Here is a 61,419-nt window from a genome sequence, read left to right as displayed (position 1 = left end):
GAGGAGAGAGAGAGAGAGAGAGAGAGAGAGAGAGAGAGAGAGAGAGAGAGAGAGAGAGAGAGAGAGAGAGAGGAGAGAGAGAGAGAGAGAGAGAGAGAGAGAGAGAGAGGAGAGAGAGAGAGAGAGAGAGAGAGAGAGAGAGAGAGAGAGAGAGGAGAGAGAGAGAGAGAGAGAGAGAGGAGAGAGAGAGAGGAGAGAGAGAGAGAGAGAGAGAGAGAGAGAGAGAGAGAGAGAGAGGAACTTACATGGAGAAGATGGTGCGGCAGCGGGCTCGACAGAGGAAGAAGAAGAACCTCACCTGAACCCTAATTTTCTGAAGGATTGGGGTTAAATTTTGGGAAAATGAGTGAAACAAGGGACGCGGGAGTGATGTTCTTTTGGATAAAAATCGACGGCTATTTCGTCGACTTTTGTTAAAATAAAAATCAACACTTTAGCTGTCTATTTTATATAATAAATCTACATCGTCCATTTAATCTACAGAAGAAATCTCTATCGTTTAAATTTATCAACGATAAAAGCCGTCAATATTTTAATTATTAAAATCGACAACCAGTCTGTCGATTTTAAAAGAAAAAAATTTCAACTACTATTTCGTCGGTAATGTGACGATAGTAGTAAGGGGTTAGAAGATTGCCAAAATAATAGACGACATCGTCATCGATTTTAATATTTTATTTCAAATCATCTCTTTTCTATTTTATTGATGGCAAGCCGTAAAAAAATATCGATAAAAAACTTGACTGTCGATTTTTGGCGTTGATAATCACACTATTTCTTGTAGTGAATGTTTCAGGGTTAAGGTACTTAAATGGCTTTAAAGAATCGAAAAGAACGAAGCGAATTCGGAATGAGATTCGGAGTGGAGTTTGCTGGAGTCTCGCATAAGCGTACATTTCTCGCGAAGGCGAATTCCTTGTGTGGGCGAGCTTCCTTCGCGTGTGCGAAGTTTCGGGCGACATTCTCTCACGTGCGCGAGAATTATCCGCGTTAGCAAACAATCTCTACGTGCATAGTTTAACGAAACACGTGCATCTTCGTTTTGGGCTTCCAAAAGACCCCCAATTATTATATTCAGATGTATTTGAATGCTAAGAAAATGGGGTAGAAAGACACACACTCATAGACTACCATTTTTTACATTTTTCTTAAATTTGAGTGGGATTCTAGAGAGAAGCTCAAACTTCTCTCTAAAATTCCTAGAGTTTTACTTACTTTTCTTGTTAGTTTTAGATTTTAGTTTAGTTTAATTGTAGTTTTGATACTTGTTTTCTTATTCTTGCATTATAAGTCCCTTAGAATTTGGTGTTAGTTTGCTTTCTTCCATTTTGTTATTTGATGAACTTGTGAATTTTTTATTTTCATTAATAAAATTGATGTTTTAAGTTTTATATATGCTTGTTTAACTTATTATTAATTTTTTGTATTGGTTAGCTATAGTTTTTATTAATTCTTGCAATTTATTATATTTTACTTTCATGCACACCAAGTGTTTGATAAAATATTTAGACTAGTTACAGAGTAAATTTTCATTCTTGGCTTGGGATTGAGAACTTAGATGACCTTGAGTCATTGATGTCCAATATTGATTGATGATTTATGGTTGTTAATTAATCTTTTTTTATTGACGCTAATCTTTTACTAATTCAATTAGTAAGTTAGTTAGGACTTATGGATTAGGATAAATTTTACCTACTTGACTTTCTTTAATGTGTAGAGATTGATGAAGTGGGATTAACTCTTCATAATTGTCATGTTTGTGGTCAGTGACAAAGATAGTGATCATTGACTCTCAATTCTTGCCAAGATCTTTTCAATATTTGAACTTACTTTCTTTTATTAGTTAATTACTTTATAGCTTTTAGTCTAATTTCTGTTGCCAATTAGTTGCTTTGCTATTTAATTTTTTGTTATTTTAATTATTGTTAATTGCGAACAAACTCTCGATTTTTCCATAGCTAATGATGTGCACTCGATTGAAATTCCTAGGAAGAACGGTCTAAGATTAAACCCCTAGTATTTGATTTGAATTTGTGACATTTTTAACTAAATTTTGAAGAGCGTTGAATTCTAGTTTAGAACTACAACGAAATTGAGATTTTAAATTTATAAAATTCTAAATCGGTATTCAGCCCTCATCAATGGTCTTAAGCAGGCTTTTTGACAGTGGTATTTGAAGTTTGACAATATGATTTTTTTTATTTGGGTTCATTGAATATTTCTGATCAATATACACCAAAAATTTAATGGGAGTAAGATCATATTTCTCATTTTAGATGTGGATGACATTTTGCTTGCAACAAATGACTTGAAGTTATTACATGAGATAAAACAATTTCTCTCTAAACATTTTGATATGAAAGATATAGGTGACGTATTTTATGTTATTGGCATAAAGGTTCATAGAGATAAAGATAAAAAATTTTAGATTTATTTCAGGAGACTTATATTAATAAAGTTCTTGAAAAATTTAAAATACAAAATCATTCACCAAGTGTTGCACCTATTGTGAAAGGCGACAAGTTTTGCTTAGATCAATGTCCGAAAAATGAACTTGAAAATGAACAGATGCAAAATATTTCTTATGCTTCAACTGTTGAAAGCTTAATGTATGCTTAAGTCTGTCCAAGATTTGACATTATTTTTGTTGTTGGCATGTTAGGAAGATATCAAAGTAAAATAAATATTATAGACTTCAAGGGACCAAAGACTTCATACTTACATATAGACAAACTGCACTTTAAAAATTGTTGGATACTCAAATTTAAATTTGGCGGGATGTGTTGATTTTACGTAGTTAACATCAGGATACATTTTTATGCATGTTGATGGAGTAGTATCTTAGAAGAGTGCAAAATAATCACTTGTAGCCACTTCTACTATGGAAGCTGGGTTTATTACTTGTTTTGAGGTTACATCACATGGTGTTTGGTTGAAGAATTTTATTTCTAGACATAAGATTATGGATTATATCTCTATGCCATTGAGAATATATTGTGACAATTTAGATGCTATATTTATGACTAAAAATAATAGAAGTAATAGTCGAAGTAAGCATATCGACATTAAGTACTTAGTCATTAAAGATCGAGTTAGGTCTAAGGTGCAAATAGAGCATATTAGTACTAAACAGATGATAGTTGATTCTGTAACAAAAAGTATGACACCAGAAATTGTTTAAGGATCATGTTACTAGTATGAATTTATGTTCTGTAACATCGCTTATATGATTTATATTGTATTATATGACATATTTCAATATGAAATTTTTATTATTGTTTGTTTTTCATTTGATTAGTATTTATGCGCATACGAAAATGATAAATAAAAGTTAGTGCACTACAAAAAAAGGGGGTTAAAACGGCGGTTATTTTGGGGAATTACGGCGGTTAGAACCGCCATTATTACCGAAAATGGCGCCCCCAAGAAACGTCGTTATTCTGGGCGCCATTCTGGTTATTACGGCGGTTTTCAGAAAACCGCCACAATTACCTTAGGATAATACGGCGGTTCTCTGAGGGTTAAAATGGCGGTTTGTAACCGCCATTATTTCCGCTGAATTGTTTAAAATGGCGGCTATAACCGCCGTTTTTCCCAGGATGTCGTGGCATCACTTGTGTTTAAAATGGCGGTTTTTAACCGCCGTTTTTACTATTATAACCGCCGTTTTTACCAGATTATAATGGCATCTTATGTGTTTAAAATGGCAGTTTCTAGCCGCCGTTTTTACCAGGTTATAATGGCATCTTTTGTGTTTAAAATGGCAGTTTTTAACTGCCGTTTCTACCAGCGTATAATGGCATCGTTTTCATTTAAAATGGGGGTTTCTAATCGCCATTTGTACCTAATTATGATGACAATTTTATGCTTTTTAAAATAAGATTGAAACTACCAATTTAAAGTGATATTTTCGAAACTCACTTAAAAATCTCGTAATAACCAAAAGGCATAATCATAAATCAAACATCATTAGATGATTTTTAATTCATACATGATCCAAAATTCATAATCCAAGTCATAATTGAAATGTCATAATCCAAAAACAAAGTATCAAAGTAACATTTTTCAATAATAGGCCTTAACATATAATTCTTAATATACGTCTTAACATATCAAGTAAGGTCATGCTTCCTTATTGCTTGCTCCAGAAGACCTACTTCCTAACTCTTTTGGTGATGGAATCTCACTCTCCTGATCCAATCCCTACAACAAAAATATAACTATTATGAGCACAAGAAATGCAAGGAAATGGCATATATTGATATACATTTATCATGTCTAATTACATAGCATTGATACAATAATGAAACCAATTTAAAATTATAGAGCCAACTAACCACTTGAATTATGTTATGTTTTCTTAACATGAAATAACCCAAAGGGAATTATTCTAATAACTTGTAGAATGAAAACCCAATAGACAATTCAGAAGGTCATCAATGGCAAGGGCATATATATCTTTTCTCAGAATCTCACAAAACATGTGACCGGGGCACGCAGTAAATTTGAAGGCATGATTGAAAAAATCAATGAGCAAGTGAGACAAGAGAAATATAGTACCAATAATTGTGTATAATTGTATATAACAAATAAAGGAGATATTCTTGTATGTTATTTAAGTATTCTAACAATAAAAAAGTAGATGCATGGAAATTGCCTTAATTTTATTCTAACAATAATGTATACTCAATTATTCATGAATCTCAGACTCTATCTTTTCTTTTTGGAGTATGCTAACAATAGTCATTCATGGTGGTTTACTTAACATTAATAAAATAAAATCTGTGTGCCCAAAATTGGAAGAAGGGTGGCACATTCTCCAAGTGGTACACTATTAACCATTGTCAAAATTCACCAACCTGAGTGCTCAATCCTGATCCTTCCTAGGCCAAGTTGTTATCTTGTACCATAAATTACATTTCAGCATAAGCTATATGCCTTTTGTTAAACTTGTGTTAATTATTACTATCACTCTAGCATAAGCTAGCACTACTACTAATTATATTAATAATAGGAATCATAGGCAGAATATGAATGTACCTGTGAAACTTGTTGAGTAGGGAACATTCCAGCCAATTGTATTGGAAGTTTACCTCCTTCCTTAGAAGCAATATAGGATACTAGCGCTTGCAATTGCGCTTTAACAGTATCCAACTCCTCTTGCACATTTGGACAAGTAGATGATGTGCCAACATGATTTGAAGAACCTAAATTCATTTGACTAATCCTTGTGGTGTTGTTCTTGAAAGCAATTGTTGGAACAGCTCCCATACCTAAACTTCGAACACGGCCAGGGTGCTCTCTCCCAAAAACTACTCCAAGAGCATCAAGAGGAGAATTAACAGTTAATTCCATCGGTTGTTGGCTGCTATGTGCTTCAATCTTCTCCTACATATATAAAAAGAAAGAGAAAGAATAAAAAATAGTATTATCTTATAAAAAAGAAAGAAAAAGAAATACAAACAAGTTACTTATTGGACTTTAGTCTTACCGCTATTTCTTTAGCCTTTTCATTAACATAACTTCCATCTATTTTCTTGTGAGTGATGTCCCACATTTGAACCCTATTAACTTCTTTTCCTGTCTCTTCCGTCTAAAATTTAAGAAAAGTAGAAAGACTTGATAAACAAATAGCAGCCTAATAACTTAGATTAGATATGCAGAAAATTAAGAGATGATGCATGCATTATATTTGAGATAGATTAGATATGCATGCATTAATTGATTACCAATTCAGCCCTTCTTCTTGCAATTGATTTAGCACTTGAAGTATGAGGAATTATTTGTTTTTGCCGAATTTCTTGATTCCTCTTACAAAGTTTCTGCAAGTTGAATTTGGACACACATAAGAATAGGGTAAAAATGTGCACTAACCACAGCAATATTCCTCTTACTAAATTCTGTAAATTTATAGCAATATTCACTTCTGCATGTTAACCGCAAGAACCATCATCTTTCAAAACTGACTTAAATAGGGTAAAAATGTGCACTAACCACAGCAATTTAGGACTAAAATAAACAGAGAATGTACCACTATTTAAGACTGTCCCGCAGCCAGAAATCAACATCACTCTTCAACAACATTGACTACTTCATATTCAATTATATAGATTCAACAACATTAACTAGGAGAGTAAGTACTTACCTGAGTTTCAGGCTTCAAACGATATTCTACGAATAAAGCCCATTGATCAGGAGCAATATCTTCTGGTGCATTATTTATGATCTCGGTTTTACTCAACCTCGGATCATAAAAATCATTCCAAAGCTTTATCCTATGTTCCCTCCATTTTTTGCCAAGCGATTGGAGCAAAAATCGTTTGGCCAAGTTATCACTCACTTTGAAGCAAAATCGAGCCTTCAATATTATAACAAAGAATATATATTATAACCGGCAAATATAACTAAATAATGGCAAAGAAATAAGTTTTAGAGTTTGAGTAATCTTCTTACTAGGAAAAAAATATTCCATTGATTTTCAAAAAAGCTTGTTGGAATGTCTGACCACTTGTCAAAACTAATTGGAAATGCAACACAATCAGTGGCCAATTGCCCACAAACTCCTGCAAGGAGTCCAGCTGCTTCTCCTATTGCTGCATAATCTTTATCAAAATTGACAACTATGCGCAAACCTTCTGGCAAATTATGCACATCCTTCACTAATAAATGAAGACGTGTACTATCTCCGTATTCATCTAAAATAGACAAACGAGTATAAATAAATGAGTATCAGACCAGACCAGAAAAGCTATAACAGTGAACTGTATCAATCACTTAAATTATTATTTTCTTGTCAATTACTCATATATACTTTATGAACATTATTGTCACAATGTATAGTAGTGCTATAAAATGATAAATAAATAAGAAAATGGAAGAGGTAGTTCTTTTGGGATTCTAGACCAGCATATGAGGTAGTAATAGAACGAACAGAATCACAACTAAACATATATATGCAGTCTTCCTGTCACAAGATACACGGTTATGTACACTCTATGTATTCAAATTTTCTTCTTTAAATATTCTATGTGAAGTTTTCAAACATAGGTGCTTAACAAAGAAAACATATACAGGAGAAGGATTATGGGAAACAAAAAGAATAGATTCATGAAGAAACAAAATAAAAAAATAAAATACATTATAAAAATAAAGGAAAACTTCATGAAGAAACTTAAGTAACCATGAATAAAATCCAACTCCTATGGCATAGCCATACAGCACAATATCAATGAAAATGTAATTTAATTTATAGTTAATAAAACATCTATACATACCTATGGCATCAACAGTCCAATAATGTTTAGATTCACGTCCACGTTTACGTTTAGGTTCGGATGGATGCTCAGATATAGTTGCAGCAACTGATGATGGCTCAGAAGAATTTGAAGCTGCCGACTTGTCCCGGGAGGAACTTGCAGCTACTGCCGACTTGTCTTTAGAGGAACTTGAAGCTGCCGACTTGTCCCGAAAGGAACTTGCAACTGCTGCCGACTTGTCTTTAGAGGAACTTGAAGCTGCCGACTTGTCCTGAAAGGAACTTGCAGCTGCTGCCGACTTGTCCCGAGAGAAACTTGCAGCTGCTGACTTATCCCGGGAGGAATTTGAAGCTGCCGACTTGTCCCGAGAGGAATTTGCAGCTGCTGCAGACTTGACTTGTGATGTATTTGCAGCTGCTGTGGACTTGTCTTGTGAAGAATTTGCAGCTGCGGCTGCTGCTTTAAGTAGATTCTTGTACCTCTTTTGCTTTGGCATTCTTGTCAAGAATTCCTGTTCTAAACACACCAAATTAAAATTTGGTTTAGTTACAACCAGCTAATAATTAATTATTTAATTATTATGGGACATATATACCTTCCCCAATTAGTGGATAATTATCAAAGACCGTACGGATTGACTTTATCAATTTCTACACATACAGAGATATGATCAGCGCCCAAATAATCGATTCATATATCAATTTTTAATCATTAATCAGTTAAAAAATTTAAATCAATATATAAATAATATATTTAATATATTTAAATAAACAATAATTAATTTAACCACTAATTTTAATATACACCAAGCATTTCTGTACATGCATACCAGTACTAGGTCCCCAGGTTTTAAATCAATATAAAATTATTTTATATTAACCGTACATCAAAATTAAATTCTAAAACAAATAGTTTGTTAAAATTTTATACAAAATTACTAAAAAATCTAACTTTAATGGAGAAATAGTACTACCTAATAAACAATCTTCCTTCAACTTCTTCAAACGTAAAGATTCTGAATCCACTTGTGAAGGGTATCTTCTTCCCTTGCCACTCTGCACAGAAATGCATGGGGGAAATATTCTTTAACCACATATGACTTTTGTTTTTCTCAAATATTATTTTATCGAGTTTTATACTCTATTCCTATGACAAATTAATGGATAGTGGACCATCTTAATATAGCAGGAGAAAATAACACTAAGAGTCCCTATACATAAATATTCTTTTTTAGATAAATAATAGTTGGAAATAAAATAATTAATAAATATAGATAAAATGTGAATTCTAACTAAATGAAAACTTAAATATAAATTTCATACCATAAATTAATTTAACCTACTAACTATTCCGACATGTGTTCGTCTTCTCCAATGTCATCATCTAGTAGTTCATCATCTACCTCATCTCTTAACAATGATAGATTATCACCATTTTCAAATAAAGAATCCAAGTTTTGCTCTAACCATGGCTCATTCTCGCATGCTTCATCATCTTCATTTCCCCCATATCATATGAGTCTCTTGGCTTCAAATGCACGACAACACTCCAATCTTTATTCACTTCATCATTGACAAAATACACCATTCGAGCTTGTGAGGCTTCAATATATGGATCATCCTCCTCTCGGTCACCACTATGTATTACTCGTGAAAAATTAATAGAAGTAAAACCCCAACTATCCTTTCTACAGCCCCATTCTCTAGTGGTGTCAGCCCATTTACATTTGAATAAAGTAACCTGAAATCGGCCATTGTAGTTTAGTTCTATAATATCTTCTAATTTGCCATAATATGACAAATCAGCATTCCTAACATTAGCATCACTAGCGCTAGCAACACAAGGAGTTGAAGACATTAAGAAAACTCCACTATTCTGGGTCTTTAACCCATTGTCTCGATTGGTAGTTCGAAAGGAGAACCCATTGATACTAAATGTAGAAAACCTCTTGGCATATCGTGATGGACCCCTTGCTAAGTATCTCAAATCCTCATGCACAGTATTCATAACGTCTGGGTTCATAAGCTATTATGATAGAACAACATATTAGTTATTATATCCACAAATACTGCTCAATATTAGCAAAAAATGATCACTTTTCTATTTACCTGCGTAGGAAACCAAGTAACAAAATCTTTATTGACTCTTTTTTCTATCTCTACATTTGATGGCCTTCTACCCTTAGATCTTCTTCGTATAAAATCTTTGAAGTCACTGTCAGATATGAAAGTTTAACTCTAACTAAACAACTATTTTCAAGTAAATAAAAAACATGTACGCAAATCCTTAAGTACTTACTCAATGAACGGTTTGACATATGGACAATTTAGAACCACATAGCGATGTGCTTGTTTTTTTTCCATAGGTGACAACTCAAATACTGTGAAAGCTCCCTTAGAGTTACCCATTTGTGGAAAAAGCGAATCAACATGTTTATTGTAATTACCATCCGGACGGTCATCAACACGTGGTGGCCTATTAAATCTTGTCTCAATCCCTTCTAAGTATCGAGAGCAAAATGTAAGAGCTTCTTCAGCCACATATCCTTCAGCTATAGAACCTTCTGATTTAGCTTTGTTTCGTACATAGGACTTCAAATGTCCTAAATACCTAGTTTGTATAATTGGCTTTAGTAAGCAAGATATATCTAAGTGACAGGTTAAATGAACAATGATTGAAAAGAGATATTTACCTCTCAATAGGATACATCCACCTATAGTGTACTGGTCCTCCAAGTTTTGCTTCATCAACTAGATGACAGGTTAAATGAACCATGATTGTAAAGAAAGAAGGAGGGAACAACATTTCTAAATGACAAAGGGTAAGGATTATTCGAGGTTGGAGCTTCTCAAGTTCTGTAAAACTTAAGCTTTTAGAGCACAACTGTTGAAAGAATGAAGACAACTCTATTAGAACTGCAGTAACTTTATCTGGTAGCACATTACGTATGGCAATGGGTAATAGTTGCTGCATAAGGACGTGGCAATCATGGCTCTTCAATCCAGAAAGCTTTCTTTGCTTCAGGTCAACACACCGTGAAATATTACTCGAGAGACCATCTGGTACTCTAATATTCTTTATAGTACGCAAGAATACATCTTTCATGGAATTTGACATTGTGAACAAAGATGGATGATATCTCCCATTTTCATCTGGCCATAAATCTTTCCTTATACCCATTTCTTTGAGATCCTTACGAGCTTTGAGATTATCCTTTGACCTTCCAGTCTCATTGAGCAAAGTGTATAACACATTGTTGCAAACATTCTTTTCAATGTGCATGACATCTAGATTGTGGCGCAATAAGTTAGACTTCCAATAAGGAAGATCAAAAAATATGCTTTTCTTCCTCCATATCCCCGATTCATCATCTTCTTCAACAACTTTTCGTCGAGTCCTCTTACCTTTACTTGCATGTAGTTCCTTCCCAAATGAAACATTGATGCCTTCAAGTTGTTCCAATATTTCTGACCCTGTTAGTATTGCTGGGGGATCCCTCAACTCGATATTTCCATTAAATTTTGCACGACTTAGCCTAAACTTTTTAAGCAGTATTACCTTAATTGGTGATATGTCATAAAAGAAGAACACTCCAGGGACTGCACCTTGCTCTGAACTCTTGAAATGCTCAGTCACAGAATACTGTGCAATAACATTTATTATGCAACTTAGGCATTATCCAAGGAACAATGCAAATGATGGTAAGTTTCTCATATTTGACAATACCTGATTTGAATAGGTAACATGGCCTCTAATGTCTTTGTATATTGTAGGGACCACCTGCAGTATGCACACATCAATTATCAAACAAGCATCAAGTGCGTCAACAGTTTATTTGGTTTGATCATGTCCCAAGAAGACTAGCGAATGTTCCACTAAGAAAAGTAGATTAAATGGAACATAATACAATAATTTAGAGGTAAACGGAGACAAAGAGATGAAATCGATAAGAAACAAAAAGGACTTAAAAGATGAATTCATTCAAGGCAGGATGCAAGCAAGCACAGAAGTTATGTTTGTGAAAATAAAATAAAACAGAATAAGAAATAATCTTAGAATAATATCATACCAGGTTTATACTCAAAATAGAATAAGCAAAGTTTGGAAGCTAGTTGCAAGTTTCATTACTAGACTCATATCAGAGCCCAATTTCTTAAATTTCCACCATCACCAACACCAGCAAGTAAAACACATCACAAAAAGAAAAGATATTTGATTACCCTTTAAGGTCAAGAGTCAAGACAGAGAGGCATACTCAAAATAATTCAGCAGAGAAAAAAGAAAGTTACCTAATAATGAAGAATATATGAACCTTGAGTGCAGAATTCTACAAAATTGAGTTAAATATAGTTGGATAACACAAACTGTAACATACTACACAAACTGCAACATAATCACTCATATTTCAATAACTCATGACAAAATTGAGTAGCAAAACATATCAACTTCAGAAGAAAAAACACACACAATTTGAATAACACCTTTACACTACTTGAGTTGCTTCCTTTTGCTTGAGAAATAAAGAGAACTAAATAGAAGTAAGCAAAACAAAGCAAACATAGTTCAGTTATTGCCTCATAAACTAGTTCCCAAACTGCAAAACAAAATGGTTCCAAGTGCCTAAGAAGCAAGTCCAAACTCAAAGAAACAGCTCAACCAGTGTCCAATATACACATCAAAATAACAAAAAAGTGGTGAATTTTTTCTCAAAGAAAAAATCTTCTTTTACATATAAACCACGACCATCCATAATCAATTTTATTCTAACTAATCTAATTTTACATGAAAACCGATGAAAAGTATAACATTATCATCACCATCGTCCAAATCGAACCCATTGTTTTTCTTTTTCTTCTAAGTAACTCTCACTTCTTCTATTATTATTATTATTTTTATTTTTTCTAAAAAATGTTCTCCAAAATTACATATTATCTTTCTTTCTTTCTTTTTTTGGTGGTGAAAGGATGAAACTAAAATATTGTACTGTTGAGAAGAATGATAAAAACGGAAAGTAATAAGCGAGGGAAGAAAATGAAGAAATAAACTGTTATTTGGAAATTAAAGGATGAAAAAGAAGGAAAGAGAGAAGATTAAAAAGAATGAGTAATGATTAACGATCACAAATCTTTTGCAGAGAGTGGTGAAGGTGGCTAAATAGTGAAAAGAGCGCTTTCCCTCTTTTTTGCTTTCAAAACTCAACCAGCAACTATTACAAATATTTAAAAAAAATTAACTAGAGTAATAACAAGAGTCAACAGCCATTCCAATAACAAGACTCAACAGCCATTCCACTAAAATTATTCAAAAATAAATATAAACAAAAGAAAGCCCAAGACAGCCAGCCTAAAAGAAGCAGAAGGAATAAAATGAAACAAGGACTACAATATGTTAATCAAATCTAGGTGCAAGGACATGTTAATCAAATAATGAGCTACACTACATGTTTGATGTTGATGACCTGAGACTGAAATGAAACAAGGACTACAGCATACACTAATGTGTCTAAGTGCTTCTTTTCACTGTTATTTTAGGGCTTTAATTAAATATTGAACAGAGCTAATGTAAAAACATTGAACAGAGAAATGGCAACAGAGCTAAACAACTACAGAGATTACTCATTTATAGCTTTGCTTAAAAGAACCAAAAAAGAACCAAAGAGGCAAATAGAGAAATTGAGATTGGAGCAATTTTTTCTGAGATCTGAGATCTGAGATCGGAGATCAAAGAAACTCCTTAATAGAAGTAAGCAATAGAAGATCTGAGTTCAGAGAGAGAGAGGGAGAGAGAGAGAGAGAGAGAAACACCTTAATAGAAGTAAACGAAAGAAGACCTGAGATCGTCGTCAATCACCCCCGCACCAACGTCAATCCAATGCTTCAACGGAAGACCCAAAAATCTCTAACAGAGCTGCAGAGAAACAAAAACCCCAAAAATCAGCATCAAAAGCAATTTTGAAATCCTAACCCAAACAAAAACAAAGAAATCGGTGCCTTCTGAAATCGAAATGCTGAGGTCACCAGAGCCTTGCCTCTCGCCGGAATCTTCGTCTCCACAGTACAAAAGAAAAAACAAAATAAAACAGCATCAGTTTCGATTTCGGCTTCTCTATGTACGAAAACAGCATTTCGGTTTCGGTTTCAGTTTAACTTGAGAGGGAGAGGTACCTGAAGAGATCGTAACCGGTGGAGAGAGGAGAAGCCCTAGAAGGAAGAAGGCGTTGTCGGAGAGCTTCTTTACACTGAGGAAATGAGAGTGTTGTATGTTCAGAGAGGATAGAAGCCCTAGCTAGAAGGAAGAACGGCGTTGAATGAGCTAGGGATTGCAACTTTTTTCTTTTTATATGCGTGTGAAAACGGCGGTTCAAAACCGCCATAATCACCAGAACCGCCAAAATATATAAAGCCAATTACGGCAGCAGAAAAAATTGCCATAATGACTCGATAATATGGCGGTTCTTTAAAACCGCCCTAATCTCCATGCCATTTTAACCCTTTTTTTTGTAGTGGTGAAAGACCTAGAATAAGCATTGGGCTTATTCATACAGAAATATCATATAAAGAGTTTATTCAATTAGGATATATTACATTGTAATATATAGAAGGTAATACTCGATTAATGAAGACCTACCACTATAATTCATGTAATTTGTCTTAATTGACTGAGTATAGTATGTAGTTACAAACTAGAAGTAATAAATGTTGGACCAAGTGAAAGAATGCTAGAATTTTATTCTTATTGTGGTTCAGTTTGTTAATTTAAAAATTAGTTTAAATGCTATTGTAATTATTAAAAATTTATTAATTATCTATATTGGCAGTTGGTTAATTCTTTAATGTCTGATGGAAAAAACATAATAGTTCACAAGTAGTATAATTTGGATCTTCAATTTTAATTATCATAACAAATACTCTAATTCTATTCCAATCAGTGGTTTAAAAATTAAAAATTCTAAATTTGAATTAAAAATTATTGGCAATGGTTAAATTATTAATTTCATAAAATTAAATAACTAACATAAACTACAATTGATCAAATTCAAAGAAAGCACAAGCGAAGTAATCAAATCATACTCCTTTAAATTAGTATAGGTTATCATTCCATTGAATTTGAATATCAAATTTTTGTTGTTATTTTGAAAATGAGAATGTATGGTGTTGAACTTTGGGACGATGGATTCATTCTTCTCGCAGTTTATGAGATACTATTTTTTTATTTTTTTATTTTGTTAAATTACTTCAAAAGCATATCTCTCAAAGTGAAAAGATTTTTTTTAAATGTTTAAAATATTATCTTGCTAATAGCGAGAAGGGAGCTTTCAATTTTTTTTTTTAATTTTAAGAAATTATCTCATCTTAGTTGAAAAGAATTTTTTTTTTTTTTCTTAATCGCATTATTTCTGTTAATTCATAAGTCTCTTATACTTTTATATTTCTTAATTGTTTATACTTTATAGATATTCTCTTGTGATTCAGCACATAATACTAGAAATTCGTAATTATTTTATTAAAGTTCTTACAAAGATCAACTCTCGTAATATTCGACTATAACTTGCAATCATTTTATTCTTAACCTCTAACCAATTATGATGTACATAATATTATAAATATTTCTCTAAAAAAGTTTTGTAATGTGGGTTTCAGTTAGATGCAAATCAAAATTAAAGGACTTATAATTAGTAGTCGACTCACTCAAAAGTATGCTCCATTTAATTAACGAGTCAGTTTTTTTTTTTCCTTTTCAAAAGTTTTCCTTTTAAAAAATGAAGTTTTGGTCTTTGTGTAAGCATGCAGACAAATAATAAGATAACTTGAAATATGTTTACATTGTTCTATCTCAGCATCTCGTAGAGTGTAGCAGCATCAGAAAGCACTGGTGTTTAACCACTGACGCATGGCGGTTCAAGAGTATCTTACAATGGGTAAGATTGTAGTATCAATTTTGCGTTAACGATGAGAAGTACATCTCATCATATACATGTTTATCTCATTAGTTACTGATCCAGAAATGATATTATGAGAGGACTAATAATACATATAATATTAAAAATTATGTAAAAAAATTATATAATATAAGATGTATTACAAAAATATACCAATAAAGAATATAATTTAAAGTAAAAAAAATATGTATATTTTTTATTAACAAAGTGGTCGATTCTTCGTATCATAAAATTTATTGATAATAGAATTTGTGTCAAATTTTTCAGTAATTTTCTTTTCAATATAATTAAAAGACAATTAGTAAGAAATTCATCTTTTATTTTGTTTCTAAGTTATTTTTCACAATATTCATAGTTGAAAAAGGTCTCTTAATTGTAGTAGTTGAGACAGAGAAAATTAATACTAAATGAATAAAAAAAGACGGCCACAAAAAAAAATTCACTTGATGAGATTTGAAAAATTTTATTTAATTAAAAAATATTAGTAATAATATTTTTTTAAAATTTTTTAATATTGTTACTTTTTAGATATTAAAAATCATTAATATTTAAATTAGACTGGACATTTATTTATACTAGACTAAATACTAAATATTTTTTAAAAAAATTAAATTATACATAATAACTTATTACTATTAAAAAAAGTTGGGGGACCGAAGCCGCCACTCGCCCCTCTTGTGTCCCTCCCTGTGTACAACACCAATAATAAACAAATATAATAAATAATTTCTGGGATTAATCAGCTAAGTTTTTTTTTAAAAAATAAATGAATTAATCTAGAGCTGTCAATAGCTCAGTTTCATAGTTCCATGAGACTTAAACTCTAATTCTCCAAATTAGGATTAAAAAATTAAAAAAGTCACATCTTTTTTAAAATAAAGGGACAAATAAATTTTTGAAGATTTATATACTTTGTACATATTAATTTTTGAAAAAAAAATCAATAAAATTCTCAATAATAATATATATGAATAAGTTAGTTTAAATTAAGACTTTTTATTCTAATTATAAGAGTTAATTTGAAAATATATCTACATTTTCTATTTCAGAAAACTTTATTAACATTTTTTTTAGAGATTAGTTTATCTAAAGTATAAATTTTCAAAAAATTTGTTTATCATTTTATTTTATTTTTTAAGTCCAATTGAATCGAGATACTGTAGGACAAACTCTAGAGCTATTTTTCATTTTTTTTTCAACTTTGGCATCTTAATTTTTGTCTTATCAAATAAATTATTTAAAATTATCTTATTTCTTATTTCTTTCTTTCTTTCCATCATCATTCAAGATCGACTAGAGGTCGACTGGGGTAGTAAATCGCAACCAATCAATCAGCATGTTAAGGTCCACAGGTTGTTTGTAATCGGTTAGGCATCGTTTGTTTATAAGCACAAAATACTAAGATAAAAATACAAAGATACAAAATTATGTTTGATAAATGAGACATGGATATAGAAATTATGTTTAGAGATATTGAATTATGATGTAGTAGAAAAGACACAAAGACACAATTTATTTTTTTTTATTTTTTTTATTTTTATTTTTATTAATTTTTTATAATTATATATTTTATCATGATATTTTTTTTTTAAATTTTTGTATGTAAAAATAATAGTAAATTGAATTTTTATAATTTGTTCTTTTTTATATTTAGTTTATCGCTAAACAAAATATAAAAATATTAATTTTTATATCTTGTTCTTAATGTCATGTCTTATCCTCTCCTTATAATCAAACACAGTCTTAGTAATTGTCTAAAAGCGATCGATCTCATCCAATAAGTAGTTTAGATTTTTAAATAATTTGAAAGTACTTCATAAATTATCGAATCAACTCTCCAATTTAAGGATTATTGTGGTTTAAGGCCAATTGAAATCTTTTTAAAAGATGAATTTAATAAAGAATTAAGATTTTAGAATACAAATTTAGAATTAATCCTAAAACCAAATTGACACTTTTATTATACCAAGCAACTTATTAAGACCAAGAAGATATGCTTTCAAGTTCAAAAAATATTTATAAAAGTATTTTTTCTACTAAAATTAAAAAATTTCTTGAATAATACATGCTAATGATATTTATTTGTCTCATTACATTATTAAATTTGACCTCATTATATTAAATTGTTACAAAAATTATTTTTCTATCATATTATATATAATTTGTCTTTACAATCGAAATTCTTTAGATCTGTCATTATATACAAAATATAAAAATACATAAAATGTAACTCACTCTAAAACATGATTAAATATATTGTGAAGTGATGCATTTTCATATGCTTAGTGTGACGCTATTTTTAGAGTTGAACACATCCAAAGTCGCTAACCACACCATACCAATTACCATTGCATCAACCATTAAACACCTAGCTACCAAGCTATTTATTTTAGAAAAAACTAAGCCATCACATTTGAAGTTAACTCTCAAATATTGAAAGTATGTTATCAACTTTGAACACAAAAAGAATCATGTAAAAATATTAAAATAGTTCAACAATTTTAGTGCATGCAACTAATCTGGAGAACTGTTTTAAGGTTTAACTCGTATCTAAAGAAGTTTGCACAAAAATTTTTCCATTAAAGATTCCAACCTCTGGACACAAAATCCTACTTACAGGTGTAAGTGACAATTTTTTAGAGCTATTTTATTATAATGCACATGCAAGTGGACAATTCAAAGAATATTAAAGGTATTATTATGTATGTATAAAGAGATTTTTGCTGTCAAAAGAGACATTAAGAAATTCAATTTTCATCTCAACCCTTATCATTTTCATTATTAAAATAAATAATACTTCTTTTCCATTTATGCTTGATGCCACAAAGAAGATCTACTAGATGCATATCTCATGCTATAAAAAGATTGGTTCTCTCGTTATAAATATACCATAAAATATATCAAAAGGAATTAGAAACATTTTAGCTGATTTTTTCTCCAAATCAACTAAAGATTTCTCAAAAAAATTATTTTACATTCTCATTATGAGTTTCTCTTTCACTTACTAAGTTCTTTTTCTAGACTACGAACAAATAAACGAAATATACAGAAGTTAATAGTAAGGTTTATCTATCCTAAAACCGCACTAGAAATCTTTGTTCTTGCAAGAGAACATGCTTATTCTACTAGCTCCATAAATTACTTCTTATCACCAAACCGAAAACAATTTTGCATGAATACTGTTTATTGTACTATTTTTGTCATTCGAGGACCAATTACTGGAGAAATAATGCGCTACATTTTGATGCTCTCAATCGAGTTTACCTATGTCATTGTCCTAACTATTTATCTAATCTACAGGCTATTGTGTGATAAAGCCCAAGAAAACTCCTATCTAATCCAAATGCACACAATGTTTGCACTCCTTGCTGAGTAAGGTGAAAATTTACGATATGATTAATCGCCAAAAGATTTGAAATATCCAGAAATAGACAAAAAATTTTCTTTTCTTTTGCGTTAAAGCGGCAATTTCGTTATAAACCACAAGACCTTTGTACAAAAAGTAACGTCAATATTGTAGGCTATTTCATATGTGATCTACTGATGAAAAGACTGCTATGAATGACCTTGTCAAATATCTAATGCATCAAAATCAACCCAGTGTTTACTTTGAATTTGATGTTATTGAAGGACTGTCAATCTCTTCGCAAACATTGTCTTTTTCCTCATCGACTCCACCAATGACATTGCATCAATTTCAAAGTAATTTATGACATCTAGAATCACTAATAAATTTGATGATTTTTTTTTTGCATATCCCAAGATTCAGATCCTTGAGAAGGACCATTGGCACCAAATTCATATGAAATCCAAGATGAAGACTCTAGATGACTTTATGTTGTTCCTTTAAGTCCTACTCACGTTGATGCTTATGTTGATGCAGGCATCAACGATGATAAAGAAGGATTAGAACAACTAGATAGGTTAAAACATTTTTTTTCTGTGGATGATCTTGATTCTTGAGTATTATGATACTTCTTTCTATCAGGAACATGAATCCATCTATGGGCGGTAAAAGAAATTTATCGCTTCTACTGACAGTACTGTATAATAAAATATTCAAATGTGTTGTGAAAAGATGAATGTATGTGACATTTGTTCTCATCTACCTTTAATAAAGTTAAACAAGACCTATTCTTATCTGTTATGTATCTAGGTTCTAAGGTTGATCAAATACATGTCTTTTGTTATTTGTATTATAGATTTTGGTTGATTTTTTTTTATCTCTAAACTCCTCTATAAAAAGAAAATCTCTTATAATGCTTGAGGCAACTTAACCTGAGATAATATACATTGCGAAATATTTTGCCATGACTATGTTCTAAATTTCTCTCTATGCTCTTAGCTTGCTTTTTTTATAGGATCATGCTAATTAGAACATGAAACAAACTAAATCTATGAAAATTTCTCAAGTAGAAAAAAAGAGATGACTATAAAATATTAAATAACACATAGTTTAAACTTTTTTAACAGTATTTTTTTCGACCTGTTACTCAGTGTTTTATGAAATAGACTCCTGTGTTATTTCAATCTTTTGAAGTATTAGAGATCTACTCCCGTAGTATCAGAGCTTATAGTGTTTTTTTACCACTTTTAATATAACAAATTTTTAATTTTAAATACTCTATATAATAGTTTAATTTTAATATACTGACAATATAAAATATTTTATATAATTGTTTAATTGTATTTTTTTTTGAATGATCATTTACATAAATAATATAACAGATAATTATTTTTATTAATATGATATTACGTAATTAAATATATTTGCATAAACGTTTTTTTGCGCATTAAAATTAAATTTTTATTAATTAATTTGAGTTGGTGAGGTGAGCAATTCACTCCTTTATTTAAATAAGTATACACACAATCACAAACCCTCCAATAGGACTTAGATATGTGAAGAGTTAGTCATTAGTTTGCCGGTAGACAACAATAAAAAGGTTAAGTTTTTACTTTTAGTAGTAAACTATTTTTTCCCTCCTTTACGAACTTATTATCCTGCGGTAGTTTCCCGAAGTGTGGTGTTCTTGCTGATTGTTTTCACTTTTCCCTTTGCCTTCCGTAGGAAATAAAGAACCAAACAAATAAAGCAGCACACTTGAGCCAACAGAACATGGCAACGCAAATGGCGGCAGCAGCAGTAGTTTCATCTTCTATTGTCTCCACAACCCCCAAAATCACAGCATCAACATACACCTCTCTCCTCCTTTCCAAAGCCCATCACCATTGCCGCCTCGCGTTCAATCCAATCTTAAAACCCTCCCCACTCCGCCTCACGTTCCTCCCCAATAAACCCAGATCCACCCTCCCCCTCCGCCGCACCAATGCCACCGCACCTCAAACTCGATGCCTCTTCACCGGCATCGTTGAAGAATTGGGAACCGTCAAGCAACTCGGTAAGGCCCCACACGGTGGCTTCGACATGGTAATTGCGGCCAAGACCGTTCTTGAGGGCGTTAACTTCGGCGACAGCATCGCTGTTAACGGAACCTGCCTCACCGTAACGGAGTTCGACGCCAACACGTTCACCGTTGGCTTGTCACCAGAGACTCTGAGGAAGACCTCGCTGGAGGAGCTGCAAAGCGGGTCGCTGGTCAACCTGGAGCGGGCGTTGACCCCTACGAGCCGCATGGGCGGACACTTCGTCCAAGGTCACGTGGATGGCACGGGTATCATACTCTCGAAGGTTTCTGAAGGTGATTCGCTTTGGATCAAGGTAAAAAGTTAGTTAGGCAGTTATGTCACCGTGGATACACAATCAAATACTATATTGAAAGGATGTAATCATAATTATTCACTTCAATTTATAGTGTTGAAATATTCTATAAAAATAAAGAACCTGTGATTGTGATCTAGTATAGTTAAATGTACTCAAGGGGCATGAATCTACCGTTTATATGGCTTGACTTTCTGTTGGCAAGAATTCTGTCTCATACTCCAAATATTGAAATATTGAAGATGCATTCTGTTCTGTCTGTATATTTTTTACGAGAAGTGTTTTGTGACACAAAGAAACCTTACTCGAATAGTTAGGAATGCATTATTAACCATAGAGCTCATCATCATGTGTAGAAGGAAAAATGACAATTATCAGTGTTTAAAATTTTCATGTGTTATATTAACGAATTATTGAGCAGTTTTGCTTCTTCGTTGTGTTGGTAATGGTTTGCAGTTTTATCCAATTTCACATATATAAACATGGTAGCGAGAGTGATGGGATGATTTTAAAATATATATACTGGTACTGATAGTAGGTAAAGGCTGAGAAGGAGTTGCTGAAGTATGTGGTGCCAAAGGGATTTATTGCAGTGGATGGGACGAGTTTGACGGTGGTGGATGTGAATGATGGAGAAGGATGGTTCAATTTCATGCTTGTGGCATACACGCAGCAGAAGGTGGTTATTCCATTGAAGGAAGTTGGCCAGAAAGTGAACCTGGAGGCTGACATTCTTGGGAAGCAAGTGGAGAGGCTACTTAGTGGATACATTAGCATTAGGAGCTCTTGATGCAACTCCCGAAAAGGTAACAATGCTAATGCCACTCTGCTTTGTGCTAAGAGTGTCTTGTTTTTCTATAATGAATAGCTAAGAAATTTGGATACATTGGTGGAAAAAACGTTAGACCCTCAAAGAGTATGCTTGGAAAATTTTTTTCCCCTTTTTATAATACTCTATAGGCAAAAGGAGTATTTTTGCACTACCAATTCAGTTTTGTAAGTCATTCGTATTACTTTCTATTTCCTAATTGCTATTGATGTTGGTACACTTGTAATGCTAAAGAGCAAGGGAGGGCATCTAAATTTCTTTTAGTGAAACGATGTTTTCTTTAGTTCTTAGTGTGATTGTTTGCGCTATTGTGCTGGAAGGAAATGAAATTATCTTGTTTGTTGTTGAATGCTGAATATTTTCATTCGGTTGTTTTGGCAAAGTCAGGGATGCATCGATGCATAAATAAGTATCAAACTGGAAATAATGTTGTATGCTATTTCTGTTATTTTTTGTAGAGTCCGTGTGCAATGCTAGACATGAATGATCTGAGCTTATGACATATTTCTATAGACTATAGTCTATGGTCTTCTCTCTGTACCCTGATAAATTTGTTGACTTAAATTTCAGTTTAGAATAAGCAAATTATTTGTACAAGCTTCAGTTGCAAAGTTTTTTTGTAGTTAAGCTTAAAAAAATGAACTTATGCTTGGACTATTAATATATAAAGGCAGTAAAAGATCTCGCAGCTGAACTGAATTGATACACGATTATGATATATGATTATTGATTTTCATCTTTGTGACTAATTTCTAAAATTTGAGCAGCACTACTGCGCTACATAATTGCCTTGCCAGTCATGCACAAAACAATGTGGATGGCACATGCGACCATCAAGTTTGTATATCCTACTGATTCTGCTGAGGATAATAGTAATTTGTGGCCGGTCAGATTACCGAGCCATGGTACACACTTGCGGTCAAGTTTACTGTTGTCTCTGCTCATAGTATCATTGGGTTCTTGGTTGATTATTCATGATTAAACTTCAATTTTAAGAGTTATGACTTATGACGACGGTCTTGTATGATTTTCTGGTTTTCATGGCTTGGGTGTTGTACAACTTTTGTAGTTATTGTGGGATTAGGATACGGGCTTACGGCAGTACAGAAATAATTGGGTCTCATGAGTTATTGAGTTTTGGGTGTTTTTTTTTTGGTTTTTTACGGTATCTCCCAATCCGACAGGTTAAAAATTAATCCGTCGTGGATCTGAATTTCATTTAAGGGTCTATTACTGGCCAATAGATTGCTGCATGCACAATGTGGGGTTCAAACTCCCGACACTTGCTTAAGTTGACGAGTAAGCTGAACAACCCAAATTTTTGCTGTTTCTAATCCAGAAAAAGTGGTTAATGTTAGTGGGGCTTATCATGTTAGTCCAGTATGCAAAGAGCCCTAATGCTAAAGCCAATTTTATTTCTGTATTTGGGTCACTGGAGTCTGGGGAGAGGATGACAAGGTAAATTAGCAGTGGGGGTGACAAATGTGCCGCAGCCTGCCGGCTCGGCCCGCTTAACCCACCAAAAGACGCGGACCGGATTAAACGTTTGAGTCACCTAATTTGCACCATTTAGCCCGCGAGGTTTGGCAAGCCGGGACAAACCCAACACGCAACTACTTCTTTTTTTTTTTTCTCTTTTTATTGTCCTAGCTCATCCCACCTAAAACCCCCTTTCCTCTTTTTTGCTTTTTAAAATTATTATAGTCAAACCTCTCCAAATCCAAAATCCTAAAAAGATCCACCATAGCCTAAAAGTCTAAAACCCTCAACGCCTTCCCCTTCCAGCCAGGCAGCTGCCACATTCCACGATTTCATCTCCCAGCCTCCTATGTATTAGATCACAGTAGTGTTATCGCCTACAAGCTACAACAGCATCAAGCTAGCCACCCACATCTACTCCAAGTTAGGGACGGACTTGTAAAGAAGAGGGGACCTTATGGGGACTTATATTACTATATAATACGAATGTAGCAGATACTAGATAGTTTGCTAAATACTAATAACTATATATAAATAAATGTATATATTTGAAACAAATACTTGTAATTATATATAAATGTATATGCTTGCCTCCTTGTTATATTATGTTTTCTGTCAACATAAAATATAAATTATTTTCTTGTGTTTTATGTTAAAAAATATTTTGTTAAATTTAACATACAATAATAATTATTTTGTTAAATTTGATTTAGTATAAAAATTTAAAATAAATAAATAAATAAACCAACTTATAAAAATAGTGATAATTAACTTTATGATACTAGCTAATTAGTTGATAACTAAATTGAAACTTAGTCTTTTAATTAAATAAAACTTAAATTATTAGTGATTTTTTAAAAAGTTATTTAAGATAAAAAACATATTATCTATATATTAATATACTGTATCAATATTCTTTATTAAAATGGTCTTGAATATAGTAATTCTTTTAGTTAAAAAAAATTATTTATACTATAAATACTATAATAAGTGAATTTCTCAATTGAATAAGAGATAATAAATAATTAAATAATTTTTTAAGAACATATAAAAAATAATATTTAATCATGTTAAAAATAAAGAAAAACCGTTATAAATGATGTTTTCATTATTTTGAATACTGTAATTTGTGTGAAATTATTTTTTTATCATTTTAAATACTATAATAAGTGAGTGTGCATACAGACGTCTGCGTGCGTAGTTCTAGTTTTTTAATACATATAAATAGTTCTAATTTAAAATTTTAAATATATTTAAACAAATTTGGGTTGGTCGAGTGATTAGCTCAGTCATCTACTTAAGTAAGTGTTAGGAGTTCGGATTTTATCTCATGTATATAGCAATTTATTAGCCAACGATAGACTCTTAAATGGAGCTCAGATCAACGACGGATTAGTATTTGACCTGTAGGATACTATGGGTAACAAAAAAATATACCTATACCTAAATTTTGCTTTGCATATTTTTTCTCCCACTGATAAATTGTTCTGGGTTCATCACTGCTCCAAGTGTAAAGGCTTAGTTTTCGTCAAAACATAATTTTTTTCTGAAAGTTCAGTAAAGCAAGCACCTCGTCACGTTACCAGTTACTAAACTAGAGGAAGATTGCGTTTTTGAGCCACTTCGGCTAGGAATTTCGAAATTCTGATTTCTGTTGTTAGACTCGTTTTGACGAGCCATGCCTGAATCTCGAGAGAACAAAAATAATAATATAATATATTATTTTACTCGCTTTAGTTAGACTGAAGATAAGTTTAATAATATAATAACCGGACACAAAATCTACCAGCACGGATTAATGCCGGCACTCTCCGATGAACTTAACCATGTGGTGTGGAATTTATAACCCACACTTACTAACCGGCAAGTGCACCAGGTCGTACCAAGTAATACCTTACGTGAGTAAGGGTCGATCCCACGAGGATTGATGGATCAAGCAACAATGGTTGATTGATTGGATTAGTTAGGCAAGCAGAAATTGGTTTTGAGATGTTCAAAAGATTTAAGTTTGAATTCAAAAATATCAAAAGTATAGACAATTAAATAAATTGGGAATAAAATATGGATAAACAGTTAAGGCTTCAGAGTTATCTATTTTTCCGGATTAACTTTTCTTACTAACTATTTTAATTATGTAGGATTTAATTTATGGCAAACTATATGTGATTAGACCCTAATTCCTTAGACCTTTCTAGTCTCTTCTAAAGTTCATCAACTGCCAATTCCTTGGTTAATTAATTCCAATTAGAGGGTAAAAATCAATTTTCAGTTTTCATGCCACAAAAACAATAATTACCCAAAAATAAGGGGATTATATGTCACGTATCCCGTTAAATCTAAATAATTAAAATTTAGGAGAATATGTTTTCAAACTGTTGTTCAAGTATAGAGCTTTTCCAAGTTATACAAGAACTCAAATAGAAAGAGGGTCATACTTCCGTTCCACCCAAATTCATAACATAAAGAACGAAAATAATTCTTAAATATAAATCCAAAACATAAATTAAAATAGAAAAAGTAATAAAATCAATCCATACAAATAGACAGAGCTCCTAACCTTAACAGTGGAGGTTTAGTTGCTCATAGAATGTAGAATGTAAATTTGTATAGAATTCCCTAATGGAATCCCTCTAATTTAGTCTAATATCCTAATAGAAGAGAAGTCTCCCTTTTTATAACTAATCCTAATTGATTTAAAAATAATATCTTTTTCTAAAAGATAAGATTTGAATTTAAATTCGAATTAATTAACAGATCTTCAGTTGATGGTTGGGGACCACTTGATTTGTCCATTCTGCAGCTTCTAATCTGTGTTTTCTGGGCTGGAAAGTGGGTCAAAACAGCCCAAAATTCGTAACCAGCGTCATTTGTATTTTTGCAGATCGTGCATGTGACGCGTCCGCGTCGTCCACGCGTTCGCGTCATTTGTGCAGATTCCAGTCCATGCGTTCGCGTCAGGCACGTGATCGCGTCATTGCGTTTTCTCCATTCCGTGTGGTCGCGTGAGCCATGCGTCCGCGTCGGTCTTCGCTGGTCATCTCTTTGGTTTCTTCTTTTTCTCTGCAGAAACTTCATCAAATCCATCCGAATGCTACCTAAAATAAATAAAATTGCACAAAACTCAAAATAGCATCCATAGTGGCAAAAATATAATTAATTCTCAATTAAACTCAACAATTTAGATGCAAATTCACTAGGAAAAGATAGATAAGATGCTCACGCATCACAACACCAAACTTAAACTGTTGCTTGTCCTCAAGCAACCAAAACTAATATAGGCTTAAGATGTGAATTTGCATGAGTATGAGAGTTCGATTAAGCTCATGTCTCTTTTTATAGTGGGGTTTATAACTGTAATCCTGAATAGGTTTGGCATCTCACTCTCCTTTGAATCAGAAGAATGTTAATGTCATTCGGAATTAGAATCCGGATAATATTATGAATTCTCTGATCTTTACATTTCAGTTTAATCCTTGAACACAGCAACATTTACTTTAATTTATTTTTCTTTGGTGCTTTGCACCTTGAGCCTAGCCGTGACTTTAAATGTTTTGTCTCAAGAGTTACTTGACACAAAAATACCACAAGCACTTAACTGGGGAACTCTCTTTGAGTTCTGATTTTTCTTTTAATTACTCCTAGACAGTGGTGCTCAAAGCCTTTGGCATACTCTGTTAAACACACTTGGTCTCGACTCTAAGTGTTCTGTCTCAAGGATTACTTGACACAGTCACACCACAAGCATATGACTAGGAAAACAATTCTTTGAGCTTTTAATCATGTCTGACCTCTCTAGTCATTGATGCTCAGAGCCTTGGACCTTACTTTTGTTATTTATTTATTTATTATTATTATTATTTTTTTTGCTGTTTCTTTTGCTTCAAGGATTAAATTTTTGTTTATTTCAGAGAAGTCATAATAATTCTCTAAATTCCTGTTCCTTATACATCAACATCTCTTGATTCAAATTCAAATATGCACTATTCATATCATGCATTCAAAAATCACAAAAAATACCACCACATTTAAGTAAATAAGACTATTCTTAAAATTAAACTCAATTTCTCATGCAATACATCACTTCTTTTTTTTTCTTTTTAGATTCAAGTTCAATGAGTGGTACATGAAACATCTTTTCAGCATTAAAGCAATTAAAAGAAAACTAATCCTAGGATTCTAACTAATAAAAGATCATGAAACAGACAAAGTAAAATAGCAGAAAACCGGAACATAACATAGAAAAAGAAAGGAGGAATAAAAATGAAAGGAACTCAACCACCTTAGTTATCCTAGCTGTCGCTTTATTCTTCAGGTTGTGCTCCTTAATGAAGATGATTCGCCTCCCTTTTATGCCAGAAAACTAATAAGCGCAGCGTTAGCGTCAACACCAAACTTAAAGGTTTGCTTGTCCTCAAGCAAATAAGAACTGAAAATAGAAGAGACAAATATTATGAGGAGAGAAAAATAAAAAGATAAAAGAATAAAAGAGAATTAGGATTGGGAGAGAGAGAAAAAGAAAACTTGGCGGCGAACTAGTGCGGTGCAAGCAACGCGAACGCATGCAGCACGCGGTCGCGTGGGTCGCGCCTTCCCAAAATGACGCGGAAGCGTCCGGCACGCGATCGCGTGCCCTGAATTTTATGCTATTCGCGCGAAGCCAACAGCGTGCCCGTGCGACTTTCTGTTCGCATGACTTGGGATGCTTATTTTCATACGACGCGATCGCGTCGTTCACGCTACGCGTGGATGGCCATTTGTGCAATCGACGCGATCGCGTCGGTCACGCGTCCGTGTGACCAATTCTATGCGTTTAGCACAACTCTCTGACCAGACACTCTTTTACGTTGATTTCGCAAGTCACGCGTCCGCGTTAGTGACGCGGCTGCGTGGATGGCAAAAAATTACAAGCGACGCGAACGCGTGGGGCACGCGATCGCGTGGGCTTGCTTGTGCGAAAGGCTCCATTCTTGCGCCATTCCCGCGCAACTCTCTGTCAAATTTATTTTGCACACACATCCACCTGACGCGAACGCGTCAGCGATGCTTTCGCGTCGTGTGCACGTTTTTTTTTAATAGCTTGAGGTGTTCGATTCCTGTGATAAAATAGCTGCATGATCAGAAAATTAGTAAGAACTCAATAAAAACAAAATAAATGCGAAAACTACTAAGAATGAAAAGAAACGATCATACCACGGTGCGTTGTCTCCCACCAAGCACTTTTAGTTAAAGTCCTTAAGTTGGACATGTGGTGAGCTCCTTGTCATGGAGGTTTATGCTTGTACTGATCCAGGAATCCCCACCAATGTTTGTAATTCCAATAGCTACCGGGATCCCAAACCAGGCGCATAACGCCTTTGAGCAAGTTGAAGCAAGTGACAAGGCCTAATGAGTGTTGGTTGTGAGAATGAATTCCAGGGTCCCAAACCTTGCTTTTACACCCGTTTTCTTGTGTATCACCATTGTTCCCACCGGATGGTAAGTAATCTGAATTCTCACAGAGACATCCAAACAACCTTCTAGACTCATTTAAATTAGCTCTGCACCAATTCTTGCACTTTAATTTGGAGCATGCAATCATATTGAACCTTGCTTGACAACTCTTACCACTAACCATCTTTCTCTTGCTCTTAATGCCACAAAGAGCTCTAAGTTGACCATCCGTCTCCAGTAGCCCATATTCAAGTGGGAAAGTACAGGTTAAGGATAGGAATTTTACTCATTTGAATGTTGTATTGGATGGTGATGGCTTTGGAAGAGGTCTTGCAAGCTCCACTCCCTTGTGTTCTTCTTTGAATTCTTCTACCTCTTTGCAAGCTTCCTCAATTTCAACCTCTTCTTCTTGGTAGCTTTCTTCTAATTCAATCTCTTCTTCATTACTTACCAAGGGCATTGGAGGTTGTGCATCCTCCTCTTCTTCTAATTGCTTGCTTATTTGGCCCATTTGCACTTCCAAGTTTCTAATGGAGGCTCTGGTTTCCTGCATAAAACTCATCATCATCTCCCAATTAGGATCTTCTTGGGATTTAGAGTTTGCCTGCTGAGTTGGTTGAAACTGGTGGTTATTAAAATTATTCTGTTGAAAACCACCCTGAGCACTCCCCATGTAATTGACCTCTTGAAGAAGATTTTGGGTGTTGATAGTTGGGACTTGCATGCCACCCATCTGTTGAGTAAGTAGATTTAATTGCTGAGACATAAGCTTCTTCTGAGTAAGAATAGCATTAAGAATTTCTACTTCCATAACACCCTTCTTCTGAGGAACTTCACTATCTGATGGTGGCTCTTGATATGGGTAGAAAGATGATGGTTCTTGGTAGTTGGAATATGGAGCACTGAAGTTTCTTTGGTTTTGGCTTTGCCAACCAAAATCTTGATAGTTCCTCCATCCACCATAGTATGAATCACTACTTGGATGTAAGTAGTAACCCATGTGATCTCTCTCCATTATTTTTCCTCAGCACAAAATACCAAACAGGATTAAACGCACCATGTGGTTAACAAGCAAGCAAAGAAGAAAGAGCATAAAGAAGATTTAAACTCAATAGCCAAGGGGACACCAAACTTAATTTCAGCAATCAAGAAAAATATTGGTGCTATTTATTTATTTATTTTTTTGAAAATTTAAAATTTAATTAAATTTTTTTCGAAAATCACGTAATAATTTTTTTTAAAATATATATATATATAATTTTTTTTATTATATAAATAAAATAAAGGAAAAAAAAGATAAAAAAGGTATGGCGTAGAAAAAAGGGGGAGTAAACGAAAAAAAAAAAGAAAATAACGTAAAGGGAAGAAAAAAATTAACGTAAAGGAAGAAAAAAAATTTTTTTTTTTGAAATAATTTTTTTTAAAAATAGATTTTAATAAAATTAAAAATAAAATGCCTAATCTAAGCAATCAAACAACTGATAGTTGTTAATCACTATCAATTCCCGGCAACGGCGCCAAAAACTTGGTGCGGAATTTATAACCCACACTTACTAACCGGCAAGTGCACCAGGTCGTACCAAGTAATACCTTACGTGAGTAAGGGTCGATCCCACGAGGATTGATGGATCAAGCAACAATGGTTGATTGATTGGATTAGTTAGGCAAGCAGAAATTGGTTTTGAGATGTTCAAAAGATTTAAGTTTGAATTCAAAAATATCAAAAGTATAGACAATTAAATAAATTGGGAATAAAATATGGATAAACAGTTAAGGCTTCAGAGTTATCTATTTTTTCGGATTAACTTTTCTTACTAACTATTTTAATTATGTAGGATTTAATTTATGGCAAACTATATGTGACTAGACCCTAATTCCTTAGACCTTTCTAGTCTCCTCTAAAGTTCATTAACTGCCAATTCCTTGGTCAATTAATTCCAATTAGAGGGTAAAAATCAATTTTCAGTTTTCATGCCACAAAAACTCTAATTACCCAAAATAAGGGGATTATATGTACGTATCCCGTTAAATCCAAATAATTAAAATTTAGGAGAATATGTTTTCAAACTGTTGTTCAAGTATAGAGCTTTTCCAAGTTATACAAGAACTCAAATAGAAAGAGGATCATACTTCCGTTCCACCCAAATTCATAACATAAAGAACGAAAACAATTCTTAAATATAAATCCAAAACATAAATTAAAATAGAAAAAGTAATAAAATCAATCCATACAAATAGACAGAGCTCCTAACCTTAACAGTGGAGGTTTAGTTACTCATAGAATGTAGAATGTAAATTTGTATAGAATTCCCTAATGGAATCCCTCTAATTTAGTCTAATATCCTAATAGAAGAGAAGTCTCCCTTTTTATAACTAATCCTAATTGATTTAAAAATAATATTTTTTCCTAAAAGATAAGATTTGAATTTAAATTCGAATTAATTAACAGATCTTCAGTTGATGGTTAGGGACCACTTGATTTGTCCATTCTGCAGCTTCTAATCTGTGTTTTCTGGGCTGGAAAGTGGGTCAAAACAGCCCAAAATTCGTAACCAGCGTCATTTGTATTTTTGTAGATCGTGCATGTGACGCGTCCGCGTCGTCCACGCGTTCGCGTCATTTGTGCAGATTACAGTCCACGTGTTCGCGTCAGGCACGCGATCGCGTCATTGCGTTTTCTCCATTCCGCGCGGTTGCGTGAGCCATGCGTCCGCGTCGGTCTTCGCTGGTCATCTCTTTGGTTTCTTCTTTTTCTCTGCAGAAACTTCATCAAATCCATCCGAATGCTACCTAAAATAAATAAAATTGCACAAAACTCAAAATAGCATCCATAGTGGCTAAAATATAATTAATTCTCAATTAAACTCAACAATTTAGATGCAAATTCACTAGGAAAAGATAGATAAGATGCTCACGCATCACCATGCTAATGTATCATCATAGATATTTTATTTCCGAGATAATCATGTTACTAGTATCATTTATGCTAATAGCTCATATAATCACTTTAGGAGTATAATTACTAGTGATTTAATACATCTAACTTTAGTATTATCTCCTTAATTAATGATATTTTATTAATTAATTCCGATGACTAACCACCCTCAGGATTTGGCCAGCTTTGATTCCAGCCACCTCCTGCTTCTTTTCTCTTCTTCATACATGACATTGAGAGCCACCTCCTACTTTCTTTCTTTTGTTTTTTCATACTTGACTTTGAGAGAAAAGAACAAGAGAAAAAATGGAAAACTCCATAGTTGCCAAGCTTCTAAGATTCAGCTCTTTTGGTTCTAAAACTCCCACAAAAATTCTAAACTGATTAAAATACTAATATCTTTTTTCTCTTCACAACCATATCAGATTTGTCAAGGTGAGTTGAAGTATTTTTGTTGTATTCTCCTCTTGATGATTCAGCCATGCTAAGACTATGGAAGAACTTGATACCGTTGATGTTCTAGCTTAGGAACTCGTGCTTACAAGTCTAAAGGAGCAAGAATCCATCAATTCCAGCTTGAGACAGGTGAGGAATTTCTTCCTGAGCTTGTTTCGAAGATTCAGTCACCATGTATATCTTGTTTTAAAAGTTAGTTTTGATTGAAAACTAGGAAGGAAGCGAGCTATAACTCACCTAGAAGAAACTGGTATTTGTGAGCTGAAATAAAGTGGTAAGATTTAGTAAATTGATTGTGATTTGATTGTGTTTTTGATGCCTGGTTGACAATTGATTGTTTGATGCTTGAAATTAAGTGTTTACGTGATGTTTTGATGTATATTTGATGGCTGGAATGATGGGTGTTGGGCGCCCTCCTCTTGAAATTTCATGGGTGCTAGGTGCCCTATCTCTAAAACTCCATGGGCGCTAGGCACCCCCCTTGAAACCTTATAGGCACTGGGCGCCCTCCTCTTAAAACATCATGGGCGCTGGGGCCCTACCATTTAATTTCCTTGGGCACTGGGCGCATATGTTTTGCTACGACATTCACACTTCGAAGGTACTGAGCGTTGGTTATGGGCGTTAAGTGCCATCTATTATGACTTGTGGTGCTGGGTGCCACCATTGGTGCTAGGCGCCAGGGCACAAGAAAATGGAATTTCGAGAATAACTAGGAAAAAATGTAATTTGGTAAAAATTCAGAGACAAAGGTATAATTAGTTAAAACCTGGGGAGTTAAAATATAATTAACTAAAATTTAGGGGTTAAACTATAAATAACCAAAGGCTTGGAGTTAAAGTGTAATATTCAAAGGTTAATAGATATAAAAAAAATTAAAGTAAAAGAAGAGGACATAAAGGTAAATAACGTAAAAATTTAAGGAATATGACGGTAATTATAGTAAAAGACGTAGAAAGATAATTCAAAAGTATAGAATCTAGGGATTTGTTCATAAAACACCTAGGGATAAGTACAAAAAGAGGATTATAATTAATTGTGGCACTAAAAGGAGACTAGGAACACTGAGAAAAGTATTAATAAGGAAGAGAAGAGATATGAGATTGATCAAGGTTGGTTGGCCCTAAATGACTGAGAAAAGCGAAATCTATAAGCTAAAGGTTGTTTACAGAGATCGATGATTTTTGATTGGGCCTTTGTGCCGGATAAAGATGGGGACGCCCGTAGACTGAATTTTCTTTCCAGACATACATCAGCCCTAAAAGTGTTGTTCTTGTAAGGCAAGGTCGCTTACAGAGGTTATGACGTGCATACTCGGCCCTAGAAGTGCTGTTCCTGTAAGGCATTGTCGCTTATAGCAGTTTTACTATAATGTGCTTAGCTATGCTTAGCTCTGGAAATTCCATATCTGGCCATGTGTGCCGGGTAACATCGAAAACAGATAGAAACTGATACATGAGCTCATATCCTGCACTAAGACTAGACATGCATCATACTTGTTTGCACATTCTTTTCTATTATATATTTTGTTTGAATGTGTGTGTGATTTATGTATTATTTTTTATATAATTCTTTCTGTATTTTCTATTTGTTTGCTATTCTTCGTATTCTCTATTTATACACTGCTGGTATGGTAAACAACAAAAAATTAATAAACTTAACTAATAACCCGACATTACTAAGAATCCCCAAATTCTTACCCCATATTCTCTATTTCATATGGAAACGGAAGTGCTTTTCTATGAGCTAGAGCCTTCGTTCATCTACGAGGACCCGATGTTCAGGAGTTATTATGTTTTTGGCAGGAAACCTCGTGTTCGGTTATATGTACTATGTGATAGACCCTACTTACTCCCACTAGATAGTCCGGACTTTAATCCAGACATGCCATATGATTTTTCTCTTTCTTGGTTACATCCTCACGGCCACTAATATATTTTTTTCGGTTCTCCGGTCCAAGCTCAGCCTCTGCATTAGATGGCTCTTGGGCCTGATGCAGGCAACGGGCACATTCTAGATCCACCTCTAGACATTATTATACCTCCGGCACCTCCTTCACTAGCCGAGCAGCTACAAGCGCAATTTGACCCACTGGGAGAAGCCTTAGCTCCTATATATGCCAATGAACCTGTAGTGGATGGTGGGTGTAAAACCCTGTAAATTAGTAAATAATTAACTAATAAATTAATTATGAGCCAAGGGGATTAGAAAATTAAAATTTATTGCTTGGAGAAGCAAAATATTTAGAATACGAATTAAAACACAAAGTTAGGCCAACGGGTCAAACCGAATGAACCGGTGGGCCCAAGCCCACTCACCTAACTCCGCATATAAGCCTTCATCAACCTTTTTCCTCCCTTCTTCTTCATTATTCCCGATGAGGAAGAGAAGAGAAGAGCAATAACCTAACTCCTTTTTACCTTCAATTTTATTTTCACATAATTTTCAATCCGAAACTCCGATTGATGAGCCGTTTATGGCCACCTATTCGGCTCGAAATTCTCTTCAATTCTATTTAGACAAAGTGGCAAGAAACTTTGTATTTTGTGCTCAATTTCCTCTTTCATTCTGAATTTGCATTTTGGTTATGGGTATTGAGTGATTTTCATGATTTTGATGGTTTATGTACAATCTAGCAGTTGGTTATTGTTGGGTTTTGCCCCAATCATTGGTGGGTAAGGTAAGAAATCACTAAACCCTTGTGAATTGATAAATTAGCAAACCCTAGTATTAATAAGAGAGAGAGTTGTATGAATTAGATTGAATTTATGTGGAATTGGAGTTAAATTGGTGAATTAGAGCGCTTGGGACTTAGTTTTGGTGGCTGAGACTTGTTGATTTTCTTGGTTTAGGGGTTTGAAAGCTTGTAAAAGAGGAGTTTTTGTGGTATTCTAAGTTTGGAGAGAAATCGGCCAAGGTATGGTTTCGGTTTTTTGTAGTTAATATATAATGTTACGTGAAAACTTAGGCTAGTTGCCCTTAAGATAGGATTGAATTGCATGTTTTGGTTGATGGAATTGTGTGGTGATTGAGAATGATGAATTGGTGAATTGTTGATTTATCATTTATGATTTATGAGTTTATGAATTTACAGATTGATGAAATTTGGGCCGGAGGCCGTGGATTGTGGGCCTGAGGCCGGAAAAGGCGAGTTTAGTAAGTGTGATGAATTGAATTGATGAGAATTTGATGTGGTTGTGATTGGGTTAGTATTTGTTGAAATTGATCGTTAATAAATAAGATTTGGTGAATTGTGAATGGAGATGGTTAAATTGAATAGATAGAGAGGTAGCGAATGAAGGAAATGTATGTTGAAATTGGTTAGCAGTGAATTGGTATGGTTTTGAATTGGTTTGGATTGTAAATTCCTTGATTATTTGGAAAATTTTATTTTTAGGTAAAAACTGATTTTTTTTACCAACTTTGGGGGCCATAACTTGGCCCTCAGAGTTTAGAATTGAGCGAATTTTGTCTTAAACTGAAGAAGGTTATAAGAGATTTAAAATGGTTTAAAGATTAAGGAAAACAAGGTTTTGTAGATAAAGTTATGAATGTTGAAGGTTACGTATGAAAAATTGAACTTTGTAAAGTTGCAGAAGACCAGAATTTCTGGTTTGTTTCCCCACGCACCATATGGTGCATACGCATGGAACAAAGGATTGGAAGTTCTCATGCGTATGCATGAGGGGTGTGCGCACACACACCCTGGGATCTTTGCAAGTTGTGCGTACGCATAGCAATGATGCGTACGCATGATACCTTGTTTTCACACAAAATTCTGTTTTTAACTGTTTAACATTTCCAGCAAACTTGTAAACTTCTGTAACCATTGTTTAAGGTCCTACAAATTGTTTTTAGGCTTGGAAATGAGTGTGAACCTATGGATTGGATGAGATTGTGGATCAAAGTTAATGAGACATGTATCACTATTCTGGCAAGGTCTGGGTGGTATCCAGCTTCAGTACTGGTTTGATATTTCTTTGGAACCTGCATCGAGCAATGACGAAGGTCTCATTCCGCTTGTTCCATGGTTGCGATATAGTCATGGGGACAGAGGTTTTATCCCGCCCTTGGTGAGGACGGTGGTTTCGTCCAGCTCACTAGTTTGGCAAGTTGAGGATGAAGGATTCCCTCTCTTATCGTGGTATGGATGTGGAGAAGGTGGAAAGATATTCTCTTTCATATTATTTTCCCCCACATCTTTCTCTAATTGCAAGGTGAAAAGGCACACTCCTTTGATGTGGAAAGACACTCTCCTTCGTAATTCTTTTAGGAGAAGGTGGAAAGGCACACTTTTTCAATGTAGAAAGGTACTTTCCTTTGTTTGTGTTCCTCCTGGGGATGCACAACCTAGAGACAATGTCCGGGTTAGGTACTGGATGTGTCGGGTTCTAGCAGTTTAACCGACATGTGAGCTCATAGCCAGTAGGACAGGTATGCATCATATAACATTTGTATGTATTTTTTGGGTGTGCATCTTGTTTTGGTTTGCCTTCTTGATTTAAACGTATATATATGCTACTTGATCTAATGCTTTATCTGTCTCTCTATCTGTGTTTTTCCTTGTATGCCTTGCATGTGTTTGCTTTTTGAGAGATCCTTTATGCTGGTGGAGGTGACGCTGAGGGTTGTTCCATTTTTGTGTCTTGGATGGTTGGCAAAAGACTGGAAATGATCCTATTTATCCTATTTCTGGATTAATGAGAACTTTAGGCTTTGATCTAGGACATGGAGTTTAGGATTGCGTTTAGCTTTCTAGAGCCTTATATCTTATCTATTAGGCACTGTTACCATACGAAAAACCCCCAGTTCTCATTCTCTCTCTATATATAGTTTGTTGTTTTCAGATGCAAGACGTGAGGCACCTAGTTGAGTGTGCTGGAGACTCCTTTAGAAGCGAAGATCTACTTTTGGGACTTTTATTTTATGTATTTAGCTTATATTTATAGGTGTATATTCTCCACTATTGTAGTAAATCTTGTATCATCCCTCCAAAAGGTTGACTCGAAGAATCAGGAGTTGTATTTTGTATTTTGGTTTTTTTTGGGATTATATATATTCTAGATGGCCTTTTCTTCGTAAGTTGAGTCTAGAGTTTGATTATACTTATTCGTTGGAACCCTATATATATATATATATATATATATATATATATATATATATATATATATATATATATATATATATATATATATATATATATATATATATATATGTCTTTTGGTTTTCTGTATAAGTTTTCTCCCTTATCGTTTTTCGTGAGCGATACATTTTCGGTTTTGTTTTGATCATAGCTTTTTCTTTCAAGGCTCCTAGCTATATTATCCTTGTTATATATATGCATGTACTTTTACTTTTAGAGGTCGTAATACCTCACCACCTCTGATTTACAAACTTAAGCGTAAAGCTCTGTGTGGTAGGGTGTTACAGTAGGAGTAGTAGTTCATCTGTAACATCCTTACTTTTGGCACCTCATGATCGTACTAAAAGCTAAGACATTAATTACCTCTAATCCTATAATTTGATACTATTTTTGTTTAATATTGAGCCTTTGCAAATATAAACCGAATCATTAGTTACGAAATCGAAAAGTTTTTATATTAATCCACTTAATCCCATAATTATATTCACATAATAATAAATACATAAACTTAACTAAAACTTCTTAAATACAAATCCTGCCCTTCTAAAATCTCAAAATGACAATAGACGATGGGTAAAATCTTAATTAAACCAACAAACAGAAAGTACAACATGTATATAAAGTTTGTAGATCGAAAAACCAATGGCTAATCATCCAAAACCCTTTTCAAAAACCAATTTTTAAATATTCCAGAAAACCAAAACCTTTCTTTTCTTATAAGAAAATTTTAATCAGTTTCTGTATGAATGACCAATCTATCCCAAGCATAGGTTCATTAAGTCTATGCTGATCCAGCTTGATTTTTCATACTTTCATAAAATCTCAATTAGAAACCAATCATAGCCCCAGCTCGAGTAACTCAAACGAATTCAGTAATTAAATCATCATCTCAGCATCAATATCCAATCACAAAGGTACCACAACAGAAACAAACACAGGCAAAACAGTTAAGAAAAACACAGGTATAGATAGTAGTTACAGCAAATAGCTCAGATAGCAGTTAATAACAGTTAAGCAATTAGGCAAATCCGACCAAAATTCAAACTCAAGAAAAGCATAAAAATGCACATGATGAATCCCTGTCCTATGGCTGATGAGTCTCATTTGTCAGTTATATAGCCAACCCGATATGTTTGGTAGCTAACCCGGACATTGTCCTCTTGAAAACTGATGAGCGGTACAGTACCACGATCCTCACCTAGTGAGTGATAAACCACCTCAATCTCCACCATCTGCGGACAGTAAACCACCGAGATCCCCACAGATGTTTTCAATTGGAAAACAACACACACGTGGGCGGTAAATAACCACGATCTCAACAAAATAATTTTCTTTAAAATCTGCTGGGCGGTAAATAACCACGATCCCCACAAAACAATTCCATATCAAATTCATCCTCATCATCATTCAATTCATTCAACAATTATCATCATCCCACCTCCCATTCCGTTCATCAATAATTCACACTCAAAACGTAACTCTCTTCTTAACTAAATAAAATTCAAAACATAATACTTTTCTTGATAAATTGAAACTCCAACATAATACTCTTCTTAATAAATCAAGTTCCAAAACATAATGCATTTCTTTTCTTTATAAATCGAAGTGAAATAATATAATTTTTTTATCTATACTTGACTAAAGAATACTTCAAACCAACTCTCCAATTATTTTAAAATTTTTGACAACATCTCCTTTAAAATTTGGACTGTCACCCTTCTCGGGTCCCAACCAAACCAACTTTCAAACCCTTCTCAACCATTTTCAAATAGTAACTCATTTCTAATAATCAAACTATTTCCAATATCAAACCTTTTTCAAATGTGTTTTAAACCAAATTTCAATACAAAATCTCTTTCAATAGCAAATCATTTTCAGAATTAAACTAAATTCCAATATTAAATTTTTTCAAAGTCAACTCATTTTCAATAACGAAACATTTTCAAATCTCAAGAAAATCAATTCGGCAATCGCCAATTTAACAAAATCAATAACTCAGAATATTCAACCTTCTCAAACAGTCAACAATTTTTACTAGTCAAACAATCACAATTATCCAGAGCAACTCAGTTCAATCCATAAGACTCTCATAATCACCAAAATATATCTTTGCATCAATATTGATTTATAACAATTCTAAAAAATAAAACGAGTTTAAGGAAAGCTCCCCTACCCCGATTTAGTCGAAGCCGTACTAATTAACCGCAATAAGTCCGTTTATTTTGAATTCGCAGTAGTAGCGATGGTAATTCTATCGCAATTGGGGATAGCTGCAGCTGCATTAGTTGGAACACCAGCAGCGTCAACTCTGATTACGCTCGCAACAATAACAAAAGATTCAAATTTGATGGAATCAAATACAGAAACAACTCTGAAAATCTGGTGGACAAAATTGTGATTCATACTTAAATTGTTGTTCAAATTTGATTCCCAGGTAATGGCTCCAAAAACTTGGTGATCAATACCATGGTCTAAACATAATTTCACAACTTCGCTCAACTAACCAGCAAGTGTACTGGGTCGTCCAAGTAATAAACCTTACGTGAGTAAGGATCGATCCTACAGAGATTGTTGGTATGAAGCAAGCTATTGTCATCTTATAAATCTCAGTTAGGCGGATAATAAATGGTTATGGAGTTTTCGAATAATAATAATAAATAAACTGAAAATAAAGATAGAAATACTTATGTAGATCATCGATGGAAATTTCAGAATGGCGTATGAAGATGCTGTGCTCCTTCTGAATCTCTGCTTTCCTACTGCCTTCATCCAATCCTTCTTACTCCTTTCTATGGCAAGCTGTATATAGGGCATCACCGTTGTCAATGGCTACATCCTATCCTCTCAGTGAAAAAGGTCCAAATGCTCTGTCACGGCACGGCTAATCATCTATCGGTTCTCGATCATGTTGGAATAGAATCCCTTGATTCTTTTGCGTTTGTCATCACGCCCAACAATCACGAGTTTGAAGCTCGTCACAGTCATTCAATCCCGGAATCCTACTCGGAATACCACAGACAAGGTTTAGACTTTCCGGATTCTCATGAATGCCACCATCAATTCTAACTTATACCACGAAGACTCTGATCTCACAGAATGGAAGGCTCGGTTTTCAGGTGAGGGCAACCATGCGTCGTACATCAGGAATTCAAGATACACACTCTAGCTTTCGCTTGTAGAACGGAAGTGGTTGTCAGGCACGCGTTCATAGGGACGGATGATGATGAGTGTCACGGATCATCACATGCATCAGGTTGAAGTATGAGTAGTATCTTAGAACAAAAATAAGATTGAATTTGAATAAAAGATGGTAGTAATTGCATTAAAACTCGAGGTACAGCAGAGCTCTACACCCTTAATCTATGGTGTGTAGAAACTCCACCGTTGAAAATACATAAATGATGAAGGTCCAGGCATGGCCAAATGGCCAGCCCCCAAAATGTGATATGAATTCGAAAATAAGGAGAAGGACCAGATATGTGGTCAAAAGACGTCTAATACAATAGTAAAATGTCCTATTTATACTAGACTAGCTACTAGGGTTTACAGAAGTAAGTAATTGATGCAGAAATCCACTTCCGGAGCCCACTTGGTGTGTGCTTGGGCTGAGCTTGAGCTTTACACGTGCAGAGACTTCTTTTGGAGTTGAACGCCAAGTTGTAACATGTTTTTGGCGTTCAACTCTGGTTCGTGACATGTTTCTGGCGTTTGACTCCAGAATGCAGCATGAAACTGGCGTTGAGCGCCAGTTTACGTTATCTAATCTCGAATAAAGTATAAACTATTATATATTGATGAAAAGCTCTGGATGTCTACTTTCTAACGCCGTTGAGAGCACACCATTTCGAGTTCTTTAGCTCCGAAAAATTTATTTCGAGTGCAGGGAGGTCAAAATCCAACAGCATCAGCAGTCCTTTGTCAGCCTTTTATCAGAGTTTTGCTCAGGTCCCTCAATTTCAGCCAGAAAATACCTAAAATCACAAAAAAACACACAAACTCATAGTAAAGTCCAGAAATATGAATTTAGCATAAAAACTAATGAAAACATCCCTAAAAGTAACTAGATTATACTAAAAACTATCTAAAAACAATGCCAAAAAGTGTATAAATTATCCGCTCATCAAAATCCAAGGCAACACCAAAACTAAAATAGAATTAAAACCAGAACAAATAGATAAATGAGACCAAGGCAGTTCAGAGCCTAAAAGCGAAACAGGATCAATAGAAAAAGCTAGACCTATGGCAGTGACATTGGACTTGAATTGGGTCAAGACAACAACAACAGTAACAATACAAAATTGAACCAGGGCAGTGATGGCAAAGCCTTGGGCCCTCCTATCCATTGATGCTCAAAGCCTTGGATCCTTTTTACCCTTGCCGTTTGGTTTTAAGGGCTATTGGCTTTTTCTGCTTGCTTTTTCTTTTTCTTTCTAAAAGTTTTTTTTTCACAAGCTTTTGCTTTTTCACTGCTTTTTCTTGCTTCAAGAATCAATTTCATGATTTTTCAGATTATCAATAGCATTTCTCTTTGTTCATCATTCTTTCAAGAGCCAAAAATTTTAGCATTCATAAACAACAAGATCAAAATTATACACTGTTCAAGCATTCATTCAGAAAACAAAAAGTATTGTCACCACATCAATATAATTAAACTAAATTCAAGGATAAATTCGAAACTCATGTACTTCTTGTTCTTTTTGTATTAAAACATTTTTCATTTAAGAGAGATAAAGGATTTATGGATTTATTCATAGCCTTAAGAGATAGTTACTAACTACTAATGATCATGTAGGAAAGACACAAACATAAATAAACATTAAGCATAAAAATCGAAAACAACAAATAAATAGACAAGGAGATTAAGGAATGAGTCCACCTTAGTGTGGGTGGCGTCTTCCTCTTGAAGAACCAAAGGTGCTCTTGAGCTTCTCTATGTCTCTTCCTTGCCTCTGTTGCTTGATCCCTAGTGATTTTTGTGCTCCTATCCTTAGTTGCTCCCAATAATTGTGTGGAGGAGAATGTATCCCCTGAGGTATCTCAGGGATTTCTTGATGAGGGAATTCCTCATGCTCTCTTGATGTGCAGTCAAATGCTCTTTGGTATGCGAAATTGTGATCACTACTTTTCACAACTCAAATAATCCCTAGTAATGGCCCCAAAGACTTGGTGCTCAATACCATGGCATAAACACAACTTCGCACAACTAACCAGCAAGTGCACTGGGTCGTCCAAGTAATACCTTACGTGAGTAAGGGTCGATCCCACGGAGATTGTCGGCTTGAAGCAAGCTATGGTTACCTTGTAACTCTTAGTCAGGATGTCAAAAATTATCAGGATTGATTGTATAAAGCAAAAGAACATAAAACAGGTACTTGAATTGCAGTGATGGAGAATAGGTTGAGGTTTTGGAGATGCTCTGTCTTCTGAACCTCTGCTTTTCTACTATCTTCTTCTTCAAACACGCAAGGCTCCTTCCATGGCAAGCTGTATGTAGGGTTTCACCGTTGTCAATGGCTACCTCCCATCCTCTCAGTGGAAATGTTCAACGCACCCTGTCACGGCACGGCTATCCAGCTGTCGGTTCTCGATCATGTCGGAATAGAATCCAGTGATTCTTTTGCGTCTGTCACTAATGCCCCACAATCGCGAGTTTGAAGCTCGTCACAGTCGTTCAATCATTGAATCCTACTCAGAATACCACAGACAAGGTTTAGACCTTCCGGATTCTCTTGAATGCCGCCATCAATTCTAGCTTATACCACGAAGATTCTGATTAAGGAATCCAAGAGATATCTACTCAATCTAAGGTAGAACGGAGGTGGTTGTCAGGCACGCGTTCATAGTTGAGAATATGATGAGTGTCATGGATCATCACATTCATCCGGGTTAAGAACAAGTGATATCTTAGAACGGAAGCAAGCATGATTGAATAAGAAATAGTAGTAATTGCATTAATCCATCAAGACACAGCAGAGCTCCTCACCCCCAACCATGGGGTTTAGAGACTCATGCTGTAGAAGATACAATGAGAAACGTGTAAAGTGTCATGAGGTACAGATACAATGTCAAAAGATCCTATTAATAGTGAACTAGTAACCTAGGGTTTACAGAAATGAGTAAATGACAGAAAAATCCACTTCCGGGCCTACTTGGTGTGTGCTTGGGCTGAGCATTGAAGTATTTTCGTGTAGAGACTCTTCCTGGAGTTAAACGCCAGCTTTTATGCCAGTTTGGGCGTTTAACTCCAATTTTTATGCCAGTTCCAGCGTTAAACGCTGGGAATTCTGAAGCTGATTTGCAACGCCGGTTTGGGCCATCAAATCTCGGGAAAAGTATGGACTATTATACATTGCTGGAAAGCCCAGGATGTCTACTTTCCAACGCCGTTGAGAGCGCGCCAATTGGGCCTCTGTAGCTCCAGAAAATCCACTTCGAGTGCAGGGAGGTCAGAATCCAACAGCATCTGCAGTCCTTTTCCGTCTCTGAATCAGATTTTTGCTCAGGTCCCTCAATTTCAGCCAGAAAATACCTGAAATCACAGAAAAACACACAAACTCATAGTAAATTCCAGACAAGTGAATTTTAATTAAAAACTAATAAAAATATACTAAAAACTAACTAAATCATACTAAAAACATACTAAAAACAATGCCAAAAAGCGTATAAATTATCCGCTCATCACAACACCAAACTTAAATTGTTGCTTGTCCCCAAGCAACTGAAAATCAAAAGAGAATAAAAAGAAGAGAATATACTATAGACTCCAAAATATCAAAGAAACTTAGTTCCAATTAGATGAGCGGGACTAGTAGCTTTTTGCTTCCGAACAGTTTTGGCATCTCGCTTTATCCTTTGAGGTTCAGAATGATTGGCATCTATAGGAACTCAGAATTCAGATAGTGTTATTGATTCTCCTAGTTAGGTATGATGATTCTTGAACACAGCTACTTTATGAGTCTTGGCCGTGGCCCAAAGCACTCTGTCTTCCAGTATTACCACCGGATACATACATGCCACAGACACATGATTGGGTGAACCTTTTCAGATTGTGACTCAGCTTTGCTAGAGTCCCCAATTAGAGGTGTCCAGGGTTCTTAAGCACACTCTTTTGTCTTGGATCACAACTTTATTTCTACCCTTGCCTTTTGGTTTAAAGGGCTATTGGCTTTTTCTGCTTCCTTTTTCTTTTTCTCTTCTATTTTTTCATTTTTTTTTGAATCACTGCTTTTTCTTGCTTCAAGAATCAATTGATGATTTTTCAGATCCTCAATAACAGTTCTCCTTTTCCATCATTCTTTCAAGAGCCAACAATTTTAACATTCTTAAAACAACAAATTCAAAAGACATATGCACTGTTCAAGCATTCATTCAGAAAACAAAAAGTATTGTCACCACATCAAACTAATTCAACTAGTTTCAGAGATAAATTTGAAATCCTATACTTCTTGTTCTTTTGTGATTAAAGCATTTTTCATTTAAGAGAGGTGATGGATTCATAGGACATTCATAGCTTTAAGGCATAGACACTAAGATACTAATGATCATGTAATAAGACACAAATATAGATAAACATAAGCATAAAAATTCGAAAAATAGAAAATAAAGAACAAGGAGATTAAAGAACGGGTCCACCTTAGTGATGGCGGCTTGTTCTTCCTCTTGAAGATCTTATGGAGTGCTTGAGCTCCTCAATGTCTCTTCCTTGCCTTTGTTGCTCCTCTCTCATGATTCTATGATCTTCTTTAATTTCATGGAGGAGGATGGAATGTTCTTGGTGCTCCACCCTTAGTTGTCCCATGTTGGAACTCAATTCTCCTAGGGAGGTATTGATTTGCTCCCAATAGCTTTGTTGAGAAAAATGCATCCCTTGAGATGAATCTCTCCATCTCCCATGGCTCGGAGGTGGAAGCTTTTGCCTTCATTTCCTCTTTCTAGAGGTTTCTCCGGCCTTAGGTGCCATAAATGGTTATGGAGAAACAAAAAGCAATGCTTTTACCACACCAAACTTAGAAGGTTTGCTCGTCCTCGAGCAAAAGAAGAAAGAAGAGAGAGTGGTGGGGTAGGGGGGATCCTGTGGGGTCCACAGATCCTGAGGTGTCAAGGATAATTCATCCCTGCACCAAGTGGCGAGCAAAAATGCTCCTTCTGCCAATCTTGGCGTTAAACGCCGGGCTGGTGCCCATTTCTGGCGTTTAACGCCAACTTGGTGCCCATTCCTGGCGTTTAACGCCAGTCTGGTGCCCCTTTCTGGCGTTAAACGCCCAGAATGGTGCCAGACTGGGCGTTAAACGCCCATTTGCTGCCCTTACTGGCGTTTAAACGCCAGCAAGTTTTCCTCCAGGGTGTGCTGTTTTTCTTTCTATTTTTCATTCTGTTTCTGCTTTTTCAATTGATTTTGTGGCTTTCCATGATCATCAACCTATAGAAAACATAAAATAACAAGGGAAAATAATAAATATAACATTGGGTTGCCTCCCAACAAGCGCTTCTTTAATGTCAGTAGCTTGACGATGGGCTCTCATGGAGCCTCACAGATACTCAGAGCCATGTTGGATCCTCCCAACACCAAACTTAGAGTTTGAATGTGGGGGTTCAACACCAAACTTAGAAGTTGGTGGTGGCCTCCCAACACCAAACTTAGACTTTGACTGTGGGGGCTCTGTTTGACTCTGTTTTGAGAGAAGCTCTTCATGCTTCCTCTCCATGGTTACAGCAGGAGAACCTTGAGTCTTATAGTTTGCACTGTCTGCAAGCCAAGGAGCTTCCTGAATAGCAAACAATTGCTCATCCGGAAAGGTTTCAGAGATCTCAGTAGGAGGGAGGGATGCTCCTGCTACTGGTTCTATCCGGGACAGGTGATCAGCTACTTGATTCTCTGTCCCTTTTCTGTCTCTTATTTCTATATCAAACTCTTGCAGAAGCAACACCCATCTTATGAGCCTGGGTTTTGAATCCTGCTTTGTGAGTAGATATTTAAGAGCAGCATGGTCAGTGTACACAATAACTTTTGATCCTACTAAATAAGATCTGAACTTGTCAATGGCATAAACCACTGCAAGTAACTCCTTTTCTGTGGTTGTGTAGTTCTTCTGTGCATCATTTAGAATACGGCTGCCATAATAAATGACGTGCAGAAGCTTACCATGCCTTTGTCCCAGTACTGCACCAATGGCATGGTCACTGGCATCACACATTAGTTCAAATGGTAATGTCCAGTCTGGTGTAGAGATGACTGGTGCTGTGACCAGCTTAGCTTTCAGAGTTTCAAACGCCTGCAGACACTCATTATCAAAAATAAATGGAGTGCCAACAGCTAGCAGATTACTCAGAGGTTTGGCAATTTTTGAAAAATCCTTTATAAACCTTCTGTAGAATCCTGCATGCCCCAGAAAGCTTCTGATTACCTTAACATTGGTAGGTGGTGGTAATTTTTCAATTACTTCAACTTTAGCTTGATCCACCTCTATTCCTTTGTTTGAAATTTTATGCCCAATGACAATTCCTTCAGTCACCATAAAGTGACATTTTTCCCAGTCTAAAACTAGGTTGGTCTCTTGGCATCTTTTTAGAACAAGTGCTAGATGGTTAAGGCAGGAGCTGAATGAGTCTCCAAATACTGAAAAGTCATCCATGAAGACTTCCAGAAATTTCTCTACCATATCTGAGAAGATAGAGAGCATGCACCTCTGAAAGGTTGCAGGTGCATTGCACAGACCAAAAGGCATCCTTCTGTAGGCAAATACTTCAGAAGGACATGTAAATGTTGTTTTCTCTTGGTCCTGAAGATCTACTGCAATTTGGTTGTAACCTGAGTAGCCATCCAAAAAGCAGTAGTATTCATGACCTGCTAGTCTCTCTAGCATCTGGTCTATGAATGGTAAAGGAAAATGATCCTTTCTGGTGACTGTATTGAGCCTTTTGTAGTCAATACACATGCGCCACCCTGTAACTGTTCTTGTAGGAACTAGTTCATTCTTTTCATTATGAACCACTGTCATGCCTCCCTTCTTAGGGACAACATGGACAGGGCTCACCCAGGGGCTATCAGAAATAGGATAAATAATCCCAGCCTCTAGTAACTTAGTGACCTCTTTCTGCACCACCTCCTTCATGGCTGGATTTAGCCGCCTTTGTGGTTGAACCACTGGCTTAGCATCATCCTCCAATAGGATCTTGTGCATGCATCTTGCTGGGCTAATGCCCTTAAGATCACTTATGGACCACCCAAGAGCTGTCTTGTGTGTCCTTAGCACTTGAATTAGTGCTTCCTCTTCCTGTGGATTTAGAGCAGAGCTTATGATCACTGGAAAAGTGTCACCTTCTCCCAGAAATGCATATTTCAGGGATGGTGGTAGTGGCTTGAGCTCTGGTTTAGGAGGCTTATCTTCTTCCTGAGGAATTTTCAGAATTTCTTTTATTTCCTTTAGTTCCTCCAGATCAGGCTGAACATCTTTAAAGATGTCATCTAGCTCTGATTCAAGACTTTCAGTCATAATGACCTCCTCCACCAAAGAGTCAATAATATCAGTGCTCATGCAGTCATTTGATGTGTCTGGATGCTGCATAGCTTTGATAACATTCAACTTGAACTCATCCTCATTGACTCTTAGGGTTACTTCCCCTTTTTGTACATCAATGAGAGTTCGTCCAGTTGCTAGGAACGGTCTTCCTAGAATGAGAGTTGCACTCTTGTGCTCCTCCATTTCCAGCACTACAAAGTCAGTTGGAAAGGCAAATGGCCCAACCTTGACAATCATGTCCTCAATTATGCCTGATGGATATTTAATGGAGCCATCAGCAAGTTGGAGGATATCCGGGTTGGTTTGACTTCTTCAGTCAACCCAAGCTTTCTGATAGTGGATGCAGGTATTAGATTGATGCTTGCTCCAAGGTCACACAGGGCTGTCTTGGTGTAAGCACCTTCTAATGTGCATGGTATCATAAAGCTTCCTGGATCTTGAAGCTTTTCTGGTAAGCTTTTCAGAATGACTGCACTGCATTCTTCAGTGAGAAATACTTTTTCAGTTTCTCTCCAATCCTTCTTATGACTTAAGATCTCTTTCATGAACTTAGCATAAGAAGGTATTTGCTCAAGTGCCTCTGCAAACGGAATCTTTATTTCAAGAGTCCTTAGGTAGTCTGCAAAGCGGGCAAATTGCTTATCCTGCTCCGCTTGGCGGAGTTTCTGAGGATAAGGCATCTTAGATTTATATTCTTCAACCTTAGTTGCTGCAGGTTTATTCCTTACAGAAGTGGTTGGAGAAGCCTTTTTAGAGGGGTTACTATCAGTACTCTCAGGTGTCTGATTCCCTATTGGCGTTTGAACGCCAGGGTTGGGTGAAAAATGGGCGTTTAACGCCAACTTTTCCCCCTTTTCTGGCGTTTGAACGCCAGAACTGGGCAGGAAATGGGCGTTTAATGCCAGCTTTCCCCCCTTTTCTGGCGTTTGAACGCCAAGAGTATTCCTCTCTGGGCTCTTACTGTCCTCAGAGGGATTTTGGATAGTGGTTTGGCTATCCTCTGCCAATTGTTCCTTTATTGGCTTTTTGCTACTTTGAGCAGTGTTATTCAATGTCTTCCCACTCCTCAGTTGAACTGCTTGGCATTCTTCTGTTATCTGTTTAGATAGCTGTTGTTTTGCCTGATTCAACTGTGATTCTATGTTCTTGTTAGTAATTTTAGTCTCTTGGAGCATCTCTTTAAATTCTGCTAACTGTTTTGTCATCAGGTGTAATTGTTGAGTAAGCTCAACCATCTGTTCTTGAGGATTAGGATCAGTGGCTAATGCCATAACTTCTTCTTTTGTAGAGGACTCATTGCTAGAGTACAAATGTTGATTTCTAGCAACAGTATCTATAAGCTCTTGAGCCTCCTCAATCGTCTTCCTCATATGTATAGATCCACCAGCTGAGTGGTCTAGAGACATCTGAGCTTTTTCTGTAAGCCCATAGTAAAAGATGTCTAACTGTACCCACTCTGAAAACATTTCAGAGGGGCATTTTCTTAGCATACCTCTATACCTCTCCCAGGCATTATAAAGGAATTCATTATCCTCTTGTTTAAAGCCTTGGATGTCCAGCCTTAGCTGTGTCATCCTTTTTAGAGGGTAAAAGTGATTCAGGAATTTGTCTGATAATTGTTTCCATGTCTTTATGCTTGCTGTAGGTTGGTTATTCAACCACTTCTTAGCTTGATCTTTTACAGCAAATAGAAACAGTAATAGTCTGTAGACATCCTGATCCACCTCTTTATCACGTACTGTGTCAGCAATTTGTAAGAATTGTGCCAAAAACTCAGTAGGTTCTTCCTGTGGAAGACCGGAATACTGGCAATTTTGCTGCACTATGATAATGAGTTGAGGATTTAGTTCAAAGCTGCTTGCTTTAATGGGAGGTATACAGATGCTACTCCCATATGCAGCTGTAATGGGGTTAGCATATGATCCTAGAGTCCTTCTGGACTGCTCAATTCCACTTAGGTCCATGATGGAGAAAGGGAAATGATATGGATTGCAAGTAGATTATTTATTTATTTATTTATTTATTTTTTTATTTTTTATTTTTTTTAGAGCGACCAAAAAAATATAAAATAAAATAAATAGAGAATAAAAAATTTCGAAAATTAACAGAAAATAAGATCAAAGCAAATTGAAAACTGAATCAATTAGTTAATTAAAAAGATTTTGGAATTAGCAATTAAAAAGATATGATTGAGAAGATATGATTGCAAATAAAAATGATTGAAAAGATATGATTTTGAAAATCTTTGACTAATTTAATGCAAAATTTCGAAAATTATGAGTAAAACAAGGAAAGGATATTTTCTTATTTTTAAATTTTAATGAGGAAAGAGAAAAACAACAGAACGACACTAAATTTAGAAATTTTAGATCAAAACAAAGAGAACAAACAAGAAAACTTTGAATGTCAAGATGAACACCAAGAACACTTTGAAGATCAAGATGAACACCAAGAACAAATTTTGAAAAATTTTTAAGTGAATAAAAGCACAAAAGACACCAAACTTAAAATTTTTAGAAAATCAAACACAAATTTTCGAAAACTTAAAAAGGAAAACACAAAGAAGACACCAAACTTAAAATATAAAACTAAACTCAAATAAAAGACTCTAAACCAACAAAAATAAAACAGTCCTAATCTAAGCAACAAGATAAACCGTCAGTTGTCCAAACTCGAACAATCCCCGGCAACGGCGCCAAAAACTTGGTATGCAAAATTGTGATCACTACTTTTCACAACTCAAATAATCCCTAGTAATGGCCCCAAAGACTTAGTGCTCAATACCATGGCATAAACACAACTTCGCACAACTAACCAGCAAGTGCACTGGGTCGTCCAAGTAATACCTTACGTGAGTAAGGGTCGATCCCACGGAGATTGTTGGCTTGAAGCAAGCTATGGTTACCTTGTAACTCTTAGTCAGGATATCAAAAATTATCAGGATTGATTGTATAAAGCAAAAGAACATAAAACAGGTACTTGAATTGCAGTGATGGAGAATAGGTTGAGGTTTTGGAGATGCTCTGTCTTCTGAACCTCTGCTTTCCTACTATCTTCTTCTTCAAACACGCAAGGCTCCTTCCATGGCAAGCTGTATGTAGGGTTTCACCGTTGTCAATGGCTACCTCCCATCCTCTCAGTGGAAATGTTCAACGCACCCTGTCACGGCACGGCTATCCAGCTGTCGGTTCTCGATCATGTCGGAATAGAATCCAGTGATTCTTTTGCGTCTGTCACTAACGCCCCACAATCGCGAGTTTGAAGCTCGTCACAGTCATTTAATCATTGAATCCTACTCAGAATACCACAGACAAGGTTTAGACCTTCCGGATTCTCTTGAATGCCGCCATCAATTCTAGCTTATACCACGAAGATTCTGATTAAGGAATCCAAGAGATATCTACTCAATCTAAGGTAGAACAGAGGTGGTTGTCAGGCACGCGTTCATAGTTGAGAATATGATGAGTGTCACGGATCATCACATTCATCCGGTTTAAGAACAAGTGATATCTTAGAACGGAAGCAAGCATGATTGAATAAGAAACAGTAGTAATTGCATTAATCCATCAAGACACAGCAGAGCTCCTCACCCCCAACCATGGGGTTTAGAGACTCATGCTGTAGAAGATACAATGAGAAACGTGTAAAGTGTCATGAGGTACAGATACAATGTCAAAAGATCCTATTAATAGTGAACTAGTAACCTAGGGTTTACAGAAATGAGTAAATGACAGAAAAATCCACTTCCGGGCCTACTTGGTGTGTGCTTGGGCTGAGCATTGAAGTATTTTCGTGTAGAGACTCTTCCTGGAGTTAAACGTCAGCTTTTATGCCAGTTTGGGCGTTTAACTCCAATTTTTATGCCAGTTCCAGCGTTAAACGCTGGGAATTCTGAAGCTGATTTGCAATGCCGGTTTGGGCCATCAAATCTCGGGCAAAGTATGGACTATTATACATTGCTGGAAAGCCCAGGATGTCTACTTTCCAACGCCGTTGAGAGCGCGCCAATTGGGCCTCTGGAGCTCCAGAAAATCCACTTCGAGTGCAGGGAGGTCAGAATCCAACAGCATCTGCAGTCCTTTTCCGTCTCTGAATCAGATTTTTGCTCAGGTCCCTCAATTTTAGCCAGAAAATACCTGAAATCACAGAAAAACACACAAACTCATAGTAAAGCCCAGAAAAGTGAATTTTAATTAAAAACTAATAAAAATATACTAAAAACTAACTAAATCATACTAAAAACATACTAAAAACAATGCCAAAAAGCGTATAAATTATCCGCTCATCACTCTTCTAATGAGCTTTGGACCCTTGAGATGGAAAAATTTTTTGTCTTCCCTTTTCTATCTTTTTTCTGAGGTTTCTCTGGCCTTAGGTGCCATCAATGGTTATGAAAAAATAAAAAAGCTATGCTTTTACCACACCAAACTTAGAATATTGCTCGCCTTCGAGCAAGAGAAGAAAGAAAAGAAGAAGAAGAAGAGAAAATATGGATGAGAAGTAGAGATGTGTATGTTTCAACCATATGGGTGGGATTGGGTGGGGAAGAGATGGATGGATGTGAGTGGTGAAGAGGTGATAGGGAAGAGAGATTGAGGTGATTAGTGAAGAAGAGAGAAGGTGAGTTGAGGTAGGTGGGGATCCTGTGGGGTCCACAGATCCTGAGATGATCCTGTGGGGTCCACAGATCCTGAGGTGTCAAGGATTTACATCCCTGCACCAATTAGGCATGTAAAACGCCATCTGAGTGCAATATTGGCGTTTAACGCCAGATTGATGCTTGTTTCTGGCGTTAAACGCCAGCTTTATGCTTGTTCTGGGCGTTCGACGCCCATCTGCAGCATGTTTCTGGCGTTGAACGCCAGCTTTCCTCAGTGTGCAATCCTGGCGTTTAAACGCCAGATTGCTGCATGTTTCTGGCGTTCAACGCCAGATTCATGCTCTGTTCTGGCGTTGAACGCCAGCCAGATGCTCCTTACTGGCGTTTAAACGCCAGTAAGCCCTTCCTCCAGGATGTGCTGTTTCTTCTGCTGTTTTTGATTCTGTTTTTAATTTTAGTATTTTTTTTTTGTGACTCCACATGATCATGAACCTAATAAAACATAAAAGAACAATGAAAACAAAATAAAATTAGATAAATAAAAATTGGGTTGCCTCCTAATAAGCGCTTCTTTAATGTCAATAGCTTGATAGTGGGCTCTCATGGAGCCTCACAGGTGATCAGGTCAATGTTGTAGACTCCCAACACCAAACTTAGAGTTTGGATGTGGGGATTCAACACCAAACTTAGAGTTTGGCTGTGGCCTCTCAACACCAAACTTAGAGTTTGATTGTGGGGGCTTTGTTTGACTCTGTATTGAGAGAAGCTTTTCATGCTTCCTCTCCATTGTTAAAGAAGAAGATCCTTGAGCCTTAAACACAAGGTAGTCCTCATTCAATTGAAGGACTAATTCTCCTCTGTTAACATCTATCACAGCTCCTGATTGGCTAGGAAAGGTCTTCCAAGGATGATGCATTCATCCTCCTCCTTCCTAGTGTTTAAGATTATGAAATCAGCAGGGATGTAAAGGCCTTCAACCTTTACCAACACGTTCTCTACCAATCCATAAGCTTGTCTTACTGACTTGTCTGCCAATTGTAATGAAAATATGGCAGGCTGTACCTTAATGATCCCCAGCTTCTCCATTACAGAGAGTAGCATAAGATTATGCTTGACCCCAGGTCACACAGAGCCTTTTCAAAGGTCATGGTGTCTATGGTACAGGGTATTAAGAATTTTCTAGGATCTTGTCTCTTTTGAGGTAAGGTTTGCTGAACCCATGTATCTAGTTCACTGATGAGCAAAGGAGGTTCACCTTCCTAAGTCTCATTACCAAATAACTTGGCATTCAGCTTCATGATAGCTCCTAGATATTGAGCAACTTGCTCTCCAGTTACATCTTCATCCTTCTCAGAGGAAGAATAGTCTTCAGAGCTCATGAATGGTAGAAGGAGGTTTAATGGGATCTCTATGGTCTCTATATGAGCCTCAGATTCCCTTGGGTCCTCAATAGGGAACTCCTTCTTGCTTGAGAGACGTCCCATGAGGTATTCCTCATTGGGATTCACTTCCTCTCCTTCCTCTCTAGGTTCGGCCATGTTGATTATATCAATGGCATTGCACTCTCTTTTTGGATTCTCTTCAGTATTGCTTGGGAGAGTTCTAGGAGGAGTTTTAGTGATTTTCTTACTCAACTGGCCCACTTGTGCCTCCAGATTTCTGATGGAGGACCTTGTTTCACTCATGAAACTTAAAGTGGCCTTAGACAGATCAGAGACTAAATTTGCTAAGTTAAAGGTACTCTGTTCATAATTCTCTTTCTGTTGCTGAGAAGATGATGGATAAGGCTTGATATTGCTGAGCCTATTTCTTCCACCATTATTAAAGCCTTGTTGAGGCTGTTGTTGATCCTTCCATGAGAAATTTGGATGATTTCTCCATGATGAATTATAGGTGTTTCCATAAGGTTCACCCATATGATTTACCTCTACTATTGCATGGTTCTCAGGATTATAAGCTTCTTCTTCAGAAGATGCCTCTTTAGTACTGTTGGATGCATTTTGCCATCCATTCAGACTTTGAGAAATCATGTTGACTTGCTGAGTCAACATTTTATTCTGAGCCAATATGGCATTCAGAGCATCAATTTCAAGAACTCCCTTCCTTTGAGGCGTCCCATTATTCCTCTCAGAAGTGTACATGAACTGGTTATTTGCAACCATGTCAATAAGTTCTTGAGCCTCTGCAGGCGTTTTCTTTAGGTGAATGGATCCACCTGCAGAATGGTCCAGTGACATCTTAGAGAACTCAGATAGACCATAATAGAATATATCTATCATGGTCCATTCTGAAAACATGTCAGAAGGATATCTTTTGGTTATCTGCTTGTATCTCTCCCAAGCTTCATAGAGGGATTCACCATCTTTTTGTTTGAAGGTCTGAACATCCACTCTAAGCTTGCTCAGCTTTTGAGGAGGAAAGAATTTAGCCAAGAAGGCCGTGACCAGCTTATCCCAGGAGTCCAGGCTATCTTTAGGTTGAGAGTCCAACCATACTCTAGCTCTGTCTCTTACAGCAAAAGGGAAAAGTATGAGCCTGTAGACTTCAGGATCTACTCTATTAGTCTTAACAGTCTCACAGATCTGCAAGAACTCAGTTAAAAACTGGTAGGGATTTTCTGATGGAAGTCCATGAAACTTGCAGTTCTGTTGCATTAGAGCAACCAATTGAGGTTTTAGCTCAAAATTGTTTGCTCCAATGGCAGGAATTGAGATGCTTCTTCCATCAAACTTGGAAGTAGGTGCAGTATAATCACCAAGCATCCTTCTTGTATTTTAAATTTTTATTTTTTTATTTAATTAATATATGGTCGGGTCTACAGGTTGGTTCGAACTCCGCATTATTAAAATCGTTATCCGAACCAATTACTAGAGAGAGCCATTAATTTGGTTCGGATTAGACTCAATTACCCGTTGATTACAAAACCAATTTAATTGATTTGGTTCGAGTTCGGACAAGTAATCAAATATTCGCTATCCGTGCTCACCCCTAATGAATTACTAGAAAAGAAAAAGAAAATAGAAAAAGGATAAGGAGAGTCACTTGCACATATTGATTCATCCTCACGGATATTCTTCTCGTGCTAAAATAAAATAATGTAAAATGAATTAAAATATTTTTTTATTTTTATTGTTTTATTAAATTTATAATTAGGTATTTATATTTCGAAAGTTTTCGATTAGATTTCTACACCAATTTTAATTTTATAATTGGATCTTTATTAATAGTAAACGTTACAAAAATATTTTACAACTCTGGTTTTACTTTTATACTCACACCCTTCATGTTAGATAGGGTTCATGTGAAGGATTGAAACTTCTTCTCCTTAACTTTTTTCATCTTTGTATCTCTCTTGAAAGGAAAATTCTATTGTGCTGATTCACCTTTTTAGCATACCATGCTGATTTTGAGTGTCAATAGGAGAAAACGACACATGAGCGTGATTGTGGCATTAAAATGGAACAGGGGAAGAGTCCTGTTCCGCGTGTGAAAATTATTAATTTATTATGTGGTAAGTTTTTATGGTAGTTATTTATTATGTGGTAATTAATTGTGTAATTAGGTGTTGGGTTTAATGGGCCATTGAATTGTAGGTTGGTAGGAACTCTTTTTGAAATTCAAAATTTGTCCAAAAATAGAACTCATTGAAATTTTTTTCACTAAACATTGGGTTTTCAATAATGAAGGTTGTATGATGAAGGGAATCATTGGTGTTGTATTGACCCATGATTAAGACGGAGTTATACTAGACCAAAAAAAACAAAAAGATGGAATTATAGAAATTAGTAAAAAAAATTGATGAGAAAATTATGAGGGAGTAAAAACTATTATTTTAATAAAAAATTTTAAGAAATTATAAATTTATATTTTAATTTGTAAAAACTATACATTAATTTGATATTTAGTAAAATTAAATTAATTTGATAAAATTATTAAAATAATTTAATAAATAAATTTATTGAATATTTTGTATAATTTTACACAAATAATAAATTAATTTATATTTTTATGATTAAATTTTTTTTACACATTATTATTTTTATTTAAGAAAAAAATTTTAATCATAAAAACATAAATAATTTATTATTTGTGTAAAAAATTATACAAAATATTAAATAAATTTATTCATTAAATCATTTTAATAATTTTATCAAATTAATTTAATTTTACTAATATCAAATTAATGTACAGTTTTTACAAATTAAAATATAAATTTATAATTTTTTAAAATTTTTATTGAAATAATAGTTTTTACTCCCTCATAATTTTCATCAATTTTTTTATTAATTTTTATAATTCCATCTTTTTGTTTTTTGGTCTAGTATAACTTCATTTTAATCATAGGTTAATAGAATTCCCTTCGTACAATATTCTTTATTAAAAATTCAATGATCAGTGAAAAAAAATCCCAGCGAATTTTATTTTTGGACAAATCTTGAATTTTAAAGAGAGTTCTTACCAACCTACAATTCAGTGGCCCATTAACCTAATACCTAATTACACAATTAATTCCCACATAATAAATTAGTAATTTTTACATGCGGAATGGGACTGTTTTTCTGTTCCATTTCAATACCACAATCACGTTCACATATTGTTCTCTCCTATTGACACTCAAAATCAGCATAGTATGGACTGATACAGAAAATAATTGCTGAGGAGGCAGCAGAGCTAGAAGGGATACCGTGTGCTGAAGAAGTAAAGAATGTAGTGTGGGATTGTGAGTCTTCAAAAGCACCAGGGAGCAATGGGTATAACATGAACTTCATCAAGAAATACTGGGCAGAAATTGGGAGAGAATTCACGGAAGCAGTGTTGGGTTTCTTCCAATCAGCGGTGCTGCCGAGGGGCTCGAACGTCACCTGGGTGGCATTGGCACCGAAATTTGTTGGAGCAACAGAAATTAAAGACCTTAGACCGATTAGCATGGTGGGCTGCGTATACAAGGTCATATCTAAGGTACTGGTCCAAAGGATGAGACATGTGATGCCAGGGTTGGTGGGAGAGACTCAGAGTGCGTTTGTATAGGGCAGGAAAATTCATGATGGGGCTTTGATAGCGTGCGAGACTGTACAGTGGTTGAGGTCAAGGAAAAGGAGCTCAGCCATCATTAAACTGGATTTCCAGAAAGCGTATGATAGAGTCCGATGGAGCTTTGTGGATATAGTGCTGCAGAAGACGGGCTTTGGCTGTAGATGGCGGGGGTTGGATTAAGGAGTGTGTAGGTTCTGCGTCTATGTCTGTCCTTGTTAATGAAACTCCTACTGAACCTTTCAAAATGGAGAGGGGACTAAGACAAGGAGATCCTTTGTCTCCCTTTCTATTTGTCCTAGTTATTGATGTTCTTCATCGGATGATTGGAGAGGCAGTGAGGAATGGGCGCATAAGCCCACTCTTGGTTGGCGAGATCACATTGAATTATCGCATCTACAGTTTGCGGATGACACGATACTCTTTTGCCCTCCAGAGGAAGAGACCATACGGAATTACAAGCGTCTTTTTCGATGCTTCGAATTGATGTCTGGGTTGAGCATTAACTTTGAGAAGTCAAGCTTCATTCCAGTTAATTGTGAACAGCGTTGGGCGCGGAAGATGTGTTGCCTATTGGGGTTTAAGGAGGCCTCCCTCCCTGTTCGGTATCTTGGCATTTCCTTGGGAGCGAATCCGAGGCTAGTGAAGACATGGAAACCAGTGATTGACAAGGTGGAAGAAAAGCTTAGTCTGTGGAAAGCCAAGACGCTCAATAAAGCGGGTAAGCTGGTTCTCATAAAATCTGTTCTTAACAGCTTGCCGGTATACTATCTCAGCTTGTACAAGTTGCCTAAGGCTGTAGCGGAAAAGTTGATAGCCTTACAAAGACGGTTCTTGTGGAGTAAAGAAGATGGAAGGTCGAGTATGCCACTTGTGAGATGGGAGGTGGTGATGGCACCGAAAAAGGCGGGCGGGTTGGGAGTGGGTGATGCAGTGCTTCGGAACATGGCCCTTCTGTTTAAATGGTGGTGGCGTTTTTCGAAAGAGGAATGCCCCTTATAGAAGAAAGTAGTGTGTTCTTGTAATAGCATGTCTCCTGCTGAGATGCTGTGTGGGCAGTCCGTGCCTCAAAGAGGGGGGCCCTGGAAGGACATATGTCAGCTTCGCATAAATGAACCGCAGCTTAGGGAGAAGATGATCCTAGGACTGTCAATGGACATAGGGAGTGGCAGAACAACCCGATTTTGGGAAAATGTCTGGCTACCTGGAGGGGTCTTGAAGGAGATGTTCCCAAGACTATTTTCGGTCTCAACCCTTAAGGGATCTGTTATTGGGGACTGTGGATTCTGGGATGGAGTAGAGTGGATATGGAGTTTCCAGTGGCGGCGTCAGCTATTTTAATGGGAACTGGAGCTTTTGAACCAACTCCATCAGATCTTACTGACAGTAAAGCTAACAACTGAGAGGGAGGATAGGGTCATCTGGAAGTTTGATCAAACTGGTGTTTTCTCGACTAAATCCTTTGTCCAGGTGATGCAAGAAGCAGTCCTACCGGAGGAAATTACGAGCTATAGCTTCACTAGTGCAGTTTGGAGAGGCTTTGTCCCGCCCAGGGTTGAACTGTTTACTTGGTTTGTGTTGATTGAGAGGGTGAATACTAAAGAACGACTATCCAGACTAGGTGTTATTGATCAGCGTGATACTATGTGTGCTTTATGCAGTAAGGCTAATGAATCCGCTTTTCATCTGTTTGTTGGATGCGAGATCACTTGGAAAGTGTGGAGCGCATGGCTGTTCGCCCTTGGAAGGTCATGGACCTTACCAGGTACACTGAAACAACACTTTGAGAGTTGGGTGCATGCGGCGCGGAGGAAGATTGAGAGAAAGAGGTGGTTGGTTGGCTTCTTTGCTATCATTTGGGCAGTTTGGCTAGAGAGGAATGATCGAGTATTCAATAATCATGGCTCATGAGTCGTGGAAATAATCAATAAGTCCTTCATGTTCTCTGACGAGTAGCTTGGTGGTGTTCCTTTGGCTGTTGATGGAACGTCGGAGATGAAGCAGGGTTGATATCGCTTTTCGCGTTATTCGTAATGTTTGTATTTATTTTAATTATGTTTTGGACTCTAGTTGCTCCACCTTGCTGTGTTGAGCGTGTTCTAATTCAAAAAAAGAATTTTTCCTCCTGAAATACTCTTAACTTGTATGGGTCCAAGCCACTTTTCTTCAGGAAACTCAAGTCTGAGGAGCACTAACATTAGAAGACATCTATATTTCTGTGGTAATGCAGTTGTGGTGCTTTCTTTTGCAGCAGTGACAAGTTCTGATATTGTTAGCTCCTAAGACAAAGTACGAAGTAGAGAAGAATGGATGGTGGGGTGCATTGTCAAAATGAGAAGCAGGGAAAGGAGGGAAGGGTTTTTGGTCTTTCTAAATATGAGATGAGATTAAACATTAGGGATTCAATCCATTACTATGGGTTTTAGTTACTTTGGGAAGGAGTATTCTATTAACATAAGAGGAGTGCTACACATACAAGTCATTTGGTTTACAAGTCATACAAGTTGGGAGAAACTTAACAAAAAGCACGCTGGCCCATATACGATTTCTATGGCGTGCTTCGCGTTCCTCCTTCTCCTCCTCCTCTTCTTTCTTTTTCTCCTTCTTCTCCTACTCTTCTTCTTCTTCTTCCTCCATGAAAACGAGTTTTTTTGTCAAATTTGTTCGATCTCCTTCGTGCGTTCTCTCTTTGCCTTTTCATTCGTTGTTTTATCTGCGTTTATCATTGGTATTCTTGCTTCGTTTTTTTTTTATTTTCATGGTTTTTGAAATCAAGCTTTGAAATCGTTTTGAAGATAATGGAACTTCAGAAATACACCCAAACGATTACAGAAATACACCAAAATGATTACAGAAATACACCCAAACGGTTACAGAAATACAGCCAAATGGTTACAGGAATTCACCCAAAGGATTACAAAAATACACCCAAAGCATTTTAAAAATACACCCAAAATTCGTTGAAGTACACTTTATGCATAATTCAGAACTCTTCCTCTTTCTCCTCCTCATCTTCTACTGCTTCTTCTTCTTCTTCTTCTTCATTTTCTTATTTCCTATTCTCATAATTCTTTTTGGAGGAAAAAATCAAACAAAAAAGAAAAGAATACATAATGTTGCAAAATCAAAAGAAGAACAAGGAGAAACACGACGATAAATATGAAACATTTCAAAAACGAAGAAGAATGAGAAGAAAAAGAGGAAGCATGTAGAAAGAAAAAGAAGAAGAAATAAATCACTTATATGACTTGTATGGAAAAATACTTGTATGTGAAGAATTTTTCTTAACGTAAATATTTTTAAAATAAAAAAATCTAATTATAAAATTGAAGTTAGTGTACAAATTCAATTAAAAAAATTTTAAAATATAAAATTTTAATTATAAATATGGTAAAATTATAGAAAATAACTTAGTAATTCAACATATGAAATAAAATGAAAACAAACGATGTTCCTCCACCCATCCACTAAATCTTCCGTGAAACAAATCCAAGCATCCATTTTCTAGTAGCACCCAAAATATGCTGGGTACACTAAGGATTGCATGTATCCGGGAAAAATAATTTAAAATGAAAATAATTATAAAGTGATAAAGTAAAATTGTGTTTTGTTTGTATTTGTATTTGTATTTTTTATTTTTAGTATTTTTTGTTTTAGGATGTTATAAAAAAAAAACAGTAAAAAAAATAAAATTTTGTTTTCTATTTTTTTATAAAATCTTAAAAATAAAAAATATTAAAAATATAAATAAAAAAAAATAAAAAATACAAAACAAAACACAACCTAAAAAATTAATTATTATTGAATTTGTAACTTTTATTTTATATCAATCTCATTATTTTACTTTATCAACTTTTTTATTTTAGAAGGTCACGATCCAAAGAATTGAGTCATAAAGTTCTTCAAAATTAAATGAATTTGCTCCTTATATATCCTGTGTAAATGCATTTTAGGTTACGGTGTTTGTTGACGTCATGACTTAAGCTCAACCAATAAGAGCAAATTTAACTAAAATGAGATGATCGTTTGACGAAAAACATTGATTCCGGACTTATTCAGCAGTAGCAGTGTAGCAGCAG

General features: G+C 35.4%; 2 protein-coding genes and 1 non-coding gene across 3 annotated transcripts; 2 read left to right on the top strand and 1 right to left on the bottom strand.

Annotated features, from left to right (window-relative positions):
• Positions 1-4,122: 4,122 nt before the first annotated feature.
• Positions 4,123-7,752, bottom strand: LOC130965707 (uncharacterized). The gene is made up of 7 exons (XM_057890464.1): positions 7,275-7,752; positions 6,454-6,695; positions 6,146-6,358; positions 5,730-5,822; positions 5,492-5,593; positions 5,041-5,388; positions 4,123-4,203 (listed from the first exon to the last, which is right to left on the bottom strand). The coding sequence occupies exons 1-7, from the start codon at positions 7,750-7,752 to the stop codon at positions 4,123-4,125; spliced, it is 1,557 nt and encodes a 518-aa protein (XP_057746447.1).
• Positions 7,753-20,127: 12,375 nt separating this feature from the next.
• Positions 20,128-22,135, top strand: LOC130967481 (riboflavin synthase-like). The gene is made up of 3 exons (XM_057892348.1): positions 20,128-20,141; positions 20,267-20,917; positions 21,456-22,135. Exons 2-3 carry the CDS (start codon positions 20,315-20,317, stop codon positions 21,705-21,707), a joined length of 855 nt encoding a protein of 284 aa, XP_057748331.1. The 5' UTR covers positions 20,128-20,141; positions 20,267-20,314; the 3' UTR covers positions 21,708-22,135.
• A 32,469-nt stretch (positions 22,136-54,604) lies between these two features.
• Positions 54,605-54,708, top strand: LOC130971149 (small nucleolar RNA R71). Its single transcript, XR_009082384.1, has one exon. It is a non-coding gene; the product is annotated as a small nucleolar RNA R71 (small nucleolar RNA).
• Positions 54,709-61,419: the final 6,711 nt, after the last annotated feature.

The sequence above is a fragment of the Arachis stenosperma genome, chromosome 3 (assembly GCF_014773155.1).
Source record: "Arachis stenosperma cultivar V10309 chromosome 3, arast.V10309.gnm1.PFL2, whole genome shotgun sequence".
NCBI classification, from domain to species: Eukaryota; Viridiplantae; Streptophyta; class Magnoliopsida; order Fabales; family Fabaceae; genus Arachis; species Arachis stenosperma.
Note: the sequence above shows the minus strand (reverse complement) of the source record. Positions and strands in the feature narration are given on the sequence as shown.

Coding starts and splice junctions, on each gene's coding strand:
- LOC130965707 (XM_057890464.1), bottom strand. CDS start 7,752: ATGCCAAAGCAAAAGAGGTACAAGAATCTACTTAAAGCAGCAGCCGCA. Junction 6,359..6,453: donor AATGGAATATTTTTTTCCTA/GTAAGAAGATTA, acceptor ATAATATTGAAG/GCTCGATTTTGCTTCAAAGT. Junction 4,204..5,040: donor CTACTCAACAAGTTTCACAG/GTACATTCATAT, acceptor TTTTTGTTGTAG/GGATTGGATCAGGAGAGTGA.
- LOC130967481 (XM_057892348.1), top strand. CDS start 20,315: ATGGCAACGCAAATGGCGGCAGCAGCAGTAGTTTCATCTTCTATTGTC. Junction 20,918..21,455: donor GTGATTCGCTTTGGATCAAG/GTAAAAAGTTAG, acceptor TACTGATAGTAG/GTAAAGGCTGAGAAGGAGTT.